The sequence below is a fragment of the Spea bombifrons genome, chromosome 3 (genome assembly GCF_027358695.1).
Source record: "Spea bombifrons isolate aSpeBom1 chromosome 3, aSpeBom1.2.pri, whole genome shotgun sequence".
NCBI classification, from domain to species: domain Eukaryota; kingdom Metazoa; phylum Chordata; class Amphibia; order Anura; family Pelobatidae; genus Spea; species Spea bombifrons.
Genome location: NC_071089.1, coordinates 66,200,993 through 66,273,081, shown reverse-complemented (window position 1 = coordinate 66,273,081; position 72,089 = coordinate 66,200,993). Strand labels below are relative to the sequence as shown.

The 72,089-nt window shown below is 38.7% G+C and overlaps 1 protein-coding gene across 1 annotated transcript; it reads left to right on the top strand.

The window, feature by feature from the left end:
- Positions 1-21,523: 21,523 nt before the first annotated feature.
- Positions 21,524-42,618, top strand: CNR1 (cannabinoid receptor 1). The gene is made up of 2 exons (XM_053460836.1): positions 21,524-22,505; positions 40,240-42,618. Exon 2 carries the CDS (start codon positions 40,290-40,292, stop codon positions 41,706-41,708), a length of 1,419 nt encoding a protein of 472 aa, XP_053316811.1. The 5' UTR covers positions 21,524-22,505; positions 40,240-40,289; the 3' UTR covers positions 41,709-42,618.
- Positions 42,619-72,089: the final 29,471 nt, after the last annotated feature.

Sequence of the window (72,089 nt, the reverse complement as noted above, 5' to 3'; positions counted from 1 at the left end):
CATATCCAGCTGGTAACCACACACTAAAGCACCTGAACTCTTGCTGGAGCATTCACCTGGTGTGCCAGACGGGCAGTCTACGCCTGACTTTCTTAATATATTTACCTGTGTTTACATTAATTAAGAATGTATGTATCAGGAAAAAATATTTGCACAAAAATTTGACACTTCTTTAATTAGTAAAACAAGTTTTAAAAGTCATTGTTTAAAAATATATCCTTTTTTCCTGGAAATTATTTTGCTGCTTAATTCTCAGATACTGCAGTTTTGAAAAGCAAGGTAATTCACCACAAGTACTTAGAGCAACTACCATCCAATGGATGTTAAGCACCTGTGACATTGGGTATCAATCTCTCTAGAAATATCTAATAGTTCTCAATTATTTTATGTTGTTTAGAGCAATCTGTGTTTGATCTTCAAGGAAAGCCAATTGGCAGTTGGCTCAAGATCAAGAGTGATTGTCAATGGTTGTAATAGCACACATGCGAGAGCAAAGTGTTCTGGCAGGGATACCCAGGAGATCTAAAGATCATCTTTAGCAAGTCTTCCTGCTGAGACTCAGCAAGTCCATCTGTCACTCCACATAAAGACCTTTAGAGAAAAAACATCACAGACAAAACATTCAGCTATCACTCCAGCATCTAATGCAAAGTAAATTAATCAGTTTTGTCTTTTTGTTGTTTTCCCTAGTAGTTTCTGAGCACATCAAAGAAGACGGTTTTCCTTGTGTTATGAAAACAAAATATTTGAACTTATCATTGTCTTCTCTTTGTTTCATGTGACTACAAGATAACCGTAATATGGCCTGGCGAAATTGTTCTAAAAAGTGGGGCTATAAATTCTTAATTTGACATGATTATTAAACTACTCCAATTTATATATAAAATTGCATGGTGTCATAACAATGGAAGAGGTTTGCTTTTGGGTGATTTTATAAGATTCAGTGCTAATTGTTTGGAGATAAAAAGATATAGACAATGAGATAGATAGTATTTGCATACTTATTAGCATTTGCATATTAATGTTTCCTTTGTTTAGGATTCCAATTTATTAAGCCTGTTACTTCAGCGTTGCTTCTTTTGTCACAGCTATGCTGCCTTTTTGTTTTAAAAATATATAAAACCACATTTTGCAATAGCACAGAAAAGCTAAAGATGAACCGTAATCGAAAGAGGTGGCCAAATTTCAATATTTTTTTAATTTGACTTATATTGTAAAAAAAAAGTGTGTGAATTTTGCTGTCAGTTAATACAGTGATCTCAATGCCTTGATATGCTTCTGTACCCGTAGTACAGAATACATCTGATACATCCTATCTAATTTTGTTTAGTAAACCAATACTCTTTTATTTAAGTGAGGATACCACCAATTATTAGCAGGTTGGGCACCACAAATAAACTATGCTGGAGCTTATTACTAACTCTAAAGTGTAAAGAGTTGTATTTCTAGATAAAGTGGTAATGTGTTTCATGTAGAATCAAGAGAGTATGTTCAAGGACAATAAATTCCGACCTTAACAGTTGTCATAGTGACAACACAATTCACCTGTGAGTTCAGCGTGGCCTAGTTTATAAAAAATGTTTAACGAAAACAATAGTGATGTTTGTCCTTGTGAATTCTAATTTTTAAAAGCACATTCAATATATTAAAAACAAAAAAAACGTTGAGGCAGAATTACATATTTTTTTCATTGTTGTCATGCATTTTTGTTAGCAACAAAGGCTTATGCTTTAAATGTTTTCTCAACAATTGACAAAAGATAAAGTACTCAAATAAATAGAGTTGTATAATGTGCTAAATATTAAATTTACCTTAAAAGGGACTCCCACCAATATTTTATTTTATTTTTTATTATTAGCAGCAGATTAAAAAATATGTTTTCAGAAATGAGATGCTATGATATATATAATATGTGCAGATATATATTATATGCTGGTGACAGATTATAATCTGTCCGCAGCAAATCACATAAATTGGACAAATTGCACAAATTAACATTCAACTCGCTTTTACTTGTAAGCAGGAGGTTCATGTGAGTTGAAATACAGTGAACAATTTGCTGATTCATTGATTCGCGAGTGCTTTCTAGTTTATAAATATCATTGTCACTCAAAAGGTTTGTTGTGATGGACCTAGCCCCCCCATGGTGGATCTGGCCTCAGAACAGGTAGATGGTTTCTCTTACACAAGTTCAATGTTTCAGCTCAAGAATAATATTCTGTGTATGGGTATCGATGTTTTAGTTTCTTGGTATTGGTCTGGATAACTCTAATAAAGGGATGTAGCTAAAAGAAATGTGTGAATAAAAAATATTTCAACAAATATCTTTAATAGGATCAATTTATTTTTATGTTTTTATAGTCCGTGTCTGAGCTATATCTTGAGTTTTAGGGAAAAAACCTTTTGCAAAGAATGCATAAGAGTGTGAGACTAGATCCAGCACAAAACCATTTGTCCCATAATGAGTTACAGCTTTGGAATGTCTTAAATTTTAGCTTATTTGATCACTTTGCTTGGAGGGATGTCAACTGCACACCTCTTATTAGTTCTTATGAAGGGGTTGTTGAGCTGAAGTGTATGTATTTATGTTGTCAATAAAGTTTGTCAAGGAACAGCCAATATTTTCTGTTATACCATTTTTTATATGCTGTCTGTAGTAAAAAATTGTTTCCTGGAGGGGCATGCGCACATCCCTGAGCTCCCAGTAGAGATGAATTTATGGATGGAAATTTCACGTTCTCATGGGAATTTAAATTCGAAGGGCTGAAACTGTTGCTCGCACCGAGCTTTCTCAATGGTTTCCGCAGTAATACAACGTGGAAAATGCATGCTGTGGCCACACATGCCACTTCCTTTGTTATGTTAAACTGCCAGGACTGGACTTCTTAGGAGAAACAGCGTCTGGATAGGCTTCATGTGAGGCTTCAACAATATTACCCACACATTCAAGCAAGAATAATTTCAGTGAGTTCCTGGAATATGGATATATTTGTGCCTCCAATGCTTCATACCAATCTCTTCCTGGCTCTTTGCCAGATGGACCATCAGAGCATTGGGAACATGTGGGGAAGCAATTAGGGGCAACTATAGAGAGGAAAGGTTATGCTATTAAGCTGTCTGAAAGAAAGAAGTGATTAAGGAAGGTACCTGGATCAAATAAAGAAGGTATGAAATTGTATCTTCTTTCTTATCTTTAGGGTAAATTAGGAGACAAGGTTATTCTATGTCACATCAAATAAGTATAACATTTTCAGATTTTCATGAAAATTGGTGACCTTTTCAAAGGATAAATGTTCGTGTAAGATTTTAGGGCTTTATATATTTTGGTTTTTTAAGTTATTATGAAATATATTTGAATACCCTTTATCAATGAGATTTTATACACATAAGTTTAAGATAACTGTTTTAAAATGACCTTTCTTTACTTTTTTGTTATTTTTTGTTAACCCTTTTAGTACCAACCACATATAATATACAGTCATGTGAAAAAAGGACACTCTCTTGAATTATTTGATTTCAATTGGGTCTAAAAATTAGGTAAATACACTCTCAGATGAACAACAACACATGACATATCACACTGTGTCATGCTTTTATACAGCAAAATAAAGCCAAAATGGAGAAGCCATGTGTGAAAAGTACACCCTTACTGCTTACCCATACTAGGAATTAAGATGTATATATGTATGTGTAAGATGAATTAAGAGGTAGCAGACAGGTGCTGTTACTCAAATGCCCTTGGTTAATTAATCTTCAGCAAGTGTGACCACCTCTATAAAAGCCAAAGTTTTAGCAGTTTGCTGGTCTACAGCATTCAGATGTGTGTTAACACAATGCCAAGAAGAAAATACATCAGCAATAGTCTTAGAGAAGGGATTGTTGCTGGGTTATAAGGCCATTTTGAAGCAATTTAAACTCCATTATTCTACAGTGAGAAAGATTATTCAAAAGTGTGAACCAGACAGTTGCCAATCTTTCCAGAAGTGGCCATCCCAGCAAATTCACCCCAAGGTCAGACTATGTAATGCTCAGAAAAATTGCAAAAAACTTGTTGAGACCAAAGTAGAGAGGGGTGATGATTTGGGCTTGTTTTGCAGCCACAGGACCTGGAAACCTTGCGGTCATGAAGTTGACCATGAACTTCTCTGTATACCAAAGTATTCTAGAGTCAAATGTGAGGTCATGTGAAGTGGCATGACCTTAAGATAGCTGTACATAAACAAATGCCCACAAACCTAAATGAACTGAAACAGTGTTGTAGAGTGTCCAAAATTCTTCCACAATGATGTAAGAGACTGATAAAATCAAACAATTATTTCAAGCTATTGCTGCTAAAGGTGGTTCTACAAGCTATGGAATCATAAGGTGTTTTTCACACATGGCTTCTCCTTTTTGGCTTTATTTTTGTTGAAAGAATCATGACACGTTGTAATCTGTCATGTGTTGTTCATCTGAGATTGTATTTACTTAATTTTTAGACTTGATAAGGAACAGAAGATTGTTATTATGTCCTGCTATGTAAAACCATAGAATTGAAAGAGGGTGTACTTTCTTTTTTCACATGACTGTATATAATACTTGGTTGTAAAATATATCTCATGTGCAGTGGGACCTTTGCTGCCCCTTTTGCCCTGTGTTAAAGACAGCCCTGGTTCTATGTAAATGTTTTCTTGAACATGGTAGGTTAGATTGTTTTTGTCTTATCAATATTTATACACATTTGTGTTTTAGATTCAAGACAGCCGTATGTCAACCTCCACTACTTCTTCTGGGAGACTCTACCACTTATCTACCACCCTCTCAGTACAGTAAAAAGAAAACAAGTGAGAACTGGCTATAGTACTCTATGTTAAGTGTTTGTATATGCATAGTAGCTTCTCACATCAATATAGATCAGGCATGTCCAAAGTCCGGCCCGAGGGCCAATTGCGGCCCACGTTCCAGACTAATAAGGCCCCCCAGATAAGTTGCCCAAATATAGATCTGGTTTTTATATATTAAAGGCAGAGTGATTTAACACCTTGTTTAGATTTGTCATCCAAGTCACAAAATGAAAAGTATGCCGTTTTCAATAAACTTTGCATAAAATAGTTAATTTGCTTTTAATTTTAATGGTTCAAAGAATGTCAGGCAAAATGGTCGGCCCTCGCACATGTTCACTTCATCAAATCTGGCACGCTTCGAAAAAAGTTTGGACATGACTGATATAGATGTATTAATGATATGTGTAGACAGACATTTAGGAGGGACTAAAAGACAAATTAATCCTCCTATAAGCTAATATATGTCACGACTTACCTATCCACTGGGGAATCCGCATCTAGACACCACCGTTCCCGCTCCCAGCAAACCAGCAAGCCACGAGTTCCTACTCCACGCCTCCCGTTTCCTGGCAGTGAGCGAGTTACTCACATGAGCGGGCGAGCCCGTCCAGGAGACTGACAGGGGACATTCCTATTCATTTACTGAAGGGCGGATCGGAGTCCCGTATTGGGGGCATGGCTTTGTGTGGAGGCAGATTTAAAGGTCCAGGAATCCTGCTTTCACTTACCCTTGTGTGGTCTTCATGTTCAGACATATTTTGCATATCTCTCATATTCTGTGAATTTTTGTGTACTGATTCTGGCTTGCTGTGGCTACCCTCTTTGTGTACAACTACCAACTACCATGGCTATTGCAACCACTTCCTACGTGTACCTAATTTGTCTTTCCTCCGACACCTCATTTAGCAGATTCAGCCCTACTAAGATTATTCCACGCTTCTGCCACTTTTTACTTTACTTTTTTTAGACTGTCTATTATATTGCCTATACCCTGCCTGCTCTCTGTCTGGTGTCTCTCCTGCCCTGTTTGTCCCTTTGGGGGTCTCCCCATTTGGAAACTCTCAGGGTGAAGATTTGGCTGAACAGGTTCTGGGATACAGGTAGATGACACTATACAGCTTTATGAGTTCATCTTCTCTTTTTTAAATTTTGTTTAGATAGTAGACTTTTTCATTATAGCCTATACACATTTTTTTTATTAAACTTCATAATCACTTAATCAAAGGCTTAAACTTGTCCTGTGGATTTCCTTAATAGTTTTGTAGACCATCAATGGTATATCAGCCATTGAAATCCATATAATGTAAATTACGTTGCACCCTACTTGACAAGCATAGACTATAATGCCTTATGTCTTAGTGTCTGAAATATAAAGCAGAAATCAGTCTACTTAATATATTAAGATTTGTGGCTTACCAGTTACTTTTTTTAAATTGACATCATCGAATTTGGTGAGCCCAATGTTTCTCACTCTCTGTGTTTATCTGTGATACTTTACAGACAAAATATATATTTGCCTGTATAAAAATTAAATAATGTTATAAAGTCAAGTGTAGCAACTCTGCTTCTCATAAATAAAGTACTTGCCAGCAATGCACAAAAAACTCCACACTCGGTGCCTTACACAGAGAACACAAATCAATGAACAAACAGACATCAGCAACACACGATAGGCGGTGAAAATCCCCGAAACGCTGACTTCGATTAATCCAAACTTACTCTAATATAGTAGTATAAAATCATAGAAATGTGCTAATTTCAATTAAAAGACATGAGCATGAATATACGGCATAGTGCATCATCTCTGTCAGCAATACTTAGACTTTGGAAGACAAAACACATTAGGTTAATATGGTTTGCTGACAGAGATGATGCACTATGCCATATATTCCTGCTTTTGTGTTTTAATAGAATTTTAATAAACTATGATTTTATAATTTATTGGATTAAGTTTGCATCAATCGAAGCCAGCATTTCGGGGCTTCTCACCACTTATCGATCATTGAGTATTTTTTTCATAGTTGACCAAAACCAACAGATATTTACTCTTGTGCAGACAGTTATCCTTTAAATGCCTCGTTATTAGTATGAACAATGAAAAGCTCAGATAAATGATTTTTCTATTTGGAAAAAAGTAAAACAAAAGGCATGACATTGTCCTGATTAGTCTTGTGGCCATCTTTCTAATTTGTAATCAAAGCTGAACATCCATTGTTATTGTAAATGAATGACCATAAAAGAGTTCAGAAGGTAAATGATACAATTAATAATCTGCAAAATTCCAATCTAAGGAAATGAAGTAAAACATATAAACTTTTGTTTAATATAGAAAATACTGAAAGCAGTAAATGTAACATGGTATACTTTTCTCTTAGCTAGAAATTATATATACGGTACATTTAGTTGTCTTAAATTTTGTTCTTACTGTGCAAAATGTCTTCTACACCGTATGACGAAAGTCTTTCACATTCATTCTTTGATGTACATCTGAAACAACCTCCCAGCTTGATAGCCTGAAAACCCATTTCAAGCGCTTTGATCTGGATATCAGGAGAGACAGTATAATTATTACCATTGTTCTTTCTCAAATATGTGTATAGGCTATTAGATGTGTTATTATAATAATATATATATATCTATATATATATATATTCACCCGATCAGCCATAACATTATGACCACTGACAGGTGAAGTGAATAACACTGATAATCTTGTTATCATGGCCAAATGTGATGGCTTAGATGACTGGGGCAGAACATCTCCAAAACGGCAACTCTTGTGGGGTGTTCCTGGTCTGCACAGTGTGTTTTAGTTCTTGAATTGGGTTTACACTACCAGCAATACCTCTTCATTTTGGACAACACAAATAATAAATCAAAGAATATTAGTGGCAAACTACGCAGGGCAGGGGACATTTTTTAATCCACTTTCGAGTCAAGTAAATGCTTCCATGTTGGTATCCGCATACTATTGTTCTGCCATGCGTGAAAGTAGTCAGCTTGTTTGCAGTTATGGAAGCACAGATTCTCCAATGTTTAGAAAAGTTTGATCAATTTTGCAGAATCTATATAATAATGTTACAATATTTTGTCGCGCTTTCATTTTGGTCATTAAGGAGTAAATATTTTCAAATTACTTCTCTCAACTCACCATCAAAATGTATGGCCCTGTTTGATTGGTGATCAATGATATTATAATATACCTGTGTAATCAATTAGGGTCTTTTTCTCTTTAAAGTGTTGTTGTTTTTTTTTAAAAAAAAACAGCGGTATCAGGGCTACCATACTTTGTTAATGTTGCTGGTTAATAAAGTTCTGATCCAAGACAGTTATAACACAAGACAAGTAAATAACTTGAAACAGCTGTGGAGAAGAGAGCTGTTCAGAGGTTTCCTGCAGAGCCAGGGCAGGTAATATTACAACTCAAAGCAGAAACTCCTGGCGGCACAGCTCAGCTCTCTCAAGTTGCAACCATTATGGTCAGCCTCCAGCTACAAGTGCAGTCATATAATAAGTACAGTAAGTTACAAACATTTCGGTTGGGATGAATTAGGTAAGAATTAGACTTGGGCGCCTGCCAACTCTTTGTGGGGGAAAAAATCTTCGTATTCCGTTTTTCTTCTTTTCTCCCATTTTTTGTAGAAGGGGTTAATATAGGGTTAAAGCAGGCGGCTCGTCTGCCATCAACCAACCCTGCTGACGGCCAATAGAGTCGCTCGTACATACTTTTAAAATCCTGGTGCCGCAACTTGGCCGGGAGAGACCACTGGTCTCCCCGTTCCAAGAGTTAAAAGTCCGGACGAATGACCAATATGAACGGCCACTTGTACGCACCTTTAACTGTTGGAGCAGGGAGCATGGTTGCGCCGCCACGAGTTAAAGGGCCGTGCAAGTGAGCTTATTGGTTGCCTTCAGGGGCCTCCTCTGGCATCAACCAATAGAGTCGTTTGCACGGCCCTTTAACTCCTGACGGGGAACTTGGCCTGTCTCCCCACTCCAAGTTTAACTCCTCATGGCGAGCCTAAGGACGCAGCATCGCCGTCAGGCATTAAAGGGCTGTGCGAACAACTCTATTGGTCGCCAATTGGACCAATATGCTCACTCGCATGGCCCTTTAATTCCTGATGGTGAACCTATTGATTTCCACTTCCGTTAACCCCTGCGATGCTGTGTAGATAAGGTAGGCTAGATGGGGAAGGGACCAGGGAGATTAGTAGACGACCTACGTTTTCCCGCCGCCATGTTCGTATTTTCGGTATTCAGATTGAACAACGAAAACGCACCCTTTGTGTTTGTTTTCATGTTCGCCCGAATACGAATGCACAAGTCTAGTAAGAATGCATTTGGAAAGGATGTACCTGTTCTGTAAAGCATACAATCCTATAATCCAAGTAGTGTTAGTAAGTGGGACATACAAATACTGTCAATGGGTTGCAATTTATGATGTATATCAAGTTAAGGTTTTAAGTTACTGCAGCTCTACATTGTAACATAGTAATTTAGGTTGAAAAAAGTCCATCAAGTTTAACCCTTCTGCCTATCCTTCCTGCCTTTAATCCAAAATAAAAAAAAAACATGAAGCCATTTTTCAGATTTTGCCACTTAGGGGGAACATTTTTCTTGACTCTCTTTGGACCAAGAAGCTCTAAAATATCAATGTTTATTCTATTATTTATAGCCTTGTATGTTCTCCTTTACTAAAAAAATAATGGCATCCATTGCATTTAATAGTACTCTCTTGGCAGTGAATTACATACCTTTATTGCCTTTACTGTAAAGAATCCCTTCCTTTTTTGTATGAAATCTTCGCTTTTCTAGTCTCAGAGGATGAGCTTTTATTTTGCATGTATGCATGTTGGATATACATCAGTTTCACAGTGACTTGTAAAAGCACAGTTTGTTTTGTGAATGTCAGCATGAAATTACTTGCAACTTCAGTCAACTCTCAACTTTTTAATTGATTAACCCCTGAGGATCAAATAAGCATTTTCTTGTAGAAATGGCACTTGTAACGAACAAAACACCAGCTCAGACCACATAAATAAAAAGCAATGCGGAAGCAGCTATCCCACACGGGTGCTCTAGCGCAGGGGTCCCAACCACCGGTACCAGTCCGTGGCCTATAAGCAACCGGGCTGCACAGCAATTCCAGGCGCTGGGCGAGTGTTTATCTTTCTTTTTCATTTAGCCCTGCTGCGGGTGAGGATCCAGACCGACCGCAGCACTGCAGGGGACCTGGATCCTCTTCTCCGGCAGCCGTGGATGGCTGTGCGAGACAGACAACCCCACTGCTGCCGGTGTTGATTGACCTTCAGGTGCTCCACCATAGAAGCCCTGGCAGCCGTGGAGGTTGTCTAGGCACATATCTGAGGGACATAAAGCATATCTGGGAGGCAGAGTGGCATATCTGGGGGCAGAGTGGCACAATTTTAGGGGTGTTTTACGGATGGGAAGACAACCAGGGAAGTTGAAAATATATTTCATTATATTTTAAATTTAATAATAATAATAGAACTAAAATGCACAATAAATGTAATGTACTTGAATCAAACCCAAAGCACCCCGTCCAAGGTCCATGGAAGAATTGTCTCCCTGGTGCCAAAAAGGTTGGGAATTGTTGCTCTGGCGAGAAGGAACATTCACTCCAACAATGAAATCAATCAAATAAAGGAACACTGGCACACCATGAATATAGAAGTATAAAAAAGAGTATTTTATTTGGATGCTTGAGCCTATAAATATAAAGTGTGTCCAAAATTATGCAAGAAAAGTAACCAAACATTTAAAAAAAATATACAATGAATATCATACCAGCCAGAGAAAAAGAGCACCTCAAGTGCTTTCTCAAATGACACACTGTATTTTTTATACATGTGGGATCAAGCATCCAAATAAAAGACTTTGTTTTATACTTCCATCTTGATGGAATTCCTTTATTTGATTGTAATGGCATTTGGTAAGGTGTATCTCAAACTAAATGAAAGCATCAATCTAGTCTGAGCATGCATGGCAAGTAGAGGATTATCCATAAAACAGCACTACATGAATTCTTTACTCACTGACCGTTGCTGATTACAAAGGATCTCTTATGGTAAATGAAAATTATAATACAGCTTCTGATTCAACATAGAAGCTGAGCTGGCTGTCCTACCTTACCTTTTCTTATTTTTGCCTGAACATCGTATAACACTTTTTCTAGGATTTGATGCTGATGCATAAGGCAGGGATTGCTACAAGAGTTGAAGACATGCCTAATATAAGTCACATTGCTAGTAGCTCTATAAATCAGTGAATAGTTTCACACAAACCAAAGACTGAATAGTGAACCATGAAGATGAATGGTATATACCTTAGGTTTGGGAAATAGTATATTAGACTAGGGGGCAAATGTGTTTTTTAAAGCATGACGTAATTTGGTGGGATTTGGGTAATACAAAAGCAAATAGCCATGTTTGTGTTTTTGAATAAAGACATGTTTGGGCTTCTAGTTCTCATGCAATCTATTTTTTGCACTGTTGCTACAGTTCCTAAACAAGAAGTTATAATGAGGGAAATAACCATCACCAACTACACTCACCCTCTAGGCTTGTCAGTGTGTGGGAAGACTGTCACAAAGCATAACAAAAATGTGGTCTAAAAATAGACCAGAGTATTACTATATGATCTAAAAATAAAATATATTGGATGGAACCTGAATAAGGACATCTACCTTAAATCAATTGAACATATAAATGTGTTGTGTTGTGCAGTTTCAAAAATTGTGCTAAATACGGAAAGACTAGTGTTAAATTTGCTGTAACTGTTCTTGTTCACAATTTACTGTAAATGTTGTATTCTCTTCATTTCTATTATTTTAATAAAAATAGATTTGGAACTATATTAATATTGAAGTACATTGTCCAAATACATATCACACTTTTATCTCATTGTTATTAAAATGCATGTAACTTTCAATTCAATTTTCCATTATTTTACTTATCGGGTGCAAGACAATTTGGTAGTGCTATTATAATATTGTAGAATACAAACGTAAAAAAAAACATGAACACATAGAAGGAGAAGAGAGTCCAGGTACACCCCCCCCCATTCAGCAATTTACAGTACTGTCCCACATTTTCGAGCATTATGGATTGCCCATTGAAGAGATCTTCTATTCTCCCTTGACTGACCCAGGGAGCTGTGAAGTCAATGGAGGTCTGTGATCCATTGAAGCTCCCATGTGGCCACCTATTTGGGTAAGGTGGACAAGTGGCTATATCTCCAGCTCCAGATGTGGGCCGGTCCACCCATATCCTCGAACACAGGTGTCCCAGTTTGGATTCCTGAAATGGTGTGCATAGGAGATTACAGTAATCAGTATACAGTATCTGTAAAGTATTTATTACACATACAGTATATACTGATTACTGTAGTGTGACTAATAGAAAATAAAAGGCCACCTTACAAGAATACTGTGGAATCAGCTATCTTGATTGTTGACAAGTTTCTTGTTCCTCATTACATTGCTGATTATTTTAAGTAACTAAGGGTGCTTGAGAAAAAAAGAAGATAACTTCTACTATATATTTGTTCTGTACTAATTTAACTAATTTAACTATTAACGGTACACTTGAGAAAAAAAGAAGATAACTTCTACTATATATTTTTTCTGTACTAATTTAACTATTAACGGTAAGTGTGAATGCCAATTGGCTGTACTGAATGTTCCTTTGTTCCTTTTGACTTTTGTCCAACTCATGCATATCATACCTGGGAACTCTGCAGGTTTGACCCGGAGATTGCCGGGTGAGCGCTGCTCCTCCGGTTCTCCGGGTCAAGACCCGAATCCTCCGGGTCGCGGGAGTGGGGTCTTGACACGCCCCGCTCCGCGCCCATTTTCCCTTCAAATGGGGGTGTCGATGTCGGTGGGACCGCCAGCCAACGTCAGCGGGACCGTGTACTTACGTCAGTGTGCAGTCCTGGCTGCGTCCCGCAAGGGAAGGCTCTGGGTAACCGGAGCCAAAAAGTTCCCAGGTATGATGCATACTCATCTTCTGTCACCTTGCATACACAATGCATGCACATTTAATGAATTATGTACAAGAGCCATATAATTATGCATGAGTTCTTCAGTTGTAGGTTATAATTAACTTTTAACTATAACTTGACTATTACAGTTTACCCATTACCAACCCTAGCAGAAGTTTTGATCTTGTGATAGCCCTACCATCTTTTTCTTAATGTTAGCCACTGCATTAACTGCGTATAGCCCTTCCTGCCATGTCCATTTCCATTTTGCAGCTACTCTGTCACGCTCAGTGTATGAGGGGAGATGCTGTTGCAGGGTAGGACATGGATCTCCACAAGAGAAAGCCTGTCGGTCTTAGAAGAGTTGTTTGCCCCCCAACCGGTTCCTTCTCAGGTTCAATATTTTGGATTTGAGCAGCCGTGGGACTTTCTGAGGATCCTCCGATTGACATCAAGGATACACACATAGAGTAGTCAAGACAAGCCACACTCTGGAGGCTGGAGTTTTGGATAAGCCGTATCAATGCAGAGGTCGGGTAACCGGAGTTCAGGATAGTCAGGATCAATGCAGAGGTCAGGTAGCCAGAGTTCAGAATAGTCAGGATCAAGCCAGGTCAAATACAGGAACAACACTTTAAAACAAACTAGGATCTAGCCGCAGCCATCTTAGGTGTGGCTACTGTAGTGAGCGAGGACAGCTGAAGTGGGCCCTCTGCAGGAGCACCCTCAGTAAGGCAAAGGACAGTGGATGTCCCTGCCAGCGGACAAAAGGAATGGGACTCAAGACATGGGCAGGAGGCCTCCCGCGCTGGCAGACAAATGGTTAAGTGCCATACTACCAACACTTTATCTCATCCAAAGCAGAATTGCTTGTAGTGCTATGATGTTCTTCTACATGTAAAAGCTAAGGGCCCCTCGGTCTGTCATCATCAGCTGAGTCCCCCTCCTCCTCCACTACATCTTCTGGTTGAATGTCTTAAAGCACTTGAGCTGCCATATGGACATGGTAGCACAAATGCAGCTACTGGGGCTATGTGTGATCCCCCAGTCCTAAATGTATGTCCTCCATTAGCTCTTGTCTGCCTAGCACAGCTTGGGTCCATTCATACTCCATACGGAGTTCTGCCAGCTTGCACCTATATAGTAAGCATTAAAAAAAATATAAATAAAAATGTTATAAAAAAAAAAGAATTAAAAAGAAGTCCTAAGAACATTTAGCTATCATTAAAATATAAAAGAATATATCTATTTTATTACAAAATGCAGATTAAAAAAATAAAAGAAACAATTGATTCATTATAAAACATAGTGCATAGAGAGAATGAAAAAGGGAAAAGCAATTGTCTGTCTGAACACAAATGGAAATTCAATTATCATAAAACCTTCAAACATTGGTATTAGAATGCTAACAAATTAATTTAATTTCACTTTCACAAAAAGTTGAATGCAATGTAGTAGATGCTTGCAGAGATTGATATTATCCAGAAATACTTCATTCCATAGTGTCTAATAGTTATATACTTACTCCACACAGGTTTAAATCCCCTCACTGTATTAGAATGCTATATAAAAGAATACAATTACGGAAATGGAAGCAAATCATGTTTTTTTTTTAATAATTACTCATTGGCTGTGTACATATATGTGCACCTTGTGATCTTGCAATTGATAGCGCAAATAAACACAACCAAACCATTGCATTGGCACCTCAGTTATTTACTACCATGTTCAACCTTTCAACAATATTTTTCATATTTAGATGGTAAACTAAAAGAATTCTATATTATTAAAATTGCAATTAATTTTAAAAATTTGATGCAGAGTGGTCATGAGGAGGTTTTCTTGTGTTTTGTTATAATTGAATGACTAAAAAAAGTAGCATAGAAATGAGGTTTTTTGATGAAGCATTGTACAATCTTGCTGTTCATTTCTGTTTGCTAGGAGTAAAGCTTAATAAAGAAAGGTGACTAGGTGAAAATGGCTAACAAGGGGAAAGGACAAGCATTAGATATATAAATGTGATGATGCCATTTTAACTTATCAGTAGCAGCAGTAACAGACTAATGAGAGTTGGAGTGTAAGACAGTGACAGTTCGCTTAGCAGAGGCCGAGATTAATGCTTATCGCTCACCTACCATACTGCTAGTTAATTTAATAGTTTATGTTAGTGCAGAAAATGTACTGTTGTAGGGCGGATTGGACAAGCTGTAGTGTACTACTGTATTGTATTACAGGGACTGCAGCTGACATTTCCCCCCTGTTCCAGTGTAGAGTTTAGTTGATTAAGACAGTTGCCCATTTATGCTACTAGCCAAACCTGTAATTTGCGCATTAGTTAATTTTAAAATTATCTTTCTATCTTTGATAAATAAATATTGGTGACAAAATCAGGCATTTTACTAGGCTGGTATACAGTGTGACAGTTGTTTAAAATTTACAACCTGTTTTTTATAATTTTTTCTATTATATTATGTATTATTCTTCATTTTTAATAAATATTGGTGATACAACCAGGCACTATAATATATCTAATATATAATCCTAGGTAAATTCAGGCCTGCTCCAAAAGGCTGCGTTTTCCTATCGCCTCCAAGTGTGTGCCTGCTCAGGCCCAGTGCTCTGTCACTGCGGCTGCACCTCTTTGACCCTCCCTACTCTGAGGGAACCTCTTTTAAGAAATTTCTATAATATTGGGGAAATTCAGTTCTTCTCCATGGGGACGCATGTGCCAGTGTCTGTCTGCCCAGGCCCAGTGCCCTGCTACTGCGGCTCTTTGAGCCTTACTCTGGGGGAACCTTTCTTTTTACATATCTATAATGAAAGGTGAGTCCAGAAGGCGTCAAGGTCCTCCCCTTTTGGGATCGCCCCCCAAATGTTGTTCCACATCATAGTATCCCCCACATTTTCAACTACCCCTTTCAAATAAAAGGGTTATTCTGTTTTGGAATCTGGTGTGAACGGTGACTAAATCCTTACCTATAGTCTAATGTGAAAAATACCCCAAGGCATATGGCATACATTAGCACATTCTTCCATGGTCTACATATCATTATCAAGATAGCAGCGTACTATTCTGGAGAAGTCATTTTTAGTGAGTCATTTATCTGTCACATATACATATACTGGGTGTGATGTATATCACTAATGCATACATTACAGGAAAAGAGGAGTTTGTAATTATAACCTAAATGACTTCATATATATAAGTGCAGATAATACAGTCTTCTTGAAATGTTGGGTGGTATGTAACAGTAAAAATCTAAAATCATATAAATAAGGGAAATTGATATATCTGCACTAGCCTTTAGTCAAAATGGAGCCTTTAGTCAAAGATGATACCTCTTGTTGAGCCAATACAGAGGAAGTTGTAAAGTCACATAAGCTTTTGAGACCTAAGAGGTCTCTTTTTCATCTGAGTTTGCAGCTTGCTAGACAGAAATATCCAGACAGCTTAAACTTATTATTAAACACTCATTGCCAGTGTCTTATTTCCACACAGTGATATTTTCTGCTCCTATTCCTCACAGGAAGCCATATCTTTTTTCTAAATGTCATTTTAAGATAAGGCAGGAAATAGTTCTGACAGTAATTTGAGATTTTATTTCAGGAAATGTAGTTATCTCTGTATTTCTCTTATTTTAGACCTTTCTAGCTCAGTATAACATTGATGACAAATACCCTTCTGGCTTTCTGCCAAGGGTTACAAAAATACTGGATGTTGAGTCCCTATTTTTCTGAAAAGATTATTTTGGTACGTCCTGTGCTGTAAAACAATGCAAAAAAAAAAAAAAGAAGTTAAAACTGAGCCCTTCATATTAAATCAAATGCAATGGTGGCTGAAACATTTGCAATAGAATGAGTCACAGACCCAAGGAATTAATATGCTATGCTACACAAATACTACTTTAATGTTATTGCATTTTTATCCATTATGCAAAGCATGTTTATAGCTCTTACATCTTTCCCTGTGTGATACGCTTTAATACCAAAGGCATAAAACAGAGATTTAGTTTCTGTGAACAGTTTATTCTATAAAGCAAGAGGAACATAATGGTTTGATCTTTTTGGAAGCCCTGCCTTTTTAACACTTAAATGATTAAATCAATAGGCTAGTTATAAGTCTTATATACTACTTTGGAAAGCGTTTGTACGACTGTCTTAGTCAACCTGAGTATCTGAACATCACCTTACCTTTCATGTCAAAGTCAACAGGTATATTCCTATAGCCCATATTCTCATGACAGCTGACACACTTTGCTTAGTGTCAAAAAATGTACTTTATAAATAAAAAATCGACACTGATCATACCCTTATTGTAATGCTAACCCATTGTTTACACATTTTTGGACTCCTGCATGTTACATGAAATATAAAGTGACATGAAAATGCATGCTGTGTAAAGCTTGATGTGATTGTGACACACACTTAGTGACACACATAAGGTATTCCCATGCTATGTATTTCATGTATTCCTTTTTAGTGTGTTTCAAGTTAAAATACTACAGCGGAACAGAAAAAAAATGCTAATGCTTCATAAATCAGTCAATATCAATTTGCTACACTGGCCACATTTTTGTGGAATCAGATGTGTAGCATTCTATGTAATACTACTAGGATTGTCGATAAAAGATCAATTGCAGTGATCTAGTGCAGTGATAAAAGGTGGAGCAATCAGACATATTTTATTGGTTGTTATGGAGACTGTCTTACTTTATAGAGAGCACTTTTACTTTGATATTAAACTGGAACTTCTCCATCAGAGTTTTTAGACCCACAAAACCATGTCTGGCATGGTCATAACTGGGCACTACAATCACCAAAAAATCACACACTTTAACACAATTGTAGCAGTGGTCAACAGCACCTGAGATTCACATGTGCACGAGCCGGGCCCCACCAAGACCCTTAATGGCAATAAAATAGACAAGGGCTCAGCACTTCAAGCTATGGCTTGATAAAGACCTCTAGGGGTCGAAACGTTGCCACTGCTTGTGTGTGGACATTAAAATACTTCACAATTTGAAGTGCTGAGCTTTGTCTGTTTTATTTACAATATAACACAAGAGAACCAATCACCTCTATATGCAATGATATGTGTTCCTACAGACCTCTGCTTCAGTGCTCCCTCGCAATGCTGCTGGTGACTAATGCTGAGCACTGGGATATGACCTGATATCCCGGCACTCAGCACTGAAGCAGTGAGCACTGACAGAGAGCACTGTCACAGAGTTCTGTACGAACAGACCTTGCGCTCCCACCACAAGATCAAAATGTACAGAAGAAGAAAAAGGTGAGAGTAAGTTACGATAGCAAGAAAGGGGAGTGATGTTAGCAAGAAAGAGAAAAGATCGTGAGGAGGAAATGTGCTATGTGTACTAGTGTACAATGCTAAACTGTGTAGGGTGTATGTGTACACTATTAGAATAAGTAGTATTCTGGGAGCCAGGGTGATTCTCAGAGTGACAAGCAGTGAAGTTATACAGAGTATGGGGTGGAGAAATTATTTAATGTGCCTAGATGTTCATTGGGATTGTGGTCTGTGTTGCTATAGGCATATGTCACTGCTTGGTTTAGAAGGTGCAGATCACAATGAAGAAAACAGAAAAACACATGGGAATGTCAGTTGGTCCTGCATAAGAAATAATTGCTGTGCACCATATTTTTATAGCCTCTTCACTACTCAATCCTACTAAGCCTTACAAATATTGCTATCTATGTAAAAGAATGGGAGTTGCTCAAGAGAATATTCTTGCCTGGGGTGCTCCCTGCAAGTCACAACACGTTGAACCTCCTTTACTGTATTATTCTCCGCCACTTCTCCTGGGAATTATCAATCATCTTCTCAAAGTAGAACTTTGTTACATTTGAGCCTCTGACCCTCTTGTTTTTAATTTTGACCTATTGTTCTAACATTTCTTCTCTTTTGAAAAACTTCCCTTCTGTTTTTCGTTAAATCCCTTTATGTATTTAAATGTTTCTATCACAACCTCTCTCTACCTTCTCTCCTCCAAGCTATATATATTGCGATCCTTTAGTCTTTCATGATAATTTTTATCTGCCAAACTATTTTTGTAGCCCTTCTTAGAACACTCTCCAAAATGTCAATAGCCTTCTGAAGATGGGGTCTCTAGAACTGTACGCAATAGTCTAGGTGAGGTTTGACCAGAGATCTGTAAAATTATCTTAAGATCCTTTCACTTTAAGTACACCTTATGAGAACAAGGGCAAGCCTAGGGTTAGTGGTACCTGGGTGCAGTATTTCTTCAGGGCCCCCTATAACTAGCAGGCATACATACTAACACGCAAACACCTACTCACCATACATTTACATATACATTCTTTCTCATGCTTCTCTTTCTCCTCTCCCAGACACCACTAACCTTACATTCTTACCCGACATTCCAACACTATATGCTGACACACAAACCCACAATACCATCATATGCTGGCAACCACCCATACACACATGCTAACACACATACACTCATGACAACATCATACACTAACTTGAACGATTGTGTGTAAAAACCCTGATCCCAGGAGAAGTTACCAAGGAAATAAGTACCTTTGTCACAATATATATATATAAATTATGTGTTCCTGTTAGCAATTTGTGTTTGCAATTGGACTATAAAGTTGGGGTTATTTTGGTAGTTCTACCCCAAAAGAAACCACTTTGCACTCTCATGATTTGACTGTCAAAAATGGGTATCTATTTTAGGAAAATTAGGGGTTTCCAGGTGCCGACACGCCTTTGTCTAGGGGTAAACACTACCTCCACAGACGTATCACACATATGTGCTATTCATGTGCTCAGACAAAGTGGAAGATAATATTTTGTGTTTTCTTTCTTGTTCCAGGTAGCCCAGCATGCAGCATCCGTCCTTCTTTGATAAAAACAAATCAATCTTGGAAGATTTGTAGTAGTTGTCAGTTATCTTCATTCCTCAGGGGGTGTACTTTCAGGGAGTATATAGTTTGTATGCCTTTATGTTTAGTGGTAGTTATTCCTCCATAATCAAAAGGTATGTATTTTTGGTTCACCTATGCAAATCCACCAAAGTTGATGCATATTGTTTTTACCATACACACAATTAATAAAATTAAATAATTAACAAATATGTGCCACTAAAATGCATGCTTACGTAGTTAGATACAAAAACAATGAGACTGCAAATTATTTTAATTGATTTTTTAAAACAAATTATTTTAAAGTGATTTCAATTAAATGTTTATTTTTACGGATGAGCTTGCACTGTATTATTATTATTTTCATCATCATTATCATCATCATTTATTTTAATGAACAAGTGAAGTTCTTTCAAACTCCTCCCCATAACCCTTTTTTGAATAAATGGTTAAAAACATTGGTGATAGGACTGCCACAACATTTCTGAAGAAGAATGGGTTGTTATTTTCTTGGTACAGAACCCAGCATAATTACTTCTACAGGCAGCAAAACAGGGAAGCTAAGTGATATCATAAAATAATTGTGAATTAACAGGAGTAAAAATTATATATATATATATATATATATATATATATATATATATATATATATATATATATATATATATATATATATACTACTGGATGGAATTCTGGATATATAGCTACTGGATGAAAAACACACAAGCAGGAAAGACAAGTGTCATCCTATGGTGATAAAATGATTGCTTAAACATGTGAGCATGGGAAAAAACATCTCTTATCTGATAACAAGAACTAAGAGAATTCTATATCTGAAGATGTGACAGAACACTAGACACTTGCATGATGTGCCCTTAGTTCTAGTGTACCAAAATGCTTTCCCATTGACAACAAGAATTGATAAGATTTATATGGATGGCTTACAAAAGAGGTGCAGAAAAGCATTTTGTTTGATGTTTGTATGATCAGGTACAGTGTGGTGTAGAATCTGATGAAAGCTCTGGGCATGCAGCAAATAGTATTACCGATATAATGAGTGGTCCTATCGTGACTGACACATGTCTCCTTTACTGCTTTCATTCAGTGAGATGTGCTTTAATCCTTTGTATACTGGAAGCTTACTTGGTTAAAAAAAACAATGATCCTGCACACTGGCATATTGCCCTAGGCTTATAGAAATAGGTCTTACAAAAACCTCAACCAAAACTTAATAAACAACCTATACCAATTAAAAACTTCGCTGACCTCATGAATATTTTCATGGAACAAGATGGAGAAGAACATGAAGATCTTAAACAATAAAAGGTTTGCACTTGATAACTACCCTCATCTTTTGAAGGATGGTTAAAGAGAAAGGTAATTGTAAACGATCACATACAAAATGATTGGTACAGGTTTGCAGTGATGATCAGAAACAAGGTAAAACCCCATGTGCCCGTAACCCTACTTCTGATAACATACCAATGACATGGTCATGGTCTGTACACATGGCACCGCTTTTTCCCAGTATACGTATATATGGCAAGAGGCGCCCTCTAGCAGCAGCAGGTGATATTGCACACGTGGCCTCATAGATTCCAGACAGTTTCAATGTTCCTTTGTGTTACTGAAGGGACCTTCCAATAGGTTTAGCTGCCCCTTGCGACATGAAGAATAAGGTCGAGATGGTTTGCAGTTATGGTAACAGTAACGATTGGACTCTTCTCAGAAACTGCATAAGACAATCCTCAAGGGAGTGTGTAGGAGTGGCTAGTTTCCTTGTTTTTATCTTACAGACCCCTATTTCTTTATTTTTTACATCTTCCATCTGCCCCTATTAAGCTATGTTCCTTATATGCGCTAAACAGGTAGAGGTTACAGCACCAATAAGTAGGGTGATGAATTGCAAACCCTTCATACAACTGTACCAGGCGAGAACATTGTAACATTACATTTGCATCGCTGTGTGTATGTGTGTGGAGTGTGTGTATGTGTGTGTTATTGTGTGTCTGTGGTAGTAGCTGCTTGTCACCGAGCAAACGGTGTAGCATTTAGTGATGGTGAATGCGCTAGTGCCAAGATTAAAACGGATTAACACGTGATGAGGAGCAGCTTGATAAATGGGACCTGTGAGCACAGAGACCAAAGATAATGCACAAGGCAGGCGCAGATATGCTCGGGAACCCTGCATGCTGAGACTTAGCGAGAGCGCAGGGCAAAATACACGAGAAAAGAACAGATAGAAAGGAAAACAACACACTTTAAAACAAAAACATATATATATCTTCTCAACAACCACAATATCTTTCACTTGAAGAACAGCGGGGACATTTATTGGAGCTAGTGGCCATCACGTCTGGCTTGAGCATCAGGTGATCGCAAAGACCCACACAAGAGATACACGGGACACTCGTGTTTATACCGTGATTCCTGTGGACATCTGTTTCCTCCAGCGAGTGAGCTGCGAAGTGATCGTTCGTTCGCAGCGAGCGGCGCACCCAGCACAAAGCTCGCCAGCCTACAGCAGAAGGCAGCTTGGAGCCGGGAGGCTGTGCGCGGCTGAGGGGCGCTGTCCTCTCTCTGACTGTTGGGGGCAGCATTTCAGCACCACCGCTGCGTGGACAGCGACTCAGAGCAGCTCTCACTGTGTGGCGAGTCTACAAGTTCACCCGAGACCCATCTGAGACCCATCTGACTGTTAGAAAAACGCCTTTTGCAAAGCACATCCCGGAGAAGGGACTTCACACGGTGGCATGTAAAAAAGAGGTAAGATCATGTGTTTTCACACGTATGATCGCTGCATTACAACCTCACTATGCTATAGTTAGTTACGTATGCATTTGGCTTCTGTGTGTAAATTCTTGTTGCTAAAGTTTATATAAGGCACCCTCGCAATAACAGCCAGCTAAGATGCCACCACCCGTCAATATATGTAGATTAGATAACATATTTGTCTTAATGATGGGTGACATTCATGGCACACATACGCCATTGTCGGTAATTTAATAACATTGCTGTGACAATTACATCGGGAAAGGGCTAGGACCCTGATGCTTCTATCCATACGTTTCGATTATTCTTGAAATCGTGTGGAGTTGCACCCTTTGAAGTCGAAACGGGCTCTGCGTGGAAATATAAGCCATATATATATATATATATAGCTTTATTGCGTGTGGGTACTTTACTGACCGTGCTCTGTATTGCACGCCTGGAGGTGAAACTCGGGTGACCAGCTGCTTTTCCTATTCTAGCCAATAACTGGTATCCGCCCTACTTTAATACACTATAAATATTTGTTTATTAATCTGTGACAATATTTTAGTTATTAACCCATATTTGTCATTTTTTTCCTCTTTAAAATTTCTATATTAATGCAAAACATCAGTTATCCAAATGTTTTCTTTCATTCCTTTCATCATTTAATGCATTTTTTTTAACCCATACACTTGCCTAAAGGTAATGAATTACCACATTTAGTGAGATTGTATTTTAATAGAAATTAATGATTTTAAGTAGGAGACTGTAGAAATAAAAAAAGATAAATGTTTACTATATTAAATCATTTATCATGTTGCTGTTTGCAGTGGTCTATGTCTTGCTGAAATATGAAACAAGAGGCAATTTTTTTTTATCTTTTCATTTTTTTTTATGTCCAGTGTATAGGAGAACTGGTTTTGTCCTATTGAATGATCTCCAGTAATGGTATATGGTTCTTGACTGGTTATAATTTAACTGTTGAATAAGTTTTATTGAGTCAGTGGCACCTCAAACATATCTCTCCTTTAAAAATAAAGCACATTTACACTTCTCTAAACCAAGATAGTGTGAGATAGTGTTTAGTTGGTGCATGGTAAGCACTAAAGAAATATGGACAGTTGGGCTAACACTGCTTTTTAGGTTTAATAAAAAAAAAAACTTCATTAGATGCAAGGACATTCATTTTTCCCCTTTACATTTGATAAAAGGATATGGCTGTTGTGGTCTCTGTTACCACACCATTTATGTCATTGCCTAAAGCACACAATTTGCAAGAACAATAAAACACCAGAGTGGAGTCTCCAGGTACTCTTGGATAAAAAAAAAGTGCAGATAAATACAACACCATCATTTGTAAAATTTGCCTTCAAAGCAATATTAACCATAGACTTTGCTGCCCACCAGAGAGACTGTAAACAAATGATAGTGAATAACAATACTGCTGTGTATAATAACCCCAGTACTATAGCTGATTTACCATTGTAGGCATATAACAATATTCTGTTATACCTAAAGTGATTCTTCTTCCAGCCAAACTTTTTTCCCCTATTTATTATTATATTATATTTTTTTATTGGCAGCAGATTGCTGTATGTACTCCATGTCATAGAGTGTGTATATAGGTATATATCTACCTATGCAGCATCTATGAAAAAGAGACCTGGGTTTCTTTAAATCTGAAACTGTATCATCTAAATAAATTGAAACAGGTTTTATTTATACTCCAATACTCATCCTGTAAACATTAATAGTATTGCTTTCTCCTGAAATGTATGCCTCATTGAGTGTCCTAATTTAACATGTCTAGTTCATTAATAATGCAGTTACTTTGAATTTACTTTGCCTTATACATGTCATCGTCTAAAAAAGAGGGAAACAGAAAAATATAGACTATTGATCTGCAGTCTGCTTAAGTTTCCTGCCTGTATTTAGTTAATGACCTACTTAATTACATAAATAAGGAACCATAAGTCAAATCCATAAGGACTTCTAACACTCTTGCTTAATAATTTAATGAAGCCGATAAGTGACTTTTGCTAAAAGGCTATATTTGGATGTTCAGGAAAACTGCTAGAAAAATAACATTTATATAGAGGGTAGCAATAAAAGTCTGAATTTGAAAATGGATTTATAATTTCTGTTAAAACTAGCGATTAAAGCGACATAGGATTGAGCAATATGAAACATTGTAAATTGTAGCATTGGCAGTGCTAGATGATCTTGTATGAAGAGTATGTGGTGCAACTCGGTATTTATATTAAACATGGTAAATCACATATGCATCGAGTATATTATTCATATGAATCTGCTCAATTTATCTAGTATAAGTTATATACATAAGTTATTATACACATCCAAATATATGTTCCTTATATTTTGGATACACAGCCTTCTTACTTACCCTTGAGATAGTACTTACGCTTAAATGCTGATTAATATAATAATTTGTTCTTTAAATGACCTGCACAGAAGTGCCTGCAGCTGGTTTACAGCAGCTGGACATATATCAGCAAATAAACACTCATGCTCTGCTAAGCTAATGAATGGGTAACGATGTGAAACTATTGTGTTTTTGTTTGTTAGACAGTATATAAAATCTTTATTGGGCGGTCGTTCATATGGCTTTGGATTGTATTTGATTATTTTGCTCTACACTACTATAGGGCTGGAGAGGTTAATGCGAATATTACAATACAAGACAATCTGACTGCAATTCATTCCCCAGTGATTACAGAGGCAGTCTCTTGTTTCAATAAAGAGTGTTGTGCTCTGTGTGGGCAGTGTATTCAAAAAGTAATTAGATAATTGAAATACGTTACCAGATCTAGCCATTTCTGTCTGTGTTGTCGTAAAAAAAAAAAAAAAAAAAAGACCCCACAGTTTCAAAAAAAAGTTTATAGAATAAATAAAACAGTTTCTGACCGAGTTTTGAGAAACCACACCTGATGTTGATTTTACAATGTACTGTTCAGCTAATTAATTAACTTATTTCAGCTCATTCCTGCCTGGAAACAGTTGCCTAAATTAAAATAATTAATTGATTTTCACACTTTGCTGGCATAACTACAAACTAATCTGGTTACGCACTTCTAAATGCCCCAGTAATTATTTTCGGAGTATGTATTTGTACCCTAAAGGTTTATTAAAGCATTATGAAATCCACCCCCCCCCATGTTAACAATGATCCTTGCATGTGTAATCTTTTAGTGTATATTCACAATAAAGGAACCGCATTTTTTGTTCAGTGCACCATTAGCCATTTTTTTGGAAGGGATCTTATCTGGTGGTAACCTGTCAAGCAGTTTAGGTTTTGCATAAATCCCCTAAGCTAAAGGGGTGGCTAGTCAGTATACCCCAGAGAGTCTTTAACGTATTGTTGTTTAATGGTTTTTAGGATATGTCCATTTTAGATAAAGATATAGAGGTTTGGCAATTACCTTCAAGTTAGATATATTCGTTCTTTCTTTCTTTCTTTCTTTCTTTCTTTCTTTCTTCCTTTCTTTCTTTCCATTTTCTTTTTCTCCCAAGACTATGCATTTAACATGTAATTTTCACTTCCAAATAAAGTATGTACCAAGTAATCATTGAGCTTTGGGATGTGAAGCTCGGGACCTCACGTTCTTATTGTTGAAATGTATAACTAAGTCTGTTTATCATGGGTATACACTGTCTACAACTGGAAGCTGAAATATGTGGACCAAAGAACAATTTTACCACTTGTTGCATACATGATTTAGGGGTTTGACATACATGTAAGAGGTATCGTACCTTATCATGGTTTAAATTTTTAAATTATCAAATTAATTTAACATTTCGTATCTGTAGAAAGTCTAATACTGGGTATATTCTAATTTGGATTATAAAATTATTTTGTATATGCTAATTCTATTGTATAAAGCATGTGCTACTGAAATATACCGCTTTTTTTAAATTCAGATTTAATTTGTTTTGTGGTTAAGCCACTAGCTGCCTGTAATTTACAAATTTCATTAGCCAGCATGCTGAGATATAACCACGTTTCATACATATGCTATTTGTATAATAGAGACATTACAGTAGCTGGAAAATCTAGACATTACTAAAGTGCACTCATCTTTCCCAATTAAAGAAAAAAAACAGCTTAATATTTGAAACCTAATATTTTTCTCACATTGCAACATTTTTCTGTATTCCTACCTAGATATTTAACCATCTGCTTTAATCAGGACAGGGTTGGGAAAAGGGGCAGTGGGCAGTTGTCCCATGGGCCACTCTGATTTGGATAAACCTTTTTCTTGTAGTTCAACACAAGCTTTTCTAGATGTACAAAGATGTTATGTGCCATTTACTATGCTTGGATCATTTCCATGCTCCTATTATTGGGACCCTTACTTAATGTAGCCCCCTGTTGTATCCCAAAGGTGTCTTATCTGTTGTGTTAATGGCCCACTTTGCTGTATTTCTCCCTGTGCTGGATGATGCTAGCCCTTTCAAAGCTTTAATGTGCATTCACTTGAAGTAGCTAGTAGTAGTAGTGAGTAAAACATTACATACCAATTTCGGCAGTTCTTGTATAATTGTATTTTAAGTCCATATTTCTAACAATTGTTTTTCTGACATTTGATTTCCTGCATTGTGAATTTATGACCAGCGTGCAGATAATTGAGGGAAGACTCAAATCAGTTTTTATCTCATCAATAAATTACTCCTTTACGCATGCTACACACTAAAAAAAAGTTATGGTCACCCTACTTCTTAACAGGGATAAGCTTTCGGTAGGGAAATTTTGCACTTAGGAAAGTTATGGAGGAATAAAAGTTTTTTTCCATTCTTTTCATTTGTTATTGCCATTGAGCTATATATATAGGTTAAATAACACCAATAAAAAATTGTTTTGAAAAAAGATTCCTTAAGCAACCTAAAAAGCATGTTATTTTGAAAATCTTGGAAAAAAGGGGGGTGTTTCTGCACAGTGGTGTTGTTTTTTAAACCAAATATCTGCTAATTTACTATGCCCATACCTGTTATGATGAGTCTGCCTGTTTTTCTTCATTTAGGAAGCATGTAGGTCCAAACAGTATTTCGTGAATTCATAAAGGGCTTTGATAAAATTTTGGAGTTGTGTTGTGATTTAAAGGTGATGAATTCTTACATTTGTAAAGATGGGCACAAGATCCCCATTAAAGCAGCGGATACAATAAGGGATACCTTGACAGTGAATGCACAATTCTGCATGTATTTCTAGTTTAAATATTGTCTATACAGTATCATTTTATTATATTCATGAAAACAGAGCCAGTCACCACCCGCAATTGGCAGTAGCTTTGATCAGAAAATTATTATTTGCCTAAAGGCAAGATGAACGCTTAGAAGAAGCCTAGGGATGCCTGAAGATCTGTTTTCACACCTGTTTGTTAGGGAAAGCATATATTTGACTTGAATAAACATGCCAAATGATTTCCTTTCGCTTCTCATGTTCCTGTTTATGCGATATGCACCATATTGTATATAAAAATGTGACTTTTAATGCAATGCTGCAGAAGTGGTGCTGTCACCATAACAGCCAGAAAAATGTTCCTGCTAACTGAACCTTTTAATACTTTGCACTAGAATTGATCATTATACATGACAGGCATCGGTCTGTAAAATAAGATCTATTTGCTCCTGTTTTTTTCATGCTTATAGTCAGTAAGCTTAACAATAATAGCATGATTTTCAATAAAATATCTATACCTGCTATTGGATCATATTTATAAAGAAGACTTATAGGCTAAAATACTTACCGTAATATGTAGCAATCGGCAGCAATATTCCATCAGTTTCCCCACTCATCGTTCCATGTTTAGAATTTCACTTTGTTACTACCCCCTCATCTTACTGCTTTTTAATAATAATAATAATAATAATAATGATATGTTTAATTAATTAGCAACAAATTAAGCACATATGAGCTCCCCAGTGGAGGCTACTATATTATGAGATTGTTGTTAATAGAGTGTTTGAATAGTTACTTTCTATTCTCAACCTACTCCCTTTTTAATATTGCTTATTTTGTTTAAAGTACTGCTTGATTTATGAAAATCCTGTGTGCCTTACTTAAGAACCTAACTCTCTTTTTTTTGGGGGGCTATTAATGTTTTGCTATGCGTATAGAGGCACTGCCCCCCGACACACTGGTTTGTGAGACTTATAATGTGTTATACATCTTTTGTTGTATGGCTGATTTCATCATTCTATTATCTTGGTTTCAGTACATTACATTCGTTTTTAGAGCACATGCAGAATGCATTGCACTATAACAATAGGTTAACAGAGAAAATTACCAATAGCATTTAAACTGACAATATATAATTTGATAGTAGGGTTTATGCATGTTAAGCCATGCTGGCAGGGAATGTTAGTCTACAGTCTATTAGGAGATTCGGGGGCACATAAGACAGAAGAAGAGGGGCTGGATTAGTGAGGAAGATTTGACTCTAGCGAGGGTGATATGGAGCCAGTGATGTGGAGATATCAAAGGTGGGAAAGAGTTTTTCTTCAAAATGTAGGTTAAGGGTATTAGAAGGGTAGGTTGTATGTTTCACTGGATAAGTTGGTTTTTAGAGAGCAGCTAAAATTAGAGTAAGAGAGTTTCTTGCAGAACAGGGAAGGGATTTCCAGAGAACAGGTACAGTATGGGTAAAATCCTGGATACATTAATGGGAGATGTCACAATGGCAGAAGAAAGCCAAGTCTTGGGAAATTAAAAAAATATATATATATACTTCACTAAAAGTAGTGAAGCCAGCACTCACGGTCTTCAAACAAGCATTATTTCTTTGAAAAGAAAATTTGGTATGATGGAGATTTCAGGAATTGTGGATAGTTGAGTCAGAGGGAATAACTAAGAGCTCAATCTTGGAGCTGTTGAGCCTCAGGTAGAGGAATTCCTTACAAGATGCATTTTGAGGTGATTTACAAGAGGGACTGAGAGGTCAAAAGAGGAAAGGCAAATCAGCATATCATCAGGGTAGGGGTACAGGAACCCGCCAAAAAAGATTAGTTGTCCTATAGAAAAGGTACAGATAAAAAAGAGTAGAGGCTCCAGGACAGAACCCCGAGGCACATCAACAGAGAGGGGTAGGGGAGAGCAAGATGTGCCAGCGAAGGATACTCTGAAGGTACAGTAAAAAGGTAGGGTTTGAATCAAGAGAAAGCCATACCTTAGATGCCACAAGCTTGCAGGAGAAGAGGGTAGTTAACAGTGTCAAAGGCTGTAGAGGGATCCAAGAGGATAAGCAAGTAGAACTAGCCATTCATTTTAGTCTTGAGCAGATTCCTAATAATTTTGATGAGGGTTGGCTCAGTAGACCACTTTAGATAGAAACTGGATTGTAAAGGGTCGGGCAGAGAGTTAGAAGAAATAAAATCGATTAGACAGTTGAAAGTCAAACGTTCCAATACTGAGATGATAGAATATATGAAAGGAGGAACAGGCCAGTGGAAAGAGAGGATATAAGAACATTGGTTAGAGTAAGTGTAAGGAGCTGTAAGGAACTGGTCAAGGTGGACAAAAATCTAATTAGAGGTGAGAGGACTGAAGCAATTGAGAGTGCCTGCTGGCAAAGATTGAGGTTAAGATATCATGTAAGCAGAAAAATTATATCATTGATGCTTTCAATTTAGTATTTAAAATGGCTAGCAATGTCTAAGGCAGTGAAAGAAGGGGAGGCGGGTGCTGAGGAATTGAGTCTTCAATTTAGATGTTTAGGGTTGTAAGAGAGAGGAGAGTGCAAAGAATGTATTTTCATCTGGCAAGGTGAAAAAGCACCTAAATAGGATCAGAATAAGAGTTTGTAGTCTGTAAAGTCCTTGGGTAAACGCGATCACCTTCAGATGAGATAGAAGGCATTGGTGGCACAAAACAGCAAGAGCTCCTCATCCTCATCCAAGAGGCTAACAAATGCTTGTACAGTGCTGCGGCAAGATGAGGGCACAAGAGGAAGAGATGTAGAAAGGGAGAGGATTAATATTATTAGGGTTTCTGTAGGTTTGCAGAGGTTTTTTTTTTAAGTAGTATACTTTTAAAAATACACAGGGAATTCTTTTTATTAAATTTGTTTTAAGTCTTTTGCTCATAGAACACCCACAATTAAGTTCTGTTCCTTTTTAGCACTTACCTGGTTAAACATAGAAAATCATTGGTACTTTGAGAAATACAAATTGTTAGTTTAAGGAAATGTTGTTATTTGACCAATTTCATTTTGCATATTGTTTTGAAACCATGTGAAAAATACTCTGTAATATGGTCCCTGTGGATACTGCCATGACAATGCCTACGGGAAGTCTGCAAAGTACACATAGTGGGAGTGAGTTATTATCTTGCTATTATAAAGAATAGAGCAATAAATGTGATATGAATTTTTAATTCCGGATGACTTCAGCTGTACTTTGAAGGTCCAACATTTTGCTTTCTGTTTATAATGAAGAAAAAAAAAAATATATATATATATATTTAAATATATACTTTACAAAACACTGCTGTTGAGAATATGCACCTTTACAATTTGACAGCAATACTTTCAATTAAATGATTTTTGTAGTTATTGATCCTCATCCACGCAGAACTCCTGTAACTCAAGGATATTTATGTGTTTTTAAGGATGATCAGGGTGCTACAACAATCCACCAAACCATCTCCAAACAATGTCACTGTTACTGTAGTACTTGGCAGTTTGGTGAGATTCTGAATGTGGAATGAAGAATTTTCTGCCTGCCAAATATAATCTTGATAAAGACCTCATTGTGAGGTCGAAACGTTGTTGCTGTCTTCCTTTAATAAATCTGCCTGAGCTGGAACCCTTGAGTGCCTGGAGCCTTTATTTATTTTGCCAAATATAATCGGCTCATGTACCCCAAAAACTCCAATATTAAATTAACTGCCCATAAAGTATTGATCCTGAACTCTTGAGGCGTATCTTGTCAGAATTTGAGTATTCATGTCATCCTTTTGATTGCTGCGGTTTCCTATGTCTTGCCCCATGTCTTTTCGAAAGGTGGAGTCATGAATACTAATCTTAGCTAAGGTAAGAAAGGCTTGCAAACCTTGGTATGTTTTTCTAGGGTCCTAGATGCTGGATTGCAATTTTGGGGAGGATTCAGTTGTGTCAAACCTTCTGTATTTGTTGACCATGGCTCAGACATTTGTTCATCTGGCAAAGATGCATATCACCTTTGTCATTTTTTTTAAATCAATGTTTATTGAATTTTCTTATTTTTTCCGTAAACAAGGGTACAGAAAAAAAAAATGGAAAATTTGAACACAGTCGCAGCAGATTTAAATGACATGAAATAATAATATGACAGTTATGAAAAACACAATATTTAATCATCTTAAAAATGAACTATCAATAAACTGAAAGGTAAACCATCAGCGCAAAGTTAAAAGATCCTATAGGTGTAATGTGGGACCGAGGACAACACGGGTGATGCACCCACTATGCAGAGACGGTAGCGTAGAACAGCACTAAGGGCTAGGCCTAAGTCCAAAGCAAATAGGTGGTACAGGGTCAGCGGCAGAGAAAACGTAATCAGGTAATTCCAAGGTTGGGGCAGGTAGCACAGGATTAAAGTCGGGAAACAAAGCCAAAGTCAGGGCAGGCAGCACAGGATCCAAGTCGGGAAACAATGCCAAGGTCTGGTACACGTATAAATCAATCAGGAGCAGGAACGAACAATGAGCTATAACCCAGAGCAACACGCAAGTGACTCTTTGAACGGGCACTGCAATAATGGGACAGAAAGTTTAAATAAGAACAAGGGAGGGAAAACAAACAATCAGCCAATCATAACGTGTATGACGTCATCGCGACCGGCGCACACGAATAGCGTTGGCGCTAAATACAAAAAACGGCATCTGAGTGTGCTACACCTGCGAGCACCGCGGGTGTGCCACTCCGGCAGATGCTGGGTGGTCGGGCACCGCGAACGAGTCGCAGCTACTCGCTCATAACCCTGCGAGTGCCGCTGACTCGGCTCGGCGGCTTGCTCATTGTCGTTGGTGCCTCGTGGGCGTGCCATGGCAGATCGCATGTGGTCATGCGACCGCCGTGAGCATGCCGTGTCGGTGCGCACGTCCCTCTGTGTGAGTGCAGCACGCACGACACACTGAGAGGAGGTGTGCGTGTCACTGCGTGAGCGCCGCCCACCAGTGGCTGACTGGCGAGGGACCGTGGCGGACAGGGTAGGTATCACAATAGGAAGGGGTAAGGGAAGGGGGGACTAAGAGGTAAAGGAAGGGCAGAGATAGATTGGGGTGGCGTTGAAGGAAGGTAGGGGGAATAACCAGTCTGTACAACACTGAGGATGCGATTAGTGTCAAGACACTGAAGTCACCATGTCCAGTTAATGGGCAACAGAATCAGCTTTTAAGGTTTGGGTCTGGGGTTCCTCGACAAACTGCATTAAATATAACAATTTCCGGTTGTTTTTGTCGGTTTGGCCCCCAGCCTTGAGAATAATTTCCTGCATGACTCTCGTCCGCTCCACAGGCATCACCCAATCCCAGAATGAGGCAGGTATAGTGGTTCCCCAATCTAGTGGGATCTGTAGAGATGCCAAGAAAGTTTCCTTTATTTTGCCCTAGGGGAAAGTCTGGATTGTGTCACAATAGTGTGAGTGGGGACGGATATAGTGACACGCCCCACTTTCTGTATGTTGCATGAACCACCGCTATAGTTGCAGGACCAGTGGATGTTCTTTCGCCATGGCTCTTGCGTGATGGTCGTAGCGAGGGTAGGCTACTTGGTGGTGTGGTAATTTAATGCGTCTCAAGCCCTATCCATAATTTGTGTGTGGATTTGTGGGTCCACTCCAGCACTCTCAGGAGATGGTAAGCCCGATAGTATGTGTAGATGGAAGGAAGTTCCAAGCCTCCCTGTGATTTGGGTTTAACCAGCAAAGCCATCGCCAATCTTGGTTGTTTCTGGGCCCATGTAAATGGAATGAACATGGAGCGAAGTGATTTAAAGAAAGCAGCAGGGATTTTTATTGGGATCTTCTGTAAGAGATAGAGAATTTGTGGGAGGGCATTCCTTTTTAGAATGTTCACCCTACCCATCCTGGACCCCAGCAGAATAGGTCTTTTTGTAATGTTTGGAGAAGCGGTGGGAAGTTGACTTGGTACAGCTGTGCCAGATCATTTGTTTGCCAAATTAAGTATTTTAATTTATCTTTACATCATTTGAAGGGGAATGAAGGATCTATGGCCTTGGCCTCTGACTGGGGTAGGTTAATGCTCAGGATTTCTGATTTAGATAAGTTGATTTTTAGGTAAGAGAGTGAACCGTATTCTCAATTCTCCAAGGAGGACTGGCAAGGACACTCGTGGTTTGGTGATAGCGAATAGGAGGTCATCCGCAAATCCCAAAAGCTTATGGTGATGGCCCTCCACTTCCAATCCCGGGTTGCTTCTAACCGCCTCCAAAAACGGCACAAAAAGTAGGGGTGAAAGTGGGCATCCCTGCCTGGTACCATTAGTTATGGTGAAGGGTTGGAATTAAAATTCTAGCAGAAGGGCTTGAGTACAGGGTGGCCACCTAGGCCATAATATTAAATACATACAGTAGTAGCAGGCAACAGTTTTAGGTAGGTGTATAAAAATACTGTAAAGTAAGAATTCTTTCAAAAATAGACATGACATGTCATACACAATGGCAAGACTGAGCATAGCAACAAGACACATAATTATATTGCATCAGCAAGGCAGAGGTTTCAAGACAGACAGGGGTTTCTAGATGTTCTGTCCAAGTTCCTTTGAAGAAGCACATGAAACGGGCAATGTTGAGGACTGTGGAAGAAGTAGCCAGCCAAAGAAACTTAGTGCAGAAGATGAAAGACACATCATGCTTACTTTTCTTCTCAATCAGTCCAGCAGTGCCATCAACTCAGCATTTGCAGAAAATAGGCCCTGGTACACCTACTGCCCAGAGAAGTCTGGTCAGAAGTGGTCTTCATGGAAGACTTGCGGCCAAAAAGCCATACCTCAGACTTGGAAATAAGGCCAAGTGACTCAGCTATTTATGAAAAATGTCAGAAAGTGGTCTGGACTGATGAGGCAAATATTTTATGTATTTGGCTGTGGCAGAAGGCAGTTTGTTTGCAAAAGGGATGGACAGCAGTGCATAAATGAGTGTTTTCAGGCAATAGTGAAGCATTGTGGAGGTTCCTTACAAGTTTGGGGATGCATTTCTGAAAATGGAGTTGGGGATCTGGTCAGACTTAATGGTCTTCTCAATGATCTTCTCAATGCTAAGATGTACAGGCAGATATTTATCCATCATGCGATACCATCAGGGAGGCATCTGATTAGCCCCAGAAATTGATGCTGATTTGGAGGCAAAAGGTGGTCACACCAAATAATGATTTGATTTAGATTTTCTCTCTGTCCACTCACTTTGTATTTTGTTAAATTAACTATTAACATGTCTATTTTTAAAGCATTTTTACTTTTTATACTTTTTCACACCTACTTAAAACTTTTGCCCAGTACTGTATATAGAATATATGTGGGACTTGTTGGTGTAATCCAGTTTTGTAAGGTAATCTTTTTGGCGACTAGTGATCGGTCATTTTGTTGTTATATCCTTCAGGTCTCAGTCCAGATTGTACTTGCTCTTATGTAAGACTAAAGTGTGCTTCTTATGCATAGTTCCTGTCATGTTCCCTGGAAGTTTGACCACTTCCTGCCTACTTACCATCAAAAAGCAGAGATGCAAAATATGCATGTGTGTGAACATAGAATTCAGAAGTAAACAACTGAACGTCACTTTATGTTAATGTCAGGGATTTCACCCAGCCTGCCTGAATCCTGTCTATTGTATACCTATTGCCATGCCTACCTGCAGTCATTAGTGGCCACCCTTCCCTCTTAGGAACACCTGTTACTTATTAGTTGGGCCAGCTGAGCCATGTTACCTGGATGTCAGCCCTGCCTTTATATACCTGCTCTGACCCAGCCTGGGTCTTTGCATCCTGATGTATACACAGAGCCGGCCTTAAGTGTTCTGGCGCCCTGTGCGGATTACTCCTCTGGCGCCCCCTTCTCACTACCTCCCCCCTCTGCCCCTTCTCACTATCCCCCCCCCGACTATCCCCCCCGCCCCTTCTAACTATCTATTGATGTCATATTCTGGCATTCAACATGAAATGCCGGCACCGCGACAGAGTCACGGAGAGTGAGGGGTGTTGAGCGGTTGCTGAAAACTTCACGAGCAACCGCTCAGCGCCCCTTCCTGGGACTTAAATTAAAGCATCGTTTTTTTTTACTCTCTATGCAAACTTATATTTAGTTCACTCTTTAAATATGTTTATCTGATGTGGGCTTTGAATTTACAGTTTAATATACTTATTAATGACTGCTTCTTTAAACAATGCTATAACACTCCTCTGGTGAAAAAGAAATCCTACAAAACAACTCCATGCTAACTTAATAATGTCACAAAGGTCTGTGTGCATGACAGAAAGAAAGAACAAACTTATTAACTCAACCATAATTATTTAATTGTATGGTTATGAAAAAAAGTAAAAACAGGCAGGAAAAAATAAATATATATTGTCTTAAATTATTCAGAGACTTTAAAAGCAATTACGATGTTAAGCCAGTACTATAAATGCAAAATCTATAAAAACATCCATTCAGGAAGTTCCTTTCTGATTAAACAAGTTTCCTGCATTGATGTTGTATTATTAATGTGAAAGTTCTATGATAAACTAATATCCTGCCGGTGATTGAAATGGTGGGATTATTATTGTACGCCACACTGGATGATGATCGACTAACATTAAGGATAGTTTAGATTTGTTACTGAGGCTCTCAATACATGACTTCTCATATAGGGTATTCACACAGTCCTAAGCACACTATAAGCAGAATTAGAGCCGCCATTAAAAGTCTTGGGGCCCATTATATAATAAAAGACTGGGCCCTCATGCCCCCCCCATCAGCCTGCTTGATTTCCCTTATAAGATGAAGGGAGAGCCCAGGGTTACTAGTGTTACTTGAGTGCAGTATTTGTTCTGTGTCCCCATAACTAACACACATACATACTAACATAGAAGCTCACTCTAACACCCCCCAGTTACACCTTGTAACACTAACGAGTCACATGACACCGGGGAGGAGAAATTTCTTATTGGGCCCAATTTGGACATTTCCACTTAGGGGTGTACTCACTTTTGTTGCCAAGGTTTAGACATTAATGGCTGCGTGTTGGGTTATTTTGAGGGTACAGCAAATTTACACTGTTATACAGGCTGTACACTCACTACTTTACATTGTAGCAGAGCGTCATTTCTTTAGTGTTGTCACATGAAAAGATACAATAAAATATTTACAAAAATATGAGCGGTGTACTCACTTTTGTGTGATATTATATATATATATATATATATATATTAAAAAACTGTGGAAACTTTTCAAACGTGCCATATATATATATATATATATATATATATATATATATATAAATTCAGATCCCACGTTGTGCCGCAATCATCCTAGAAAAAGGATGCGGTACTACCTCACATATTCACTATAGCTTGCTATTGTCGTTGGTATTGTCGCTGGTTTAGTTAAGCTTCCATATATTACCAATATTGACAGTGCAGGTACTAAGTTCAAAGAACCTGTCAATGTTACTAGTCTTCTTTATTGTTGTTGTTGTCTGCTGCTTTTATCCTATTTATATTAAGACTCCACTTACATTTTTAGTGCCCTAGAACGCACTTTGATTTTTTTTTTCTATAATCCCAGTTTTCACAAAACAACTGGTTCTGCAGAACACCGATAAATTAAACCCTTGATATAAATGGTCAGTACAAAATATGTTGCCTGTCAAGCCAATATATCATGCATGTATTTCGTATTTGTCGAACAGTTTATAACATGCCATTGGGCAAAATGCTACACTGGTTAACTCTATAGCAACAACTAAAAGGAGATTCATAATCTGTTCCTCTATGTAAAAAGAAAAATGCGGCACATTGGCCTTTGAGAAGGTGGATTTTATTATTTGTAGGCTCTACATTTTTGTGACCAACAATAGAAAAAGAGACCTCTTGGGTACCAAAAGCTTACGTGACAATTTTTTTTCTATGTTGGTCTAATATAGGGTGTACAAATTGACTAGAGACGCTATCTCCTTTGTATTACAAAGTGTATAGCTGCAGGCTAACACACAGCTCACTGCAACACCCCAATTATTAAGTATATGTGTTGATACACATACAGCGTGCCTTGATCCCTACAATGTTATCATCTACAATTATTGTGTGACACAGTATCAGATCATGTCTAGTAACCTGCTTGTTGAACAAGGCAGTGTGGATGAGGATAACACAAGGGGCATACGGAATCCTGTTCATTTCTCATGGTGGATCAGAAGTGTTAATCGCATCATTAAATATATGCAGATGGCCATGGTTCTGAGAATGGTGTGCACATTACAAATTGGCTCAATCTGCTGTTCTCTCAACACAGTGTTTAAAATCCTAGTGATAATTAACATGATTTTTCTCTAGTTGTATTGCATAGTAGAATTGTAGGAATTTTGACGGGACCTATTACAGCTGCTATGTATATTAAGTAATAAAAATAATATAAATACTGTATATTTCTGCATATAAATGCAATGCGTACAAAATTACAACATTATGACAAGCATGTAGTTGAACTAGTTGATTCAAGAAGAAGTTTACAGAAGACTTCAGTGGAGGCTCACGCGCACGTGAACCCCCAAAAGGGAAAAAAAATTGCAAAATTCATCAAAAATCCATTTTAAGTGTAGTTCCCTATTTAATTTAGATTAAATTTAGATTTAGAAAAGGATTTTTGATGAATTTTGCAAATTCCTGTCCCCTGATGTAGCCTGCCTGCCTGCCTAAACAAGAAAGAGCAGCCTGTCCCAAAAGTGTGACCCAGGCATTCCTTACCAATCCAGAGAGGGGGTCCCCCCAGTCAATCAAACTCCTGATTGACTGTCATCAATAGGATAGAAAGAAAGGGAGAGCTGCCTGACGTCTCCAGTCATGGTGCCCCTTGGTCCATACTTTCCCCCGGGGGCTGTTCTATAAGAAAGAGTGTGCAAAAATGTCATCCGTGGGAGAGTTGCAAGGCGAAAACCACTGCTGGCCAAACAGAATGCAAAGGCTCATTTTACATTTGCCAAAAAACATCTTGATGACTTTCAAGACTTATATTCTGTGGACTGATGAGTCAAAAGTGGAACTTTTCGTAAAACACAGGTCCTGTTCCATCGGGCATAATGCTAACACATCATTATATGATAATAACATCATACCAACAGTGAAACAAGGTGGTGGTAGTGTGATCGTCTGGGGCTGCTTTGATGCTTCAAGACCTCGGTGACTTGCCGTAACTGATGGAACCATGAAGAATAAGAATATCTGGCCATCAGTTTGTGACCTAAAGCTCAAGCACAGTTGGGTTATGGGGCAGGACAATGATCTAAAGCACACATCTCTGAATGGCTCAAAAGAAACAAAAGGAATGTTTGGGATGCTGTGGCATGACCTTACAAAAGGCAGTTCATGCTCGAAAGCCCATCATTGTACCTGAATTAAACAATTCTGCCAAAAAGAGGGGGCCAAGGTTCACCCATGGTGATCTAAGACTCATTGCCATTTATCACAAATGTGTGATTGCAGTTGTTGCCCCAAGGATGGTACAACCAGTTATTGATCTAGGGAGGCAATTACTTTTTCACATGGGTAATATTGGTTTTGATTAACTCTTTGCTTACAATAAATTAAATTATAATTTAAAAGATGCATTTTGTTTTAACTAACATTGTCTTTGTCTTATATTAAAATTAGGAAGTATTTTTTTCAAAGCGCTAAAGGTTTAACCCTTACATTCAAAAGGTTAATTGTAACAGATTACAACAGGACTTTCAATAGTGCTTGTGCCTCATGTATAAAATGCAAAGGGATTGTTTTTATCGTGTTATTATTATAGCCTCAGTGCTCAGCCTCAGCAGATACCTTTTTATGTAAAATGAATTAATTCAACTTTACTCAAGGGGATATTGGGTATTAGATTGGGTCTTAAGGCCTGTTTACAGTCTTTATAAAGCATTTTACAATAATATTCATAACAATTACCATGTGTTGTATTATTATACAATTAGCTATGACACATTAAAGGATTACAAATGTTGAATGCCCTTTGATGTCATGCAAAAGCCAATTAAAATGAATTAATGATGTGCTCTTGTAGTTGTATACATTTCCACCATATATATGTTCAGTGTGCACGAATTGGTTGCACAATTCACAAGTATATTTTTTGGATAATGTTTTAATCATGCACCATTAAGGTTGATAAAAAAAAACTCACTAGAGTTAGACCTGATTAAGAAATTCAGTGTTCTAACAGAATGTAAACTGCCTAGAACGGTAGTAAGAACATTCAAACATATAGACATCCAAGGAATTTTTTAATTAATACACATGTGTGTGAGATTAGTCAATCAATTTATTTCTGACCTTGTATGAAGTACCATATTTTTGAGTTCTACTATTAATTGTGCTGAATATCAGCTTTTCAATCATGCATAGAGATGAAAAAAATGAATGCTTGTCTTGCAAACAGCTGCCACGTTTAATGAACAATTCCATTTTCCTGTTGTCATTTATTATCGCTTATTTATAGCATTATTTAGTTGAATGTTTTATTTACATTGATTGTCTCTTTTATTTAATACAGGGGCTTTTCTTTGGTTCCATCGAAGTTATCAACTCAAAACTGCCGAGGTAATGAAGTCAGTTCTGGATGGCCTTGCGGACACTACCTTTCGAACAATTACCACCGACCTCCTTTACATGGGGCCTAATGAGGTCCAATATGAAGACACTAAGGGTGATATCTCCTCCTCCAAATTGGGATATTTCCCGCAGAAGCTTCCTTTGTCCTCATTGAGAGGAGATCCATTTCAAGCAAAAATGACCATTGTAGATGATCCAGTGTTAAGCATCCCCTTGGATCAAATAAATGCAACTGAGTTTTTCAACAAGTCTATAACTCCTTTCAAGGGCAGTGAGAACAATGTACAGTGTGGGGAAAACTTCATGGACATGGAATGCTTTATGATTCTTACCCCAAGTCAACAGCTAGTTATAGCAGCTCTCTCAATAACTTTGGGTACATTTACTGTTTTGGAGAACATGCTAGTACTGTGTGTCATCTTACACTCCCGTAGTCTAAGATGCAGGCCATCCTACCATTTTATTGGCAGCTTGGCAGTGGCTGATCTATTAGGCAGCGTCATTTTTGTCTACAGTTTTGTTGATTTTCATGTTTTCCATCGAAAAGACAGCCCAAACGTTTTCCTATTCAAACTAGGGGGTGTAACGGCTTCTTTTACTGCCTCAGTTGGCAGTCTTTTCTTAACTGCAATAGACAGGTACATCTCCATACACCGACCATTGTCATATAAAAGAATAGTCACCAGGACAAAAGCTGTCATTGCCTTTTGCTTGATGTGGACCATAGCTATTGTGATTGCAGTGCTTCCTCTGCTAGGGTGGAATTGCAAGAAACTTAACTCTGTATGCTCTGATATTTTCCCCCTCATTGATGAACTATATCTCATGTTTTGGATTGGGGTAACCACTATTCTGCTGTTATTCATAGTTTATGCATACATGTACATATTATGGAAAGCTCACAGTCATGCTGTCAGAATGATACAACGAGGTACTCAAAAGAGCATCATAGTTCACACATCAGAAGATGGCAAAGTTCACTACACTAGACCGGATCAGACTCGTATGGATATTAGGTTAGCCAAAACCCTGGTCCTTATACTAGTGGTATTAATAATCTGTTGGGGTCCTCTTCTTGCAATTATGGTCTATGATGTCTTTGGAAAGATGAACAAGACCGTTAAAACAGTGTTTGCCTTCTGTAGCATGCTTTGCTTGCTTAATTCAACTGTGAACCCCATCATCTATGCCCTTCGAAGCAAGGACTTGAGAAATGCTTTCTGTAGCATGTTCCCTACATGTCAAGGGACTGCACAACCACTCGATAACAGCATGGAGTCTGACTGTCAGAACAAACATGCAAATAACAGTAATGTACACAGAGCAGCAGAAAGCTGCATTAAAAGCACTGTTAAAATTGCCAAAGTGACCATGTCTGTGTCCACAGACACATCAGCGGAGGCCCTGTAAATCCATAATATTGGCAGTGACGAAAATATTATCTATCCCTTTAGCAGTCAGTAATTCTAATGAAAGATACACCTCAGTTGGTTTGTTCACCATTCAAACTAAATTAATATAAGCATCTGGGGTTAATGTATTTAAGTATATATCCTTTAGTAAAAAAAAAAAACCCTGATTTTGAAAAAAAAGCACTCATTTTATTATACAAAAATATTTTTTAATTATATAGTTTCATTTATTTTGCAAAATGTATTAAACAATTAAGATAGAGATTTAAATTTTTTAAGGATTGTCAGTAGTGTCTCAAATATTCTGTGTTGTCTTTATGGGCCTGGTTCCACATGTATTGTAAATGTTAGATTTAAAATGAAAAAAAAGGTTGGTTTGAGTGGAAAACAAAAATCCGGTACCTCAACAGTTGAAAGAAGCCAATTTTTCAAACGTAGGAATTCTGCATCATCAAATGTAATCAACAAAAACTTAAAGTAAGTTTTTCTGCACAAAAAAAAAATATAAGCAAATTTTGGTGTGCACGATGTAGTGATTACATGGAATCAGATATGACACTGTGTATAGAACACTAGTAAAAAGACACCAAAGTTAATAATATAGGCCTCTTGCTTGGTGATGACGTGCCAAACGTTATATGGAGATGATTTCCCATATGTAGGAAAAAATAGACTCAGCCACGTCTTTCTAAGTTGTTTTATCATAAAGGGATGGAATTATTTGCTTCTACAAACAAGCAACAAGAGGACCTACATGATATATGTGCTAAGATACTCAGTGTGTAATGGTACCCTAGTGATATTAATGTACTTTGTTTTAGAAGTAGGTTGCAGTCAGTGATACAACAATATCCTATGTGTGCTACATATATAGGATAGCACATATAATCAATAAAGCCTTAAATGAGGTTTCAAGTATTGTCAGATGTAATTGTGTATGTGTTTGTGTACGTTGTCGTATTGTGCATGTAAGTCCAACGGTTGATATTGTAAATAAGTTGGTCATAGTATTATGAAATGACCGTCAGCTATGACTACATATAACTTATAAGTCTTGTTGCACTATTTGCACATGAATTCAGTTTCCAAAATTGAGTTCTGCCAATTTGTTAAGCTAATTTATTAATTTATCAAACATTAATTACAATTTAATTAAAAAATGTAAAAGTATTTGTTTACAGCAATGTTAACTGATAAACGAGAATAAAGTCAAACATATCCAAACAGTATTTTCTAGAGGATTCTGGGATCTTTAAAGACATTAAGAGCTATCACCAGCGTGGGTAAAGTCAGCAGTAGTAATGAGTGTTCTATTATGATTTGCTGGTGTGCAAGATGGGTACAAATACTACATAAACAGGTACATTTCTGTATCAATGGATGCCTGTTTGAAAACTGACGGCCTAAAAGAGTTTGCTTAAATGTGCAATTTTATTAAAAATTAAAAACACCATTGAGTGCATAAGAAGGTATTAATAAACATTACTAATTTAGTATGTTCTTTAGATCCCTATTTTTTGAGATCCCTTTCCAAGCTATGTGATTTTTTTTGCCACATTTTCCTATATTTTTGTATTGGAGCACATTTAAATTGTAGTCATGCATGAAATATCAGAAATTTTTGAGATCATGTCACTAATAGAAAAAATTGAAATTTTGCACATACGATTACATTTAAAACTGATAGAAATGTTTAAGTCAGCCACAAAACCATAAATTGTGCTGCCTACATGTTTATTAAGTACACTGTTAATATTTGTTTACTGAGATTGCATACCAACCGTAAACCCATAATGATATTTGATTTGAATTATGATTCTGTACACATAACTTTACAGTGTTGTGTACTTAAAAAACAAGTAGTGCGCAAGAAGAGGGTCAGGGAGGCTAAATGTATTCACAAGAAAAAAACAGGGTATGAGGAAGCACAAGAGGAAAATGTAAATATTACATTTATCTGCACCTTAAGAAAAAGTCAAAGGAACTATGCAGCACAAAGATGAAATAGCACTAAACTGTATAACACAGACAAGGCAGAGAGGAGATCTAGCAACAAAGGGTAGAAGTCCAGAAAAAGGTATATATATGCACAGAAAGAAAACTTCGGAGACAGAAGGCAACAGTGAGAATGCTTAAGAGTAGGTAACACGGAGAGGAAAGGTCAGTTACAGTGGGTGGCGAAAATAGAACACCAAAAAGTAGCCAGACCTATTGTCTGGTATCTATTTCATTCAAGAGAGGCAATAAGGAGAGGAATCACAGGAAACAATAGTAAGAAAGAGGAAAGTTATACATAGAAAGAATCAATAGTATAGGCATCCGCCTTAAGATGTCAGTGTCAAACTCACTGACATAATCCAGTCATACAGAATATTCCATAATCTTGACAACCAATAGTCTTTGGCAGTCATAGTCTAATCAACTAGTTAAAATGTCTAAAAGGAAATAGATACTTGTATTCTGCTATCCATTTAGTAGGGTATTTTAATCTAATTACATGCACATATGGTGTGTTACCAATATTTATTTTGATGACTTTCTTTTACTGTTAATGCAAAAGTTGCCAACTACATTGGTACTCCTTACCCTCAATTAGTTGAGGATGAAGGAAGTTATAGCCTGAGAGTATCTGGGGATACACACATGCAATCTGTTGTAGTAGGGTGCATGGTGAGTTAAATTCAAAATTCACAACTACACACTTTACAAGGTAGAAACAGGAATGTCATATAAATGACATTCCCAGGGTTTTTCCAAATTTGTACCCATGTTTTACACCCCCAACACCAACCGAGGAAAAAAATATCTAACCTAGGTATAACAGGGCACAAGAAGTTCTCAGGAATACTAGAGGCTACAGCACTGTCAAACTCAGTCCTCAGGGAGACAACACTCCTTAAAGTGGATCTGTCACTGTTATCAAACCCTACATTGTAGGGGTATATACACTAACTAACCTGTGTTACCCTGATTAAAATAAGTAATGTTTATGTATTAACCCTCTCCTTTTAGGTATATCATGGGGAAAGATACCTTAACTTACTTTTTGTCAGGATTTGCATGATTAGTCTTTTGCTATATATATATATATATATATATATATATATATATATATATATATATATATATATATATAATCACCTGTTGTTATGTTGTTGACTGCTTTGATTGGTTCAGGCAGCCTTTGTAAGGGTGTGAAAGGAGAAGGGAAAGAAGAGAACCCTAGGACAGGAAATTATTTACATAATGTTCCTGTCACTAAGACACACAGATCACAGCTTCCGTGAGATTGCCTTTTAAACTAAATATATCTAAAATCATTTACTGTAATTAGAAAACAAAAAAAATGCAAGCTATAGGTACAGTGACAGTTCCTCTTTAATGACACAAACAAGTGAGTTCAAATGTGTTTTATTTTAAGAGATGTTATGACTTTGGCACTCAGTCTTGGATTATTACACGTCTGGGCTGCAGAAAAATAATTTGAGAATTATCCAAAGAAGAATGCCCACCATGAAGTAAACTTGCCACTAAATATTTATCGTAATAGCATTTGGGAGAATCCTAGTTTTTCAACTGTAGACATTGGTCAGAGAAATTAAACTGGTGTCTAACTGGTTTCTAACTTAAATGAAGTCAAACAAATGGACAAAGTCTCCAGGAGCCATTTTTTGAAACTGTTTTCTTGTACATTGAGCAACACTTTTACAGGTCTTTTTTTACAATTAACTTGTATTTAATAAATGATAAGGGACAAAGGGGCTGTCTGGCACTAAAACTAGTGCTTAATCATGTAACAAATAGCATTTAGTGTTATATCATTTTGTCACACATTTCCACTGTTTACTGGTGTTGTGAATGCCCTATAAGATCACTTCTGAATATTTTTCATAATTTAAGGAAAAATGCGACCTATATAAATGTCTAGTAACATGTTGTGACCTGTAGTGTCTACAACTCATCTGTGGTGCTAAACATATGACCATTGACTCGGCCACAGATAAGTGATGAGGCTAATCAGTGTATAGTACCCACTTCTACTTCTTCTACTACTATATGTGTAGAAATAAGACATATTACAAACTTTATATAGGTGTGGTGTGTCAAAAAGCATGCTTGGACGTGCTGGGATAATTCCAGTTTGAGGATGGGCGGTCCAATTAAAAAAGAAAGGGATATCCTCAACTGATGTTCTCTTTACAGCCCTGAAGGCTTACAGTTTTAGAAACCTGCATTATGTATTAACCCTTTCAATGTCAGACAGGTGGCCTACAAAATATAATGACACAAATAGACTTAACTTGACAGCTGTCAAAATCCAGTTTTTCACAACTGACTAATTGAATATGTAGTTACAGTCATGAAATATACTCTCATTAACATGGTAGTAATGGGCTATTGTAAGAATGACTTGATATCATGACGAAACAATTAGGTTATTTTTGTTTAAAACTCCAGGTTGCAGTGTAAACCCCTATGCAATAAAGTGTTTGTCTTTCTGAACCATTACATTAGGGAATGGATAAGGTGCAGCGAACTAGCTCTTAACTACTAATCCCACAATTCCTAGTGTTTCTTTCTCCACTGTCACTGAAAGGGTTAACCTCAGTATACTTAACTCAATAATACACCATAACATGTTACTTGACGTATATGGGTTAAAACAGGCATTTGTTGTTTGGAAAAACCTTTTTCTTGGAAAACCGTGGCTTGCAAAAGCCATGATATATTTGACAGTGTATTATATTTAGTATGTTTCTTCTGCATATCAACCTCAGAGCAAAACTGTGAGAGGTTAATATGACAACTGTGATCACGAATCATTAGATAACTCAAAGATGATGGATAGCAGAGCTGGTCTTTGAGGTGAGCTGGGTGGCCAGACGTGAGGATCATGAATCTGCCAAATTATTCGTAACAGAATCTGGTGTCGATTAAGCTGTATGATTTCTGGTGGGGAAAAGGTTTTAAAATACTAAGCAAATGCATCTTTCCAATAACCCTTCTCTACATGCACATGCCACATGTCCATTGTCATTCCTATGTAAAATGTATTAGTAACCGTACTTTTCATAGATGCATTAGTTATCCATTCAAGTGACCATATCATGTATAAATATAGATTCTACAAAAGTAAGCAAATGTACATTTGTATCATACAGAAATTTTCCTCTTGTTGCAATTACTGTAAATGTCTTCTTATTTAGGCCTTTTGATAAAACCGTGGAAACTGGATAAGATGGACAGACTAGTTATCTGCTCTTACAGGACTGAATGTATGTAAATATGCTAATGTTTTGTGTCAGAGACATATAAGAAGCTCTGCTAAAAATATCAAAGGAACAGTTACTCCAATTCATGGACTGGATAAAACATGATGCTGTGTCTTTTAATCAATTATATTCTGTATGCTCTGTTAAGAAACGTAAGTCTTTTTTAGTAACTGCAATTATCCAAATTATGTTAAAACACTTTCATAGATCAGAACATTAGGGCGATGCTCACTAAGGACTAAGGGGCTATATTACATCCCCTTATTGAATAGAATGCCCCTGACATTGTTGGATAGTGTGATACAGTCCCATGATGCTTAGTAAACAATGGAATTTAATTTTTCTATGACTCAGATCTTAAACTTCCTTTGGGAAGAATATTGTGTACTTTGATGTTTGTTTAACTGGTAAACCCCCTGTGCAATTGCTACATTTCTTTGTTCGGTAATGTACTAGTATAATTGTCTTTTAAAGTATTTTCACTTTCTGTAGGAAGTTGTATTTCTGTAATATCTACAATGTAAAACTCCCATCCCATATTTTATTTAATCCTGTAATTAAACTGGTCTTTATCAAAACTGCATTATTGCTTTGTTTTTATGTAACCGTGATGTCCTTAAAGAAAATGCCTAGTGAGTTTAAACATCTCTGTTACCTGTAAAGAACTGTTATTGTACTTTGGTCCAATAAAATATGTCCCAAGAACAATTACATTAATTAAATGTAATTTCTATTTATTGGCTAAGATAATCGACTTTCCACACAGCGAACTGTTGAGTCACATGGAGACTAAACAATGTGACTTATTTTTTCTTGAATTGGTGTATATATTTCACTATTCCAATAATACTTGTTACTGTAGCTTACCAGAAAAAAGTGTGTGTTTAGTGCCTGAGTATGTGTGTGTGTTAGTATGTGTGTCAGTGGTTGTGTGTTGGTATGTCAGTAACTGACTGTGTTGTGAGTGTCAGTATCTGACTGTGTGTGTCAGTGCCTGTTTCTGAGAATTCATGTCTGCGTATGTGGGTCACTGTCATTGTCACTGTTGGTGTCTGTGTTAGTGTGAGTGTTAGGGTGTGTTTGTGTGTTGGTGTGAATGTTGGTGTCTGTGTGGCTATGTGGAGTGTCTGTTAGTGTGAGCTTCTGGGTGTGTTAGTGTGAGGGTCAAGATGTGTATTAGTGTCAAAGTATGTACATGTGTTTTTGTGTGTGTTACTGGGAGAGTCAGTGAGTATCTACATTAGTGTTAGCGCTGTATGTGAGTGTTGGTGTCTGGGAGCATGTGTGAGTATCAGAGTCTATGTGTTTGTTAGTGTTAGTGTTGAGGTGTGTGTTGTGTGAGTGGTAATGTATGTATGTGAGCATTTGGAGGTGTTTAAGTCTTTGTGTTAGTATGTGTATTAGAGTGATTGTGTAGGTGTCTTAACTGTCTCTCCTCCCAATTTTCTCTATTCTGTCTTCTCTATTCTTTCTCTGTTCTCCTGTTTTTAGTTATCATACATCTCTCTCTTTTTTTCTATTAATTTGCCTTCTTTCCTTTCCTCCTTTCTTTCTTATCCCTCTTCTGTGTCCTCTAATCCATTATTTCTCTTATCTCCCCACTTTTATCTTGTTCCTCTTATTTTCAGTCTCTCTTCTCTCCTTTCTCTTTTATATCCTCTCCTTTTCCTTTTTTTTTCTTATTTTCTATTGTCTCCCTCTCTTGTGTCACACGTTTTTCATTGTTTTTCTTTTCTGTCTCCTTTCTCTCTCATAAACCAAAAATGAAAACTTTTCTCTAAATTATAAAACCACACCCCTGGGAAAAAACCCTCGAACATTGTCCAGGAATTATTATTATTATTGATTTATAAATCATATTCCACAGTGCTGTACAATCGGTAATGCGCTGTAAAGGGTGACAACCCTGTTCTAGCTGGACAAAAGTGGTAAGTAGTGTCCCTCAGGGTTCTGTTCTGGGACCAATTTTATTCAACATATTTATAAATGATCTTGAAATAGGCATTGGAAGCGTTGTTTCCGTGTTTGCAGATGACACAAAACTCTGTAAAGTGATAAAATGTGAGCAAGATATTACTTTGCTGCAGAGGGATTTAGATAGACTTGGTGACTGGGCACAGAAATGGCAGATAGAATTTAATGTAGATAAATGTAAAGTTATGCACTTCGGGGTAAAGAATGCACAAGCAAGCTACACCCTAAACAGTAGTGAATTAGGGATAACAACAAATGAGAAGGATTTGGGAATTGTTTTAGACAACAAACTAGGCAACAATGTGCAATGTCAGTCAGCAGTTGCTAAGGCCAGTAAGGTATTATCGTGTCTAAAAAGGGGCATCAATTCGAGGTATAAAAATATAATTTTGCCTCTTTATAAATCAATGGTAAGACCACACCTTGGATGTGGTGGGCAATTTTGGGTACCTGTTCTAAAAAAGGATATTATAGCACTAGAAAAAGTGCAGAGTTGGGCTACAAAAGGTAAATCTGTTTAGTTTAGAAAAACGGCGAATCAGAGGGGATATGATAACATTATATAAATATATTCGGGGCCAATACAAACCATTGTAGGTAAATCTATTTATAAACAGGACTATGCATAGGACACGTGGTCACGCATTTAGACTGGAAGAAAGGATATTTAGTCCAAGGCAAAGGAAAGGTTTTTTTTTTACAGTAAGGACAACAAGCATGTGGAATTTTCTGCCTATAGAGGTAATTTTATCAGAGTCTGCACAGAAGTTTAAACAGCAATTGGATAAATACTTGCAAAAACATAATCTTTAGGCATATAACTTTTATGGGGAAATAGCTTATATATAATAGCTGTATATAATATATATATATATATATATATATATATATATATATATATATATATATAGTAGAATTTAGTGGATAAAGGTAGTTGCGTGACAACACCAGGAATTGTATTGACCTTCCAGTTGTTTAAAATGAAAAACCTGTTCCTGAATAGTTTAAGACGCTTGTCAATTTAAGCTACCAGACAAACCTCTAATTAGGGGATAATTTTGTTTATAATTATCATATTCAAATCATTGATACATTTTGGTGACAATACCGATGAGTACAAAACATTTGGAAAATTCTAGCTTTTGTGGGCTAGGCAGAGCTGGCGGCAGGCGTGTAGGCTGTCAAAACTAATTGCTAAGTGCCATAAGTATTGGGAACAGCAGTGTGAAGACAAGCCAACAGCTGAAAAAGGAGCAGGAGAAGCCAGGTCTACCCCACTAATGTCTACATAAGGACGGAGTCACCCACACTGGATATGATGGAGTGGATCCTAGAGCAGCAGCAAGCTCCATGGCGTCTGAGCATAGGGGAATGGGCATTAATGGGGCAGATGGTGGCGGTCTTGGAGTCATGGATGTCACTAAGAAATTAAGCCAGAGCACTGCCAGTTTGGGCGAGGTCATCCCCTTACTTACCTACCTTAAACATAACACAAATAAATTCATGGAAAACAAATCAGGTCTTTCCATGTGACAGATTACATGTGTAGAAAGAGAAGCTGATCAGTAGGCTGATAGAGGAGCTAACAGGTGGCAAGTAAGTGACCCAAGGGTTAAAGGCAAGTTAACTTTTTAAACTATCAAAACTTGGGGGAACAGGCTTGTCCGAAGGGTATATGAAATGCAGCACAAAAGGGGCATGCTACGTTACATAGTTACATAGTAAATAAGGTTGAAAAAAGACCTAAGTCCATCAAGTTCAACCCTTCTACCTAACCTTCCTATTCTTGATCCAAAAGAAGGCAAAAAACCCTAATTAAGCTACTTCGAATTCTGGGGGAAAAAAATTCCTTCTTGACTCCAAGAGGCACTCAGATTTCTCCTTGGATCAAGAAGCTCTAAAATATTAATGTTATTCTATTTATAGCCCTGTATGTCATGCCTTTCTAAGAAAATATTGAGGCCCCTTTTGAAGGCATCTAGTGTAACACCACCTCCCTTGGCAGTGAATTCCATACCATTATTGTCCTCACTGTAAAGAATCCCTTCCTTTGTCATCTATGAAACCTGTGCTCTTCCAGTCTTGTTCTTTGTACATTTCTGTTAATGAACAGGTCACCGAAGAGCTCATTTTATTGGCCGTGCATATATTTACATAATGTTATCATGAGTGAAGTAGAGATGAAGCAGTTAGGAATTTCCAGCAGAAGTGGCAGTAGTGCAAGCAACATATCCAATACTTATTCCCTTGCAGTTGCTCCTCAATCTCCTTCCTTACTCCGAGGTGGTCATTGGTCAATTCTTTAATTTTTTTTAATATTGGGAAAATTCAGTAGTTTGGTGTGTTTGACTGCCAGTGCCTGTCCCTGCACCTAAATGTCCTTCCTTGGTGGATTAATTCTTGTTCTTTTTTTTCTAATATGTTCTAATAGATTCAGTCTGTGTGCCAGTGCCTGCCCTGTGCTTTGCCTCTGCTGCTGCGGTTCATCAAATATTTTTCTAATTTTGTGGGAAATTAGTCCTGTACCATGGGGCTGGATATGTGCCACTGTCTACTCACTTCCCGTGCCCTATTTAATCAGAAAAAAATCAAGTTACTTTCCCATATTTACACAGTAAGCTTCTCCTGTAAAATGGGCTGAGTTGGCCTGGCATAATGCATATCTGATGTGCTAAGATTTCTTGAATGCCACCTTACCCCATTCACCCCATATGGTGCATGATTTATAACTATTACAGCCCGGGGAATGAAGGCCACAATGCAACAGGATATTTTTATTTTATATGGGGGAGCAGTGAAATAAAGGTCAAAGGACAAAAGGGTATTTTTTGTCTTTTCAGAAGATGCACTTATTAAAGACTAATATAATAAATTTTTGCAAAAGTTCACTAATCACCAGATGCTTGTCTCATAATATTGTGGGTGAATAATTTATCTGCATTACACTCAGTGTGCATAAAATGTACAGATGTAAAGGACGATCTGTATAGCTGAGCTCCAATGAGTTAGATCAATTCTGTTAGTATATTTATTGAGGGTTATACATGACAGTAGAAATGCATAGAACTCGTTTCTCTTGATATATTTTGCCATTATACTCCCAGTAGCATTCACTTAAAGAATGTTCCAATATGAAAAGACCCTGTTGTTATAAAGCTCAATAAAGTCACTGTTTCTGTAGCTAATCATTGTACTGTAGATGGTACTGGAAATATTTTATTTGACTGATGGTAACAATATTGCCATAACTGTTGTGGAAAATAAGCTGAATTTTCAGGATTAAATTTCATTGACATGTCATAACCAACTACATTTAATAAGTTTTTAATAACAGTTGACTTTTAATACGGTAGACATGTGTTGTTTAATATGATGCTGACTTGTAAGTCTTAATTTTGGCTATGTCTGTTAATGTTTCTCAGAAGCCATATGCACATTTACACTTTTCTGTCCTTATTCCTCATTACCAAGCACTTACAGTAGGTCAGAAATATTCATTTGGGGACACTGTAGATCCTACAGTATATGTGCCTAATAACAAATCTGCTGTAAGAACAGTTAATGAGAAAAAAAATGATATGATTAGTTGTATTAGTTGAATTATGCAACTTAAGAGACTTGAATTATGTAGGTTACACAAAGAATCAATAGCTAGTTGTCAACTAAAACTTAAAGTAAAACATTTTATTAAATTCATATAAATGGTACATCATAAATCATATAGTATTGGGTACAAGCAAAGAAACAATGCTTAAACAGTAAATATTATATGAGAAAAAAAAAAGAAACAAAAAAGTATACATTTCAGTTATGTTCAGCCAGTGGCGACTCAAGAAACAGTATAAAGGGGGGGGCACACAAGATACCACAGTCAAACTGGGGGGGCATTAATAATTTCCACCATTAAATCATACCACTGAAAAAACATTTATATATATATATATATATATATATATATATATATATATATATATATATATATATATATATATATATATATATATATATATATTGCCAAAAGTAATGTGCTCTATGGAATGATACTTTTGTTATTGGACAATACAATACTTGATCATTCAACATGGGAAGCCTGAAGCCACAATTTGGTACGACTAATCCTTGAAATCCTTTAAACAACACAATACCTTAACTTTTGCACTAAATGATTTCAGGGCCTAATATTAGATCCTGCTGCTGATATATATATATTAGCCCCTGCTACCCATATATATTAATATTAGCCCCAGTTGCCGATATATATTAATATTAGTAACTGCTGCCGATATATAAATATATATATATATATATATATATATATATATATATATATATATATAAATATTAGACCCTGCTGCCGATAGCAGGTATTTATTTATTTTCCAACCTGCCCCCATCTGTCCCCCGGCTTGCCACTCTGCACCAGAAATGCCTTATACCCCCTATATGCCACTGTGCCCCATGATATGCCTTTTAACCCTCTAAATGCCACTGTGCCCCATGATATGCCTTTTAACCCTCTATATGCCACTGTGCCCCATGATATGCCTTTTGACCCCCTATGTGCCACTCTGCCTCTAGAAATGCCTTATACCCCCATATGCATTTAGGGGGTTAAAAGGCATATTATGGGGCACAGTGGCATATAGGGAGGTATAAGGCATTTCAGGAGACAGAGTGGTGTATAGAGGCTTAAAAGGCATTTCTGGAGGCAGAGTGACATAAAGGGGGTAAAAACGCATACCTGGAGGCAGAGTGGCATTAAGGGGGTTAAAAGGTATATCATAGAGCACTCTGCCTACAGAAATGCCTTATGTCCCCCATTTAACACTCCCCCCCCAAACTTACCGGCGCTTCTGACTCCCTGGTGTGTAGTCGGGGCAGCGGGTAGACGTCTACGCGATTCGCGTAGGCAACTTCCGCTGCAACCGGAAGGAGGTGCGGTTAGCAGCGGGGGTTGTCTGCGTCCATCGCGCATATGCCCTCCAACTGTCAGGGAGAATTCCCTGCAGCGGTGCGGGGAGCTCTCCTCTCTGACAGCTGGGGAAGGTCTGCGCGATGGATGCAGACAACCCCTGCTGCTAAGTGCACTTTCGGCTGCAGTGGAAGTTGCTTACGCGAATCGCGTAGATGTTTACCCGCTGTCCCAACTACACACCAGGGAGTCAGAAGCACCGGTAAGTTTGGTGGGGGGGAGTTTTCAATGGGGGGCATAAGACAGGAGGATCCAGGTCCCCTGCAGCGCTGCGGGGGATTTGGATCTTAGCCTTATAGTCAGACCTATTTGAGGTCTGATTATAAGAAGACCCCCGATTATAAGACGTCTTATAATCGAGCGAATACGGTAATAAATTAGTTTTTACTATTACAGGAAAGGAGGTGAATTTTGCATAAAAAAACATGATAACATTTCCTCCTAAAGTTGAAATATGATAGTAATCATAACATCAAAATGTCTTTCTTTAATGTCAAAAATGTATTTTGCTTAGTCATGTCAATTTAAAATACCCATGGTAAGACATATGCAAAGCACAGCAATACAAGCTTTTCCTTAAGTTTTCAAATGGCTTCTTCTGGCTTATGTGATTAGCTTAAGAATGAAAGAGAACATGCTGTTCAGACTGTTCCAGAACTTTTACTATTAAACCTCATCCTGTAATCTTGCATAAAAAAGGACATATGGTTACTGGAAGATGTTTTAGTTTCCCTGTTAGAACAAAAGATTCTGATAAAAAGAATGTTAATTTGGCCAAATGATTGATGTCCCTTTGATTTCAGTAATTGGTCTTGTGAGACAGAATGGCACTGCCAGTGAAATCTGCATGAATAAGTTACTCAAACAAATAAATCATCAGAACTTCTATGTTTATTTTAAATGTAGAAGAAGAGCCAAGGTGATCTGTTCAATTGTCTTTATTTTTTCCCCTATTACAGTTGGTACAAGTAGATCCATCTCTATGGAACAGATGATTATCCACATTAATTATCCTGTTAAATTATTACTGTTTACAGTTTTTTTTATTAAGCAAATCTACATTGTATTAATTTGAAGAAACACACTTACAAATCCATGTGCAGAGATAGGTTGTGTGTAGACTGGTATAAGAAACAAACTACGCACTGTATTATACGATATGGATTAAAGTCTTGTTAGCCAGATAAAAAAGTTGTTCACTCTTATTGTGAGACATCATAAATGACATATGGGTACACTGGCGGTTGATATGAGGGTTGACTATTTCATTTTTTTGGACCTTTTGTGACAATGGCTGTTTTAACATTTCTGTGGTGCAAGTGTTTAGCTGTAATTCCTTCTTCTTTCCTGTTTACTGAAACCACACAAGTTAAATATTGTTTTGGACAAGAAGGGCTTTCTTTAGATGTCATTGTTTTGATTGTATCACATCATAAAAGTATAAAATATGGTGAAAATTTTTTGAAAAAAGGACTGATTTTGCTTGTAAAATCTATTACTTATCTATAAAAGCTAAGGAAAGCACCTGCTAAATAGATTTGTCCTTAGTTTTCTGCATGTTATGGGGCAATAAGTACAAGTAGCGTTTTGCTATTTCAAAACCATTTTTTCCAAAATCTGCTAATTCTTCCCCCATGTGCTATTTCGGGTATATTTGAAGCTGGCCAACTCAATTTACCCCATCAAACCATATATTTTTGAACACTAAACACCCCAGGGTATTTCAAATGCTAGTATTTTAACTCTTCCCATGCACTAATTCTACCACCAGTCTTTGTCAAACTTTGCGGTAGTCATTTTTTTGCGTTTTTTTCACACACATTTTACTTCAGATCTTAATTAACAGGTCCTGGTATATGTCACTGTCATACAACACCAATGTGTGTTCAGTAACATCTCCTGAGTACAGTGATACCTCAAATGCATGAGTTTGTCGGGTTGTTTGGGGCTAAAAGGCCACATTTGAGACGTGTGCATTTTTCAAAATGGAAATTAGACATGTAGACAATTAGGGATATTGTGGAACCCGGCCAATTCAATTTACCCCATCAAATCATACATTTTTTAAAAGTAGACACTCCATGGGCATTTTACATGCCAGTATTTTAACTCTTCCATGGAATCTTTTTAACTTATTTTTTTTTAAAGATCTCACATTGGAGGTTGTGACCGCTCTCTGGAGCTGCCATTAATTTCAATAGGAGAACTTTGCTTCCATTGACTGACTGCTTCAAGTAGCTGCTGCAGCAGGGTCTCCTCTTCTGTGTAACGTAAGTGCTTTTATTTTATTTTGGAAAAATGCATATTAAAGTTAAATGCATTCTTCTATAGTAGGGGTATCAGAGGCATTAGACTGTCTGTTTAACAGTCTATTCCCAAAGGTCAATGATTATTCTATTATTTAAGACATATAAGTATGTGGGCTAAAATAGAGGCTGAGCCAAGAAGGAACTAAGCTTACTGTCCTTCTGTGTTTACAGAGATCTAAAAACAGAAAAATTGTCTATAGTTGTTAGAATACCAGCCACCAAAAAGAACATATGAAGACAGCTACCTTTTGTGGATATTTGCAAAAAACAAACAATATTTTGTTAATATCTCTTTGCATTTTTATTTTCCATGGTTGCTTGTCTTAGAATAAAGTGGTCCTACCAAGAGTGAGGATGTACGAAATACCACTTTATTCTGTAATAGGAGTTCCTGTGTCTCCAACAGTCAACTTGTCAAAATGTGCATCCAAAAGTATCACAAATATGTTACATGATTATTCATACCATGTCAAGACTGCAGTAACTCTTTGCTTATTCTTTCTTCTGTCTTCATACTTTGCATATTTCCACCAGCTTCTTTTCTTCAAAGTACTCCTTACCATTAAGGCCCTTCAGCACTCATATTCACCATCCATAAAGGGGTACTGCCTTGTTCCTTGCATGGGTAATGCACATTCACTAACAGCCTTGTCTATTGCTTTTCCATATCTCTGGAACTCCTTACCACTGGATATTGCTAAGCTTCAACCCTCCACAAGGTAAAAACACAATTAAAGGAGTATGTTTTAATTGTAGCACTACTGCAATTTACAAGCCTTCCCATGTAGAACTCTTGTGAATTGCACTTACCTCCTCTTCATTATCTTTATATCTGCCCACTCTCTGTTACATAATACATAATACATACAGTTGTTTGAAAAAGAAAAGTACACTCTCTTTGAATTCCATGGTTTTACATATCCTAACATAAAAACAATCATCTGTTCCTTAGGTAAATACAACATATTACATATTATACCATGCCTTGAGTTATTCAACAAAAATAAAGCCAAAATGGAGAAACCATGTGTAAAAACTAAGTACACCTTATGATTCAATAGCTCATAGAACCACCTTTAGAGGCAATAGTAATAATTTTCTGTATGAGTTTATCAGTCTCTCAAATTGTTATGGAGGAAATTTGGCCCACTCTTCTTTACAGCATTGCTTCAGATCATTGAGGTTTGCGAGCATCAGTTTATGCACAGCACTCTTAAGTTCCTGCCACATCATTTCAATCTGGTTGAGGTCTAGACTGGGCTATTGCAACACCTTGATTTCTTTCTTTTTCTGTTGTAGATTGATTTGTTGGTGTGCTTGGGATCATTGTCCTGTTGGATTACTCAGTTTTGGCCAAGCTTTAGCTGTCGGACAGATGGCCTTACATTTGATTCTAGAACACTTTGGTATACAGAAGAAGTTTATTGCTGACTCAATGAATGCAAGGTTCCCAGGTCCTGTGGCTGAAAAACAATCCCAAATCATCACCCCTGCACCACCGTGCTTGACAGTTGATATGAGGTGTTTGTTCTGATAAACTGTTTTTGGTTTTCCCCAAACATGGCACTTTGCATTATGGCCAAAATCTTCATTTTGGTCTTGTCTGTCCAAACGACATTGTTCTAGAAGTCTTGTGGTTTGTTCAGATGCAACTTTGTAAAACTAAGCCATCCTACCATGTTCTTTTTAGAGAGAGGAATCTTTCTCCTGACAACCCTTCCAAACAAACCATACTTGTTCAGGCTTTTTATAATTGTACTGTCATGAACTTTAATATTTAACACACTAACTGAGGCCTATAGAGTTGGAGATGGGCAACTGTCTTAAATGTTTTGCACATATTTCTCACTGTAGAATGATGGACTTTATATTGATTGTAAATGGCCTTTTAACCACTCTAAGTTCATTGCTGATGCCTTTCCTTGACATTGTGTTAACACAAACCTGAATGCTCCAGACCATCAAATTGCTAAAACGTCAGCTTTTATACAGGTAGTAACACTTGCTGATGATCAATTATTTGATTATCAGCACATATCTGCTACTCAGCATCTTAATTCCTATGGAAGCAGAAAGGATGCACTTAGTTTTTCACACATGGCTTCTCTATTTTGGCTTTATTTTTGACACAGTGTCATGTGTTGTTGTTCATCTGAGGTCTGCTAAGAAACAGATAATTTTTCTTATGTCCTGATATGTAAAACCATAGGATTCAAATGGGGTGTACTTTCTTTTCCACACTGCCCAAAGGCAAAACAATAACACAAACAGAAAACCAGATTGGTCTTGTTTGTACATAATTTAATATATATACCTACTATTGTAAACTCAAAAAAATTAAAACTAGTTAAATTCATCCCAGCAAAATTAATTAGTGTAAAAGACAACAATCACATGATATACCTATTCTAACGCAGAAGATTTTCTGAAAATCATTATGGGTCTATGTGTTAATGTTCACTGATAGTCTTCCTTAAAACAGTCATGTTCCACTAATATATTCTGAACGAGGGTGGAAGGAAATCATGGACTGACTCCAGGATTTCTGATAACATTCTCACTATACATTACTCAATAATTTTAATGGAATGAGAGGCAGCTTGTGGCTGGCTTAATTGTTTTTCTTTGTATCATAACAGCCAGAGGAGGTACAGACATCTGTTGTTGTTGTTTTATCATGTTAGATAATTAGTGAAACTAGGAAAAGCCTGAAGTTATACTACCTTGCACATTAACTCCTGTCTGCCTCTTCTTCTATTAAAGTATTTTAGTTTTAAATGGAATTAAATGAAAATATTTATCTTGTACTATGTTTCAAAAAAGTTGTCAGTTTATAAAATGTAAATGTGAGCTGTGGTATGGCACTGGAAAGCTTACTTTTTCTCATAAAGTATACACTCATTGGCCACTTTATCAGGTACACCTGTTCAATTGCTTGTTAACACAAAAAGCTAATTAGCCAATCACATGGCAGCAACTCAATGCATTTAGGCATGTAGACGTAGTCAAGACAACTTGCTGAAGTTCAAACCGTGCATCAGAATGGGGAAAAAACAGGATTTATGTGACTCTGAATGTGGCATGGTTGTTGGTGCCAGACAGGCTGGTCTGAGTATTTCAGAAACTGCTGGTCTACTGAGATTTTCACACACAGCCATCACTATTGTTTACAGAGAATGGCCCGAAAAAGAGAAAATATCCAGTGTGCGGCAGTTGTGTGGACGAAAATGCCTTGTTGATTTCAGAGGTCAGAGGATAACGGGCAGACTGGTTCGAGATGACAGAAAGGCAACAGTAACTCAAATAACCACTCGTTACAACCAAGGTATGCAGAATACCATCTCTGAACGCACAACACATCGAACTTTAAAGCAGATGGGCTACAGCAGCAGAAGACCACACTGGGTGCCACTCCTGTCAGGAAACTGAGGCTACAATTCACACAGGCTCACCAACCTGGTCTGATGAGGCTCGATTGCAGCTGCGTCATTCAGATGGCAGGGTCAGAATTTGGCGTAAACAACATCAAAGCATGGATCCATCCTGCTTTGTATTAAAGGTTCAGGCTGGTTGTGTTGGTGTAATGGTGTGGGGGACATTTTCTTGGCACACTTAGTACCAATTGAGCACCGTTTAAACGCCACAGCCTTCCTTCAGTATTGTTGCTGACCATGTCCATCCCTTTATGACCACAGCGTACCCATCTTCTAATAGCTACTTCACACAGCATAATGCATCATGTCACAAAGCTCCCATCATCTGAAACTGGTTTCTTGAACATGACAATGACTTCACGGTACTCCAATGGCCTCCACAGTCACCAGATCTCTATCCAATAGAGCACCTTTTGGGATGTGGTGGAATGGGAGATTCACATTATGGATGTGCAGCCGACAAATCTGCGGCAACTGCGTGATGCTATCCTGTCCATATGGACCAAAATCTCTGAGGAATGTTTCCAGCACCTTGTAGAAAGTATGCCACGAAGAATGAAGGCAGTTCTGAAGGCAAAAGGAGGTCCAACATGGTACTAGCAAGGTGTAACTAATAATGTGGCCAGTGAGTGTATATTGCCCATTATTAAACGCCTGGTGATGACCTATACTATGTCGCTATGCTGATAACGAGCAGTGCTACCTAATGCTACTTAGCATGTGGCACCTCTAACGTACCTGAGCCATATGCTAAGCCCAAGCAGGTGTCATAAGGTAGCTGAGCATGGAGCTGTTGGAGCGCCATGGAGCTGCTGGTCCATTCACCAACACTGTGACTGCTCTCCTTAGGCTTGCATAGATATACTTTGTACCTTGCAGATCTCTTTCCAGACCATAACCACTACTGACAGAGTGGTTCCCTGTATCTTGTGTATCATGGAAGCTACATCCCCAATCCTGGAGACTGTGTCTCTGCCTCTGCTGGATGAACCATGCATGGTATTGTGTAAGTTGCAGTATTCATCCACTGAACTGTATAACTTGCCTGAAACATTCATCCATGAACTGCTTCAGACTATAATTATCTTGGTCCAGCTGCTCGATATCACTGTGTAATAGAACAAGCTGTGTTCACTTGGGCTTGTTGCACACCCTGTGCTAAACTGGCTGCAAACTTCTGTTATGTTTGTCTCATGACAGAGTTCTCTACACAAATTATTATTGTTTCTTTGTGTGTTTTTCCTTGGCTTCATGACAACTATTATTCCTGCTTGATACTTACATACTTTTCCTGGCCGGGGGAATCTTTAATTGGAAAATTAAATTTGTCGCCTGGTGACCACTTCCACATCTTCTTCATCTTCTATCTTTTATGTTCTCCCTTCTTTTCTCTCTTCTCTTCTATCTTGAATCTTCTATCTTCATCCACATCTCTGTGGACATAATTCAACAGGAACTTCCACCAAAATGGCGACACTTCCTGCAATATCCTCTTCTAGACGCTCCTATTGGGGGAAAGGATGTCACCAAAAGTGCCAATATTTTGCCTAAAGTTGAACTCAGGGCAATATTTTTTCTGTGCTACATTTACTTCTTATTATTTTTGGATTGTTGAAAACAAAACTAACTAATGATATAAAGCACTCTAGTAACAAACTGCAGGACAGTAAATATGACTGTGGCCTGTATGCAAAAATAGAAACATATAGAATTTGATTGCAGATAAGAACCATTTGTCCTATTTAGTTTGTCCATTTTTCCTGATAGAGACTCAGTCCTTGGTCTTGTCTTAGATTCAAGAAGGCATCATGTCTCTATCTATAAGTAAATATATATATATATGTGTGTGTGTTTATGTGATGTACAGGGGCATAACTAGAAACTACAGGGCCCTGGTGTGAAAATTGCCCCGGGGCCCCCCAACTTCACCAAGCAACATGTCCCATGCTGGTCTGTGCCAGCATTGCCCTCACTCTGGCATTTTCCTGCTAATCTTTTCTGACTGAGGTCCCTTCCCTTCACCTTCCTTTGTCCAAACTGAAAACAGAAGTATTTATTTAGGTAGTCACACAGATCTTTATCCTCATTTATGTAACTCCCTTTAATTGTATTTAATAATCTAATTATTCATTGTTTACATTTTCTCCTTTCATTTATATATACCTAAATATAGATTTTATCACTGACTTTTGTAAACCTGGCGTTGAGCTCCTGGAAAGAAACTAATAGTTTTCTACATTTTTCTACTCTATCCTCTAAATTCTGTGGGTAGCACTTGTATTTGGTGAAGAACCAATTACTCTATTTTCTTCCTTTTATCCTCACAATGTGCCAATAGTTGTAGAATATTTTGTCCAGAGTAATACCATTAAAGGGACAGTACTCTCTGTGAGTACTTTAAAATGTATTTACCAAAAATGCAAAAAAACTAAATTAAAATATTTACTTGACAAAGAATTTGCAGCCATCGTAAAAAATCTTCTTTTTTCCTCTGTATTTGTTTGCCACTGATTGGCTGCTTAAGCTGTGTAAAGCATTTTAATTATATGACTCCTAGGCCTGGTCACGACAGGGTTAATTAGTTTAGTATATATAACTTGTAACTTAGGCTTCAGGTGTCAACATGTACAGATCACTGTGGCAAATAGATAAGGTAATGTCCAAGCACATAAGAACAAAATGGCGAAGGACCTCTGTTTAGGGTGGGTGGCCAGCATCATTGGATAGAGGAACAAACACGACTTCTGTCTAGGGGCGCTTGTACCTCACGATCTCAATTGCTCGGATAAAACAAAAATGACAAATACGAAAAAAATATAGTGTAATAAAGTAAAACATTTTGGAACTCCAGGAAAAAACTTCAATGGTTACACTCATGAACCTTTTAAGCCTCCACAAACAACTCCTTGGTATGTGTGTCAATTCATCAATCACATGGACATAGAAGAGAAGAAATTTACCATAGAATGATACATTTCTAAACCAGTGTACACGCGGTAATAGGATGCACTCACATTTAGGTGGATGCATCAGGCGTATCAGATGTAAATCTTGGAGTTGTGATGGTCTTTGGTGAAGTTTTAGATGTGACTCTTATAAGTCCTCAATTTCTCTGGGTCCTGGTCAGGTGGTTCCTCTGTGTTCCAATAGTAGTGTTTTAAAGTGCAAGTGCTCAAGAGATACTAATAATAGTAACTTGTAAAGTGTGTGTGGGTAAAAAATGCAATCAATGGTTTAGTCCAAAATTCATCCGAAAATAATTATGTATGCCATAATCTAATAAATAAATAATTAATTTATTTTGGGACTCAGCCCTTACAGAGTTAATCGGAAGTTACACTATACACATGTAAAAAATTCCGAATAAATAATTAAAAAAGAGAGAATAAATAAATGTAAATAGTATAAAAGATGGTTAAAAGATCAAGTGTGCTAAAAGCAAGTAGTCCTAAAGGTACTAAGTAGACTTGGGCACCAGGGGGCTCTTCGTGTTCGTCTTCGTGCTCGTCTTCGGGGAAAAAAAAACCTTCGTATTCTGCGAATATTCGCCCGTTCCTGTCTTCTCTTCGGGCGAATATTCGCGGACATTCTTCGTGCTCGTTTAATCTTCGTTTTCTTCCCGGTTGCCTAGCAGGGGTTAATACGGGGTTAACAACACATCGGAGCAGCAGCAGCTGCCGTGAAGGAACGTGTGTGCAACTCTATTGGTCGTTTCGGCAGGGGGCTGGTCTGGCATCAACTAGTGAATTGCAGAACGCACTTCATTTGTTGATGGCAGGCCAGCCCCCTGCCGAAACGACCAATAGAGTTGCACACACGTACTGAGGTGTACTGTACACAAAATGACCTAGAGACAAATGCTCCAAGGAACTTGGCCTCCGTTTATCATACACAATCACACATCCATAGATGTTTAATAAAAGAATAGGGATTATTTTACATTTTTAAATTGATTTTGGACCACTTGTAATACATGCCTAACAATTGCTACCTATTTACAATGGCATACTTTGCAACAACCCAACTTTTACTGGACAGGACTGGAAAAAAGCAGGACTGTCCACCAAAATCTTGGGTGTGTTGGCAGGTATGCGGATGGAAAAATGTTGGACAAGAACTAAAAAATAGCTTAGGGTTAATGTACGGTTATGTTTAAGATTAGTAGTAGTGCACTGCTTTGGTTAAAGATGGATTATGTCTAAATAATAATTTAATTTTAATTTTAATGGTTTTTTTTAAAAAAATTAGGGGTTTATTTAAATGTATTTTAAAGTTAGATTTATTATTTAGTACTTTATTATATTTATTTAATGTTTATACTAGTGCTACCTACCGAGCTATAACTACCAACGTGTATTTGCATACCTAGTTTAGCTAAATTAGATGGGACAGGACTGGAAAAAAGCAGGACTGTCCCTGAAAAAGTTGGGTCTGTTGGCAGGTATGTGGATGGAAAAATGTTATAGTATGAAGTGTGAGTTATAGCGTTAATGCTAGTGAGTGTAGAAATGAAGGCCAGGACAAATAACAAGAGGAAAGGTCCTTGTGATTTGTGCATTGTACGTGTATGTGTTATGTGTGTTATGTGTGTTGTCACTTGTCACTGTGTTATATGTGTTATGTGTGTTATGTGTTATGTCACTGTGTTATTTGTGTTATTGTGTGTGTTATGTTTGGTTGGTTGGTTGTGTATCAGAAGGAAAATAATGAAATGGAAATGGAAAAGGAAATGGAAAAGGCGAATGAGTGGGCAATTGGCGACCCACTCACCTGTTTCACCCCAGAGCAAAGCATCCAAACACTGTCAGTCCTAGACGTTTGGCAGCAGACTTCCAGAGCTCAGACACAAGGCCCTAGCGTAAGCTGGCCACTCCGGCGGAGGTAGCAGGCGTTGCCACACCGCAAACAGACGCAGCCAGAGGGGAGAAACTGCCCTTACCACTAGGGACATTTTGGGCATGACTCTAGCCAGGAAGCGAACTGGCAGAGAAGAGATGCTGGCACCACCACCACCACCAGCAGCAGCATTGAAAAATGGGAAAGGCGAATGAGTGGGCAATTGGCGACCCACTCACCTGTTTCACCCCAGGGCAAAGCACCCAAACACTGTCAGTCTTAGACGTTTGGCAGCAGACTTCCAGAGCTCAGACACAAGGCCCTAGCGTAAGCTGGCCACTCCGGCGGAGGTAGCAGGCGTTGCCACACCGCAGACAGAGGCAGCCAGGGGGGAGAAACTGCCCTTACCATTAGGGACATTTGATTCATGACACTAGCCAGGAAGCAAACTGGCAGAGAAGAGACACTGGCACCACCACCAGCAGCAGCAGCAGCAGAATTGGGAAAGGCGAATGAGTGGGCAATTGGCGACCCACTCACCTGTTTCACCCCAGGGCAAAGCACCCAAACACTGTCAGTCTTAGACGTTTGGCAGCAGACTTCCAGAGCTCAGACACAAGGCCCTAGCGTAAGCTGGCCACTCCGGCGGAGGTAGCAGGCGTTGCCACACCGCAGACAGAGGCAGCCAGGGGGGAGAAACTGCCCTTACCATTAGGGACATTTGATTCATGACACTAGCCAGGAAGCAAACTGGCAGAGAAGAGACACTGGCACCACCACCAGCAGCAGCAGCAGCAGAATTGGGAAAGGCGAATGAGTGGGCAATTGGCGACCCACTCACCTGTTTCACCCCAGGGCAAAGCACCCAAACACTGTCAGTCCTAGACGTTTGGCAGCGGACTTCCAGAGCTCAGACACAAGGCCCTAGCGTAAGCTGGCCACTCCGGCGGAGGTAGCAGGCGTTGCCACACCGCAGACAGAGGCAGTCAGGGGGGAGAAACTGCCCTTACCATTAGGGACATTTGATTCATGACACTAGCCAGGAAGCGAACTGGCAGAGAAGAGACACTGGCACCACCACCAGCAGCAGCAGCAGCAGAATTGGGAAAGGCGAATGAGTGGGCAATTGGCGACCCACTCACCTGTTTCACCCCAGGGCAAAGCACCCAAACACTGTCAGTCTTAGACGTTTGGCAGCAGACTTCCAGAGCTCAGACACTAGGCCCTAGCGTAAGCTGGCCACTCCGGCGGAGGTAGCAGGCGGTGCCACACCGCAGACAGAGGCAGCCAGGGGGGAGAAACTGCCCTTACCATTAGGGACATTTGAGGCATGACACTAGCCAGGAAGCGAACTGGCAGAGAAGAGACACTGGCACCACCAGCAGCAGCAGCAGCAGCATTGGAAAAGGCAAATGAGTGGGCAATTGACGACCCGCTCACCTGTTTCACCCCAGGGCAAAGCATCCAAACACTGTCAGTCCTTGGCGTTTGGGAGCGGACTTCCAGAACTCAGACACAAGGCCCTAGCGTAAGCTGGCTACATTGGCGGAGGTAGCAGGCGTTGCCACACCGCAGCAAGTGCAACCAGGGGGGAGAAACTACCCTCTCCATTAGGGACATTTAAGGCATGACACTAGCCAGGAAGCGAACTGGCAGAGAAGAGACACTGGCACCACCACCAGCAGCAGCAGCAGCAGCATTGGAAAAGGCGAATGAGTGGGCAATTGACGACCCGCTCACCTGTTTCACCCCAGGGCAAAGCATCCAAAAACTGTCAGTCCTTGGCGTTTGGGAGCGGACTTCCAGAACTCAGACACAAGGCCCTAGCGTAAGCTGGCTACATTGGCGGAGGTAGCAGGTGTTGCCACACCGCAGCAAGTGCAACCAGGGGGGAGAAACTACCCTCTCCATTAGGGACATTTAAGGCATGACACTAGCCAGGAAGCGAACTGGCAGAGAAGAGACACTGGCACCACCACCAGCAGCAGCAGCAGCAGCATTGGAAAAGGCGAATGAGTGGGCAATTGACGACCCGCTCACCTGTTTCACCCCAGGGCAAAGCATCCAAAAACTGTCAGTCCTTGGCGTTTGGGAGCGGACTTCCAGAACTCAGACACAAGGCCCTAGCGTAAGCTGGCTACATTGGCGGAGGTAGCAGGCGTTGCCACACCGCAGCAAGTGCAACCAGGGGGGAGAAACTACCCTCTCCATTAGGGACATTTAAGGCATGACACTAGCCAGGAAGCGAACTGGCAGAGAAGAGACACTGACACCACCACCACCAGCAGCAGCAGCAGCAGCATTGGAAAAGGCAAATGAGTGGGCAATTGACGACCCGCTCACCTGTTTCACCCCAGGGCAAAGCATCCAAAGACTGTCAGTCCTTGGCATTTGGGAGCAGACTTCCAGAACTCAGACACTAGGCCCTAGCGTAAATTGGCTACACCGGCGGAGGTAGCAGGCATTGCCACACCGCAGCAAGTGCAACCAAGGGGGAGAAACTACCCTCTCCATTAGGGACATTTAAGGCATGACACTAGCCAGGAAGCGAACTGGCAGAGAAGAGACGCTGGCACCACCACCACCAGCAGCAGCAGCAGCAGCATTGGAAAAGGCAAATGAGTGGGCAATTGACGACCCGCTCACCTGTTTCACCCCAGGGCAAAGCATCCAAAGACTGTCAGTCCTTGGCGTTTGGGAGCAGACTTCCAGAACTCAGACACTAGGCCCTAGCGTAAATTGGCTACACCGGCGGAGGTAGCAGGCATTGCCACACCGCAGCAAGTGCAACCAAGGGGGAGAAACTACCCTCTCCATTAGGGACATTTGAGGCATGATTTCAGCCAGGAAGCGAACTGGCAAAAGATGCTGGCACCACCACCAGCAGCACCGTTGGAAAAGGAAAAAGGTGAATGAGTGGGCAATTGACGACCCGCTCACCTGTTTCACCCCAGGGCAAAGCATGAAAGTCTGTCAGTCCATGGCGTTTGGGAGCGGACTTCCAGAACTCAGACACTAGGCCCTAGCGTAAATTGGCTACACTGGCGGAGGTAGCAGACGTTGCCACACCGCAAACACGTGCAACCAGGGGGAGAAACTACCTTAAACATTACAGATAACAAAAATTAACTTTCCAAGCTAAGAGCTGGGTAACCCAACTTGGGCAGATTGAATTTAAGGAAGGCAATCTGCTCCATCAGATGAGGTGCCATGCGTGAGCGCTGTGGACTCAGTATGTTTCCAGTCATAGAAAACACGCGCTCACTTTGAACAGTGGTTGGCGGACATGATAGTAGCTGCTGCGCAACCCATGAGAGTGCAGGCCACACACTCTTCTTTTCATCCCAGTAGCTAAGAGGATCAACATTAGGCGCAGAAGGAACTTCACAGAGGTAAAGTTTGACCATTTCAGCAGCACTACTCTCCTTTCTGCTGCTAGCTCTGTCAGATGGTCCAACTATACTCCCAAGTGCCTCTTCCCAAAACGCAGCTGCTCCACTCAGCTGTGTTGTACTGCTTGTGGCACTGCTGCTGATGCTGCTGCTAGGAGTAGCAGACCACATCATCTCTTCCTCCTCCTGCACCTCTCCCTCCTCGGACAGCATTCCCATTTTACGCTGCCAGTCACGCACCTTGTTGACCAATTGCTCCCGGTAGCTACTGAGAACATTAAATTTCAAAGCCAGCTTTCCCTTAATTCTTGGATCGCAAAGGCACGCTAGCATCATTTCGGGACTCTCTTCCATTCGTTTGCGAAGGTGTACTTTTAGCAGATCCTTCAGCTTCCTGACTATGGCTGCTACGTCAGGATGTAGAGTGCCACCTTGAACAGCCTCACGGTTTCCAAGGAACACATCCATCTTGCTGCCTAGATGGGAGAACACTGGGATTACCTGGGCCAGACTGGCAGTGTTTGAGCTTAAATTTTCTGTGGCATCCCTGAATGGTTTAAGGACTGCCACTAGCTGGGCGATCACTGTCCAATCCTCCCTATTCAATGGAGAGGTAATCCCAATATTGTGCTCTGAGGCAAGATTATGGATTGCCCTCTGCTGCTCCAAAATCCTCTCGAGCATGTCTAACGTGGAGTTCCACCGTGTACTGACATCCTGACGTAGGCAGTGTACGGGAAGACCTGACCTCTCTTGCTCTTCCCTCAAAAGTTGGCTAGCCTTAACACTATGGTGAAAGTGCCCAGCGATCTTTCTGCAGCGGGACAGAACTACTGCTGCCACATTAGTTCCTTCTGACATTGCTGCCTTCACTACAAGATGGATGATGTGGGCTGCACAGCGCACACCAACAATATGACCATCTCGCAGCGCTTTCACCATATTGGCACCTCCGTCAGTTACCACAAAACCAACTTCAACATTGGTGCCCGCCTCTGCTCCCACCCAAAGGCTAAACATTTTCCTCATCGCATGCAGAATGTTTTGGGAAGTGTGCTTTTCATCCATCACTTCTGCATGGAGAAGGAAAGATCGGTAGCCTGCTGCAGCAGCTTCCTTAGACACACCGGGCTGCCACCAGTGTGCTGTCAAAGAAAGAAAGGCATGCTGGCCGCTAGGTGCACTCCACAAATCTGTAGTGAAATGAACAGACTGACCAGCAGCCTTGGAAAGCTCCTCTTTCACTGCTGCAACACAGGACCGATACAATGAGGGGACAATGTTCCTGCTGAAAGTGGAACGTGACGGAACTGTATATTGTGGAGTCACAGCCGCCATCAATTGTTTGAAAGGCTCCCCTTCGATCATAGAGAAGGATGCCCCTCCAACAGCAATGAACTGACCAATCAGTCGCGTTACTTTATTGGCCTGCTGTTTGGGCATTGACCTTTTGGATTGGAATGCCACAAATTGTTCCAGGGTGGGCTGGACATGCAGTGCTCCAACCTGCCTTGGTCTCTGGCTGCCAGCACTAGTTGCTGCTGCTGCTGCTGCTGCTGCTATTGGCTCAGAAGAAGAAGCTGTTGGGGTTTTTCCACGGCCACCAGCTATGCTGCCTGCACTAAGTTTTACCTCTGCATCTTTCCCCAATAGCACAGCGTTGTGTTGAGTGCTGAGGTGATGCTTCATGCTAGCACTGGTAAAATGGCCAGACACTTTCCCTCTGCTTATTAGCTTCCCACAATGTTTGCACTTTCCATAGCGCCCTTCTTCAACATTTTCAAAGTGCTCCCAAATTGGGGCGCGCATAGCCTTGGAGTGTGCCTTGGGTGCTGCTCTTACTGCTCGGGGTGGATGAACAGAGGCAGAACTAGTGGTGGTGGGACTGGTGGTAACAGTACTGGCCATAGTGGGACTGCTAATTGCTTTAGATTTGCTAGGTTTTGCTGCTGCTGCTGGTGGTGGTGATGGTGATGATCGTAGCGGAGAAGGTGGAGGCTCAGGGGAAAATTGTGCACTAGTCATTTGGACACTGCTCCCTGAGGAATCTGATTCCTGACCACTCATCTCCTCTACTTCCTCTGGCTCATAGTCTAGCTCTTCATTAGCCAGATCGAATGGAATTCCTGCTAGGCTGGAGCTAAGACTGATATCGTCGTGAGACTCGTGACTAGTAGTAGTGCGAGCAGGAAGAATAGACTCTGCACTTGGCCTCTCAGTCTCAGGCTCCTCTGCTACCTCGCTAGGTGGAGTTCCACTATGTGTAGCCCTCTCTCTAACTGTCTTTACAAAAATTTTGTAAGGACTTGGTGGCTTGCTAGAGGTACTAGGAGGACATGGCGTGGCGGTACCAGTGGGAACAGTAGGCGCAGCACTAGTGGTGGTAGAGGCGGGGGTGGTGGTGGTGGTGGTTTTCCCTACAAAGGAATGAGATCGCTTTGGTTTGGGACCCCTCTGAGTCTTGCTGCTAATTTGGCTCTGCTTGGTACCTTGCATGCTGCTGGTGGATGGGGAAGATGCTGCTTGGGGCAAAAGGCACTTCTTTTTAGTCACTGGGCTGGTACTACTTGTGCTACCCTTTAACTTTGAACGTGCTTCTGGTGCTTTAGGCTTTCCGTAAAAAACCATAGAGCTTGTGGGCCTAGCCGCACTACTACTGCCTGCTTTTGGTGCCTTTCCTTTACTTGATGATCCTTCAAGCAATGCTTCCCCAAATGATAAGCGAGAGCTTGGCCTACTTGGCCGACTAGACTGACGCAAAGGCTGCATCTTAGAGCTGGTGGTGGTGCTGGTGGTGGTGCTGGTGGTGGTGGTGGTGGTAGATGGAGCTTGTCCCTCCTTAGTCCCAAAAGGAGGATCCATTTCAAATTTTGTGTTGTGTGTGTAGTGTAGTGTAGTGTAGTGTAGTGTTTAAAAAACTATAAAAAAAAAAATAAAAAAATAAAAATAAAAAAAAGGAAAAACGAATTAAAGACAAAAAAATTAGAGGAAGTTATCTTCAGTGCTACTGCTTAAAAAGTAAAACTATGCACTACTGCACTGTGCTGTGTGCAATCTGCCAAAATCCTAAAGTTATTTAAATTATTAACTCAAGATTAACTATTTAATAACTGGCAGTATTTTATTTTTAATTTGAATTTACACGGGCCTAAGAGCTTAGCCTACCACTATGCTAGCCTAAAGCTATATTTCCTTACTATAAGTCTACCTCTAGGCAGACGCTCTCAAACCCACTAAGCTAAAGTGAGGTTAAATCAGATTCAGTATATGATTTATTAATTAATATTAAGTTATATAATATTAATAGATTAGAACTAATTTACTTATATATTATGTATTATAGATAGAAGAATATAGATTATGAATTAGAATTTAGAATTAGAATTACTTATATTATAGATTATGAATTAGAATATTATTATTTATAATATATTATAGATTAAGATTATAGAAGATTAGAATTATTTTAGTACTACAGCTAGTAGCTTGAAGCTTTGCTTAGTACAGCTCGTCACAGTCAATTTTTCTTGAAAAGAATTAGAAATAAAATAAAATGTCACAGCAAAACAGTTAGCTTCACTGCTTGCTGCACTCACTAGCCCAACAAGTTCACTTCACTGATGGACTGAGGTGAGCAAAACACTAAGGGTACTTTTAATAAAATTGAAATAAAATGTAAAATAAATGAGAAAATCTTTGCAAAACAGTTAACGTCACTGCTTGCTGATCAAAAAAAAACACAGCACTTATGCGGCTGCACTCACTAGCCCAACAAGTTCACTTCACTGATGGACTGAGGTGAGCAAAACAAATGAAATAAAATGAAAGATTAATTAAGAAAAATTGACTTGGTCTCTTACTGTTGCTAAAACAAAGCACAAACTATAGAGCTGCAGCACCAGTACTAATAAGATTAGCTGAACTATACGCTAGTAGTAATTAATTAATATTATTACTTTTATTTATAGCTAATTTAATTAACTATTAAGACAAGAAAGAATTATAGAATTATTGATATTACTGATTTTAGATTAGACACTAGTAGATGTCTTGAATGTCTACAGTACACTCTACACTAGTATACTATTACTAACTATAACTGACAAATATATATATAAGTTTATAATGAATTCAATTATTAATTATATTAATTAATATTACTGATTTTAAATTAGACACTAGTAGATGA

Excerpts from the sequence above, each read along its gene's own strand:
- CNR1 (XM_053460836.1), top strand. The coding sequence starts at position 40,290 with ATGAAGTCAGTTCTGGATGGCCTTGCGGACACTACCTTTCGAACAATT.